Source organism: Neoarius graeffei, chromosome 6 (genome assembly GCF_027579695.1).
Source record: "Neoarius graeffei isolate fNeoGra1 chromosome 6, fNeoGra1.pri, whole genome shotgun sequence".
Lineage (NCBI taxonomy): Eukaryota > Metazoa > Chordata > Actinopteri > Siluriformes > Ariidae > Neoarius > Neoarius graeffei.
Window position 1 is genome coordinate 34,694,336 of NC_083574.1, and position 72,089 is coordinate 34,766,424.

General features: G+C 42.6%; 1 protein-coding gene across 1 annotated transcript; it reads left to right on the forward strand.

The window, feature by feature from the left end:
- Window positions 1-28,838: 28,838 nt before the first annotated feature.
- On the forward strand, window positions 28,839-44,042 carry LOC132888264 (ciliary microtubule associated protein 1B-like). Its single transcript, XM_060924338.1, has 6 exons — window positions 28,839-28,950; window positions 40,228-40,431; window positions 40,537-40,638; window positions 40,720-40,841; window positions 40,934-41,074; window positions 43,953-44,042. Exons 1-6 carry the CDS (start codon window positions 28,839-28,841, stop codon window positions 44,040-44,042), a joined length of 771 nt encoding a protein of 256 aa, XP_060780321.1.
- Window positions 44,043-72,089: the final 28,047 nt, after the last annotated feature.

The following is a 72,089-nucleotide window of genomic DNA, read 5'->3' on the forward strand; positions in this document are numbered from 1 at the left end:
GAGGAATTTACAAACCTTGCATGAAGTGATCACTGCAACTCGTGTTCTTCGACTCGGCTCCCTTTCATCGCAGCGAAAGGTTCAGAGCCACCTTTCTCATTGTCTTTTGGTAAAATCCTTTGCTCTTTCACCCTTTTTTTAAAATCACTTCTTGGGGAACCCGGAAGAAACTTATCAGTTTCACGGTTTGTTCAATTCGAACAGTGCAAAACAACACAAGCTTAGGGCATTTTAATGACTAGCAAGGCGCCACAGTAATAATACCACTTTGTGAACAGTGAGTTTAGCTGACCACCACTTCATGTCTTGCATATCTAATCAGGTGGATGTGACGTCGGATGCAACCCAGCAATTGTACCCTACTAAAAATTAGCTTTAACTTGGAAAAAAATTGCATCCCACCAGATGGCGCTTGGGGCCCGCGGCCCAGTGGTTGAGAAACACTGCTGTAAAGGAACAGTCCTAGCAGACCGACTTTGAACCTCACAGCACATGTCTTGCAATCAATAATTTGCCACAAATGTGTCACATATATTTAATGCTCATCATCTGACACAGAAGTATATCTATCTGAGATCTGAGGCTATGGTTCTGATACAGAGGCTTCCTTTTGTAGAGAAATGTCCCTTAGCAGGCCTTTCAGGGCCATACTGTATGTTCTTAAGTATTAAATGTAAATATAAGACAAATATGAATACGCTAAATGTGTGACTAGGGGTTATGTAAATACAATCTGCATAATAACAAATTGCCATTCACCAGAATGTGTTTATGTGGCTGCAGAGAATCTGGATCATCTACTCCATCTAGCTACTGCTGCAAGATTAATTTTTACTCCAAGTTGTAACATCAAAAAAACCCAAAAACATTCTAATATGCATATCATCATGTACACTCTGCTGTGTAGTCAGATATAGCGATTTTATCACGAATAAAGAAGTTTTAGGCATGCAAAGCTGAGTACACCAATACCTGTGAGAAACTCAATATAAAATGTTCACCCTCTCATGGCTTGTTTAAATATTGAATGTGATAACTTGCACTGGTACACTACTTCAAAACAGCTATTAGCTCCACAAATGTCCATGGTCTTTCTATTGTTTTATGATCATTAAATTTTTTTAGTCCCCAATTTTTTGTCACATATACATGTTTGTACAGCACAGTGAAATATTGTACTGTTAGCAAACTAGAGATGGCCATGGTACAACATATCTGGCAGGGATTATGGGTCTTGCTTAAGGACCAATCAGTGGTAAATTGGCAATTCAGGGCTTTAAGCTCATAACTTTCTGAGTAAGAAGCCAGGACATTAACCACTGAGCCACCACTGCCAAAAGCTATTATTTAGCCTGAGTTCAGTCACTGTGTCTGGTATTATCTAACTGTCCATTTGAATGGTCACTGAGGATTTTACTGGTAATATTCTCAGAGCAGGGGCGGCACGGTGGTGTAGTGGTTAGCGCTGTCGCCTCACAGCAAGAAGGTCCTGGGTTCGAGCCCCGGGGCCGGCGAGGGCCTTTCTGTGTGGAGTTTGCATGTTCTCCCCGTGTCCGCGTGGGTTTCCTCCGGGTGCTCCGGTTTCCCCCACAGTCCAAAGACATGCAGGTTAGGTTAACTGGTGACTCTAAATTGACCGTAGGTGTGAATGTGAGCGTGAATGGTTGTCTGTGTCTATGTGTCAGCCCTGTGATGAACTGGCGACTTGTCCAGGGTGTACCCCGCCTTTCGCCCGTAGTCAGCTGGGATAGGCTCCAGCTTGCCTGCGACCCTGTAGAAGGATAAAGCGGCTAGAGATAATGAGATGAGATGAGATTCTCAGAGCATGGAGTTTGCAGTGACTGTAAAAATAAGGAAAAACTCTCTCCCTAAAAGATTGTTTGAAGATGTGCAGATAAATGTTACAAACTGAGTCAGTGAAGATCACGTTGCCCTTGTTAAAGTCCACCTGAACCCTGATCCTCTTGATCTTCTCACTAACCCGCAACAACGTCAGGATCTCAGGTGCATATCCTTTATTATATTTGTCATTGAAGAAGCCCACATGATAATGATGTTTGTCCTTCGGGGTCAAAGATGACCATGACTTCAATTTGGTGGGTGGCGGTTGTGGGTCCAGAGGTGATTGATGAGGCCAGTCCAGGCTCTGAAGGTACGCCCACATGTTGAGCACGCGTGGGTAGGTGCTGTAGTGGGGGTGGTGATAGTTCAAGCCTTCCGCGCAGCTTGTTTCTTCTGGGCCTCGGCGATGCATTTCATCTCTGCTGCATGTGGGCCACTGGTGAGCTTTGCTCGCCATGCTGGACGATCCTGAGCAAGCAACTCCCAGGAGTTGAGATCGATTTCTAGGGTTTTGAGGGACACTTTGAGATTGTCCTTGAAGTGTTTCTTCTGCCCCTCAGATGAGTGCTTGCCTTGGCACAGCTCTCCAGACAACAACAGTTTGGGCAGTCAACTGTCTGGCATCCTGACAACATGGCCAGTCCATCTGGCTTGGGTTTTCTGCAGAAGAGTGTTAATGCTAGGAAGTCCAGCCCATTTTAGAATCTCCGTGTTTGGGATTTTGTCCTGCCACTTGATATGAAAGAATTTGCGGAGGCAGGTCAAGTGGAAGTGAATAAGCTGCTTAGCGCGTCTGCTGTAGACAGTCCAGGTCTCACAGGTGTAAAGCAGGGTGGTAAGTATCACAGCACGGTAGACCTTCAGCTTAGTGGTAAGACTGAGCCCTCTGCGTTCAGAAGCCCACATACCACAAACCAAACCATGAGAGATTTTCTCTGTGCTCATACACAAACTCTGAGATGACTCCAACAACCCAGGCTGTGTTGTCTCCAACCTATTTGTTCAAATAAATCTAATAAAGCACTGCAAAAGTTAATTCAACCCATTTGTAATGCAACACAACACTAATATTCTTGACACATTATTTCAAACATTACTGTGATTCATTCTTGCATATCAATATAGCATTACCTGTTCCAACATTTATTCAAATTCAGACAAACATCTTACCATGGGGACCACTGGGGATAATCTCAGGAAACTCAGGCTATCTCTCCTCCCCTCTGCTGTTTGACCCTATCATCTGCTTGGCTCTGGACTGTATGTCTGTTTCTTCTTCTTCAACTTCTTGCCCTTGTTCAACAACTTCTCCTTCATCTTGCTTTGCATTTTCACCTTCTCCTGCTACATCATCTGTGTCTCCCTGATCCCTCCTCTATGAGTGGAAGAAACTAGCAATGTCACCCTCTCTCTTCATTTTGCATACCTCTCAATAGTTTCTGAAATTATGCAAATGCAGATTGAACATTACTGTTAGCACTAAAACTAAAATGCATTGGCTTATGTTGTTACAAAAATGAAAGTTTTAGCTTTATGTCTGACATGATTATGGCATCGTCTTTAGCCTATACCAGTGGCGTCATTAGGCCCTATCACTCGAGGCTATAGCACCGGGTATTTTGAGCCTAGCCCTAGGTATTTTCACCCTCAAAAAAAAGTATGATATTAATAGAAAACAACTGACTGAAATAGATCCAAACTTAACTTGCAGCGTCTGAAGACCGGGGCTGGGGGTGTTATAATTGAGCGCTGCACACCACACATTCAAAATTTTGGTGACCGCCGGCAAAAGAAGAATATTCAGAATTAGTTGGAGGACAACTTCATAAAACCAATCCATCGATCCATTATCTGTAGCCGCTTATCCAGTTCTACAGAGTCGCAGGCAATCTGGAACCTATCCCAGCTGACTATGGGCGAAAGGCGGGGTACACCCTGGACAAGTCGCCAGGTTATCGCAGGGCTGACAAAAAACAATCCACTATTGCTGAATTTTTCTCGATGAAAACAGATGGTAAGTCAGTCATCGGCTGTGGGTGCATATATGGAATGTATCAACAATGTAACTTATCGAACTATGTTGATGCACAAAAAACGCTCCGTGTAGCCTGGCTATGTTGAATTTACAGCGTAAGGTCTGTATGATTAGTGTGCCAGGCGAGCTCAAAAGTTCAAATTGTTTAATGAATATGTACAGTGGTGGTCTGTTTGCCCTGACTAAGTTTATTTAACAGGTCAACAACAATTTGTTTCATGTAGACACCAATAGTTGCCCTGACATAACTTAATCATACGTTTTTATGCTACATGTAGCCTACGCAGAACCAGCTAGTCTACCATACCATAGCCAGCCTTTGGCGTATTAGTCACATATAGGGATAAAATAGTTTTTTTGTTTTCCATGCAATATTAATGTCAACATAAACAGAGACTCAGATTGTTGGCGCGCCCGCGTCTAAGACACACTATTTCGAATAATGAACACATTGTGGAGAGGGGCAGGGGCCATATGGACGCGAGCATTTTATACCCTATTTGGAACATTTCGTGGCGTATTACAGACCCTCCAGGATCTCACGATGTTACGATTTGCAACTTCAACGCAAATTCAACCAATCCTTGTGAATTCAGGGCAGTGTTGCAATTATATCCAATCACCGCAACTTTCCTGCAAATTTGACCAATCGTTGGCATTGTCTTGAGGTGACGTTGACAAACTACCTTCCGCCTTACTTCCAGTGTTGCCAGATTGGGCGGTTGCCCGCCAAGTTGGGGGGTTTCAAGTGCATTTTGGCGGGTTTTGAACATATTTTGGGCTGGAAAACATCAGCAGTATCTGGCCACACTGCTTACTTCCGTGTTTCCGTTCAAGAGAAGAAGCATGTGCGAGTCAGTGTTTATATAGGCTTAAATTCTGTCACTGAAAGTGTGTTGTGTTTCCAGTGAAGGACTGTGTGCACTTTACATTATTTTTTTACTTAATACAATAAATTAATGGATGCCAACATTTTTGCCAAAATGGTATTTTATTTTCCATTGTTTAGGCAGCTTCAGCATCATACTGTGAGATTCTGTTCAAATTGTTTTTTTCTTCTATGAAGCCTGAGCCATTTGTTTTATTAGTTTATAATTATTGTTTAATTTAGTCTTCAGGAGAGACTGCCTGCACACAGTACTAGTATTAATAGTTTTTTCCTTACATGAAAGCTGAGGCATTTATATTATATTTTAAGGTAACTTCATGTTGTGCTGTGAGGTTCTGCGCACTTTAACTTTTGAACCAACAGGTGCATTTGGATAAGTAAAGCCTATTTTTCTCCATTTTTGTAGTCCTGGTAATCTTTTATATTGGTAAAGATGTTTATAGGACCATTTCTCAGTGTCTTTGTTTTTTTAATCAATAGTTTTTCAGTAATAACTTAATATTTAACATATCACTCAATTTTAATCACAAAAAGAGAAAATTGCAACAATTTCTCGCAACTTTCACTTCCTCCTGCAATGTAAATCGCAGCAAAAACCTAAAAAACACCGCAGCTTTCATCGCAATTTTTTGGAAAACCCCCTGCAACGTCAGACATTTTAGCCCACAACAATCACAAAAAAGGCCCGCGAAATCCTGGGGGGAATGATATTACTTGACTTCATGGTCTCAATATCGAAAATCTTGCACAAATATGCAACTTCCAACATAATTATCTGGATATTCAACAGATTTCAGCATCGGATGAATTTGTTTTGACCGCCGCCATGTTGAATATACGTTGGACCCGTTCGTGTATTTACGCTGCCCCGTTTGTAGCGTCCCAAGCGAGTAAAACCTGATCCAAGTCTTTCGCTAGGTGGCGTCTTACGGTCTATGTACGAATATTCGAAAGAGACAAGAAAACATGGATAAGAAAAAAAAGAAAAATACATCTATTGTCATTCTTCGGCAGAAAGAGAGTACATTCACCTGAAAAAACTGATACCCCTGATACCCAAGGTAATTAGTCATACTAGATTGACTTATGACCTATGCGAGTTACGACCGATCGACTTTACGACCGTCTGGTTATGACTGGCAAGTGTTTCCCAGCTGAGCTAGCTGAGCGTACGACAGTTTCTGCCCCAGCTCCTGGCAGCGCCTCTCACTGCATACAACAGTTTCCGCCCCAGCTCCAGGCACATGCGCAGTCTCTCTCTTGCGCTCCCTCGCGCACTCCGTCATACAGTTTCCGCCCCAGCTCCAGGCACATGCACAGTCTCTCTCGCGCTCCCTCGCGCACTCCGTCATACAGTTTCCACCCCAGCTCCTGGTTTATGAAACAAGCAAATGCTCCCACCAGCCCGAGCGCTGCAACAGCTGATGATGACGTAGACGACCCACAGCCAAGCACCAGTGATGCCAGCAGTCACTAAATTTTGTATTTTGCTATGTTTTACATTTTGGTATGTTTAAAACTAAAATGTTTTCTATTTTTCACACCTGTATTTTGTATTTTTTGTTTTGCACATGTTAAACGAATTGTACTGTATGCAGTGTAGTATGCAGTGTTTGACTTAAACCAAATAATGAGCCAAGGTAATGAAATAAGAAAATGTTGATAAAATAAGACGTTAAGATGATTACAATATCATTACACATCACAATATACTTACGTTCATTTAACATAGGCCGACTTACGACCAGATCGGTTTACGACCGGTCAGTCGTAACCAAATGCAGTCGTAAGTCGACGACTACCTGTATATATTTTTATAAAACTGATGAAAATTTTACGAGTGATATTTAATAGTCAATTGACACATACCTCAATTTCCTGAGACATTATGGGTGTTGAAGTAAAGTACATAACAGTAAAGCTACAAGGTCTGCCCTAAGAGGCGATTGTGTAATCCCTCATAGTTACAGTGCCTTTAGTTGACTGTGCTTTTCTGTGAGAGCGTCTAACTTATGGAATACATTACCAACTGACATAAGAAACTGCACCTCTTATAATACATTTAGTCACCACCTGAAGGAATGGCTTCTGAACAATCAAATATGTGAACATCATTAACTACATGACATTTCCACCATAGACACTGGCGTTCCCCAATTTCCAATCAAATGTTGTCTGTTGGGGGTGGCACGGTGGTGTAGTGGTTAGCGCTGTCGCCTCACAGCAAGAAGGTCTGGGTTCGAGCCCTGTGGCCGGCGAAGGCCTTCAGGGTTTCCCATACATAGACCATTGTGTGGCGCAGCGCCACACAATGGATTCCTATTGCCACACAATCAGACTCGCGATTTTGAAAAAAAAAAATCCGTTGTGTATCGTTCCGTTCATTCATAGTGCTCTTTCTTCTCGTTCATGCGCACACGCGCACACCCACACACAGAGAGAGAGAGAGAGAGGCGTGTCCACAGGCCTGCCAGTGCGCATATACCCGGACTGCAAGTGGCCTGTTAGGCTAATTAAAAATAACGCAGCCTTCCCGATTCGCCTTCCGACACCTTATTTTAAAAGGTAGCCTACGTCATGCTCGTGATGAGCTTTATCATAGCCTTCTTGGCTTACAGGAAACGGACATCCCTGAGTCAGGCTATAAACCAATTTTGATGCATACAATAGCAGCTTGACGCGAGGAACCGGCCTTATTGCATTACCCCGTTTATCCCACTTCAGCAATGACTTCCCTTACGATAGGGCACTTGATTTTTTTTCAGGAAGCCACACAGAATTAAATGTTCTGATAGGGCATGCAGGCTTTGCATCAATTAGGGTAATGCTTTTTCATTATTGTTAGTTGCCTTGGTGTTATCTTAAGTGGTTTCTTACATCTAATTATGATATTTTATTTTATTATTATTATTTTGTTACATTATACTATTTATTTCATTTTAGTATTGGTTGAGGTAAGTGTTGAGTTCAATATTTAAAATAAAAACCTCCAGCTTGTTTTTTGCAATTTATTCCTTGAATGTCAACTAAAGAATGATTGAAAGATTGCCACCAAAAAGGCAAAAAACTAAGGTAAAAACCAGAGATGCACCAATTGACCGGCTGCTGATCGGAATCGGACGATTTTCACGTGATCGGCCATGACCGGCTGGTCAAAATTAAAATATGCCGATTTTCTGCCGATCAAAGCTTGTGTATCACATAGAGATGAAAGTGGAAATACTCGTAATTCGCAACTAAAAAGACTGCAGCTACACTGGCAGCTTGAACATGCTTTCTAGTGCGATTGTGTTGCGCTTGCGCAGAACAGTGTCAGTCCTGCGCGCCTAACTGGCTCCGGTGCGCGTGCCGTTAACAAAAAAAAAAATTCACTATATTTGTATGGAAGCCTATTTGCGCCATGTTTGATTTTTTTATTTGTCTTAATTGCGAGATACTATCTCACAATTCTGAGATACTATCTCGCAATTCTGAGATATTATCTCAGAATTGCAAGATACTAACTTGCAATTGTGAGATACTTTCTCACAATTCTGACTTACTATCTCGCAATTGTGAGATACTATTTCACAATTCTGACATAATTATCTCGCAATTCTGACATATTATCTCACAATTGTGAGATACTATCTCGCAATTCTGAGATACCATCTGATCAAACACGGTGGCAGCACGCTCCGTCTCCATTTCGCTTCCCACGCGCACGCCTGCCACAGCAACAGTTGAGAAGCAGATGGGGTGCACATTTGCCATTCATAACGTAAGTATTTACTCAGTACGACTATATTGTGAGGATTGACAGAACCGTGATGTTATAACACTATGTTCCTCAGACGCCCCTACAAGACACTCGGAGCTAGTCTCCTGCTGCATGGGTAGCTAGGCATAAAGTGTGTAGACTTAAAGGAATTTCTGTGGCCTAGGCTAGGCTATGTATACTACCATTTTAGTCACAGTAGGCAATGAATCAAACTAATCCTGGCGATGTGAAGTTGGCTAGGCTATTCAGATGTTGGCTATGCTTGTATTGACTCAGCTGTGTTGTTCTTGTTTGCTAAATGTCTTTGGGCTATAATGAGGTGTCTTTGGGCTATGAGGTGATGTTAGCAGAGAATCACTGCATGGGCCAATATTGGTCAAATCGTTGGTTAGGCTATCTGTTTTATTCGTGATTCAAGAACTTGGTGAGGATTATATCTACTGTCTATTTGCTTTAATGGTAATGCATTAAAACTGTGATTGTGCTCACAGTTAAAACAGTGGCATGCGCTAGCCATTGTGGTACAGCTAGCTAGCCCCCTCTCCATCCCTGTCAAATTGAGCTTCGAAAAAAGATTAATACCCAAAATAAGGAGGAAAATAAGTTGTCCCGTTCACCAAAACTGTGCGGGGGAGGATGGTGTAGCCTATTTTGTAGATGTGACTTGCTGTCATTTATCGTTTATCAGTTGAGTGCAATTTTGCCATTTCGTGGGTAGCCTAACTATATTATTTTCATTCAGAGAGGAGTATGCACGCTTTAATGTTTGTTCATGCGAGCACGCGAGTTGAAGGCTCGTAATACTACGTTGCATTCCATTTTTATACCAAACACAGTCAGCGAAAACACAAGAATTCAGCGACCAACTTTTTAGATATAAAAAATGAGGGATATTTTCGGGAAAATAGCAGTAAGGGATGGCAGCAGGAAATAAGTCAAAATAAGGGAGTTTCTCTGGGAAAAGGGTGGGTTGGGAGGTATGTCCCTCTCTCATCCAAACCTTAAGTTAACAATTTCCACCTTGGTCATTCAAGTCAGACAGCCCTTTGCCTAAACACTGGCCGAGGGTTCGTCCTGCACGCATGCCACAGTTACAGCTGGTGGTGCACATTTAACCACATTTTTACTTGCTGCTCAAAGGTAACCAGAAAACCACAGTCTTTCCTGTCAAGTTGTTGTATCATTTATAACAGAGACGTAGATTACTGAAAGACTAAGCAGTCTGATTACAATCAGTGTGGTTTTCGAACATTTAATGTGACGTGCATTTCCCTAACCATGAAGAAACCAGCTGTTTTACTTTATTACCACTGGAGGGCAGTATTTGACTTTATTCAGAGCTGCTTATGACTATCGGCTAGTTGTAGACCACTAGAGTGCGAGTGGAAATACATGTAGCAAGACATTTGGGCCAACATTTACACACTCAAAATGAAAATGATTCCACAGTTATCCAAACTATAGACTGAAGGAATAAAACAAAACCCCAGGTTTGTTCAAAGTACAGTGTCAGCCTCCTTTGTGCAACATTCAAAATACTAACACATTTTACAAAATTACAACTGTTGTGTGTAAAGATACACCATGCCTGTTATATCGCTCCCTTATACGTAGTGTAAATAAGTAAAGAATTTTGCTTGACACAGAGCATGGGGACACTTTTACTCACTTCTTTATTGTCTCATAGAACTAGTGGTTACATTCTGTATGCCAAAGGGCCTCTGCATGCTCTTGCGACAAGGCTTTCGCAGATAGCTTTTCGCAGACAGTTGTAATTTATCGTTGAGCGGGGAGTAATAGGCATGCGCAATGTTATTCACCGCCACAACGCAAGGGGGCGCGAAGTCGCGAAATCGCTAGGAGTAGTTGGTGGGTGTGGTTAGTGGAGTGTTTATCCTCTGGTTACTTATAATGACTAGAACTGGAGTCGTATAGATGTACGTACTTCCTCACTTCCTCGATCAACCGCTCTTCATGCTGCTCCATCTTCGCTCGTGTTTTTAAAAATGCCGGTCGTGAAAACAAACCAAACCGGGAAAGTAGGGAAGCGGAAGTGCGTGTACAGCAGATGTAGAGTGGACCAATCAGAGCCCTCTTGTCTGCGACGCTGTCTGCGAGGCTTCTGCGGTGGTCACAATTTTTGGGAGGTGCGCGCAGAGCGTCTGTGAAGGGGGGGGGGCTACGTAGACGCCATCTGCGAGGACTGCGTTGTCAGCATAAATTGGCCTAAACTAGGCGGTCTACCATCTATTGGTAACTATTGGTATGACAAAGTATGGCATATCTACTGTAGGTTCTGTACATAACAAGACCTTAATTGTTAGCAAAAAAGTAGACATAACATACCTAAGCTGATCTACTGAGCGATTACAGTTTTTGATATTGACTGTGTTTGATATTGTATTTCATAATGTGTAAATCTGAGATGGTGTTGTGTTCCTTAAATGTAGACTTCTGGTAAATCGAGGATAACCTTTATTTGAGTGTAAAAATTAAGACAATCAAATCAATAATTCATCTTAAAATTCACGTCTTCATCACCACAGGATGGATGACAAATTCGACTTCCTCAGACAGAGAAATGTTCCAGAAGACATAATAGAGACCCTGGAGCGTGAGAAGGTTTGTAACTATTTCAACGATTCTTAAAATGTGTAATAAAAAAACAATTTTGCTCATTTACATTATATTGAAGCTGTAACAATGTCTTCTGACCTTTACATAATTGGTCTTTGTTTTAGATTGATAGGATTGCAGTTCTAGAGATGACTGATGCACAGCTGAGTGCCTACTTACCATCTTATGGTGATCGTCTGGCGCTGACAGGATTTTGTAGGAGAAATGCAAACAGCACCAGGAAAGAATCACTTTTTCAACGCTTAAGCAACAAGTTGAAGAGAAAAAAAGATGAAGAGAGGGGAGAGAGCGAGAGAAAACCACCAAAAAACACACGTAAAACAATGAGAAAGGTCGAGTTGGGTTGGATGAACTATGACGACACGTGGCTTCTTCAAGCAAGTGAGAACAAAGCGTGGTGGGGGGACAAGAAAAATTGATGTGTGTAAGGATGCTGTTAAGGAGGATTTGATCAAAATAGCCAGGGAGCTTTTCTTTCCTTCTGGAAGAAATGCTGAAGGAGGCATTGAAGATTTTAATTTTGATTTGATGGATTTCAAACAGGCGGTTGTAAACGATGTTGCAACAGTTGGGAAGTTGTATGATGACACGGGACTCACATTGCTCAGGTTTTACCTCAGTACACAGAGAAAAACGGACAGTGAATCCCATCAGAGTGAAGACCAGGAGAGAATTGAACATCAGTCAACTCCCTCTTTAGGATCTGCTGCAATTCCTCACACAAGTCAAGGAGAATCTATAAGCCTAGTTGTTGAGGATGCTGCTTTCGAGGATATTTCCTACACTGATTCAGGTCTTGATGTTGAGAATGACACAGATGACAGCAACATTGTGTATGTGTCTACAGGAACCATCTCTGGTGATGTAGGACAAGATCTGGATGACACATTGCCAATGTTTCCACAAGACATGCCAACGAAGAATAATCCTATGATATTGATCATCCACAGAGGGCAGGTTCTTCGACAGCTCATTGTGCATTTTTATAATGACCAAATCATGAATGCTGACATACAAATCCAGCTTGTACTGCCAGATGGAACCTATGAGAAAGGGCTTGACTCAGGCGGAGTTGTCAGAGATTGTCTCTCTGAGTTCTGGGGTGAGTTTTTGGAGCAGTGCACAACTGGAAATGACCTCAAAGTGCCTTTTCTTCGCCATGACTTTGGCCAAATGGAATGGGAGAGTGTTGGCCGTATCCTTGCTTTTGGATGGGAAAGAGAGCGGTATCTCCCAGTGAAGATTGCTCCTACCATAATAGAGCAAGCTGCCTTTGGATTTACGAGGAGCAGTGTTCTGGAAAACTTTCTTAAATACCTGCCTCCCTCTGATCGGTCATTAATTGACTCTTGGCGTTCAAATGTGATTGAGGATGTAGAGGAGTTAATTGAAGTCCTTGGTACCTATGATTGCAGGAAGCTACCCACAGCTGAGAACGCAAATGCCATTCTCCGGGAACTGGCACACAAAACTCTTATTCAAGAACCTGCCTATGTGATTGAACAGTGGGTGAAGCCTCTCCGCAGAGTTAAGGACAGCCTTGAAGACCTCACTGCTGTTTATGAAGCACTTCAACCAACTGCAAAAAAAGTGCTGAAGTCGTTGCACTTTCCAGACACACTTGATTTCTCACAGAAAAACATCCATAAGCACCTGACATCCTATGTAAAGAATGCTGATACACTCCATCTGTGTAACTTTCTCCGATTCTGCACCGGCTCTGATTTATTTCTGGGGAAGACAATTACCATTACCTTCAACTAGCTCCAAGGCCTGCAGCGACATCCTGTAGCGCACACATGTGGCTGTGTGCTCGAGTTGTCTGTTCATTATGACAACTACCCCGACTTCAGTTCAGAAATGAACAAAGTTCTGGAATCCAATGTGTGGGTTATGGACATAGTGTGATACTGAAGCACTGTGTTCCTGCAAAATTTCAGAGGTTTACACTATGGTGTACTTGTTATTGTTATATTGTTATATCCAATCCATTTCTGGGCTGTGGCAATATTTGTTTTTTACATGACAGCCCACATACATTAATAGTCTATTTGATACAGATGCAGGGTGAATAAGTGAGTTTATTATCAATTTATGTGTGCTGTTACTAGTTCCCATTATCTTCATGGCATACAGTATGCTGAGGGGAATTGCTGTAAGTCCTCCTGTTTTTACAGTTCAATGAATTTCCATGCATTAATAGGGCCTGTTATTTAACACAATAATGATACAGGTTTTGTACGAATCACATGATCTGCTTTTTTCATTTTATGTTCCATTTGTGGTATTATCACAAGTTGAGTACTGTCAGTTGACAGTACTTGCTATAGGGTCTTGTAAATGATTTTATAATAGATGCCGTGAACTTATTAAAGATGAAGTTATTCTTATCTCTGTTCAAATTTGTCTTCTTCAATTTCTCTTATACATTATTTGTAAATGTAACAGGTAGAACTCTACCTGTGCAGCAGGATAACAATATCACTATCTCCAGATACAATACAAAATCTCTTTGTGATTTCCCAGGACGACTCAACCTAACACCCCAACTATATTGTAAAAGGTGCTGAAGGGCTTCAGGGTTAACTAAGGTCACAGGCTTACCTGACGGATGCGGCCTAGTGTTCACCTACATGTAATGACACCTAGTAGTTCCCCTCCCCACTTAAGTACAACAAGTGGTAAGGATAACTTGCCCCCTGCTCTGGATAAATAACAACACAACAACCTGACTGAATTAGAATAAATGTAACATTGAATAAATCAAACACATTAGCATGGAACTGCATGCCACGTTGAATAGCAATGAGTGTGAATTTCAAATGTCATACAACAGGTAGTTAAATCCTACACCTATTCTCACCTATCGGGGAACAAATTCCAAACAAGAAAGTTTCTAACCAACCCAGTTGTAAGAAGTTGGGACCCTTGGTAATTTGTGAATAAAAACAGTTGTAAAAACAACACAAAGACGAACAATTCAAATTGAATTATATTGACTGCCAACATGAATGTACAGATAAAAGACCATCGCAGAGAAGCACTCAGAATTAAAGATGTGAAGGTATTACAGTAAGTACTTACTTATTCTATAAAATAATAATGAATTGCCAAGATTGCATGTATAAGACCAGTTTCGATAATCATGAAATGTCCATTGTTACCCTACCATCTATTAACATACTCTGACACTCCAACAATGAAAGCTGGTAAAAACATTACAAATTCTTCATATGCACATGATGCAGAGGTTTAACAGTCTTGTACTGTATGTCAGAGCACATTTAAAATTAACCCAGAAGACATGGGAAACTGTCATCTGATTACAGAAGTGATTTTTTTTCCATTCTTTTTTTTTTTAAAAATCATGGAGTCTTGTTCTCTTGGTGCTACAGAGAACATAAATCATACAACTTGTTTAAATGGTCATTTCAAAAGTCAGCATCTATGGTGGTATGGGGGTGCAGCATTGTCTTGGTTGTGGTCTGTTCACTCACCTGGTGAGTTAATGCTAAATAATACAGTAAACACATTCCTGGCTGTGTGTTTTACTTTATCACACACTTTTTGAATCAGAAATAAATATTCACAAATGGGCATTCACCACTATTGTAGCTCTGAAAATATGTCAGCTGTATTAACAGAAAAATGACCATCAGAGACTGGGTAACACATTATACTTGGCTGACACTTTTATCCAAAGCAACTTAAGTTATTTAGGTACAGGCTATTGGTAACAATCCCTAGAGCAATATGGGGTTAGGTGCCATGCTCAAGGGCACTTCAGCCATGGTGCTGTAGGGAGAGGTAACTGTGGGATTCAAACTCACAACCCTCTGATCCACAAACAAACTCTGCCAGTGGAAAGCTTCACTATTAAAACAAAACACACAAACAAAAATAAGAAAACATACATGACCTCCACCATAGCCTGATAATGTGCACTGTTCTGCCAGTGGAACACTTCACTATTGGTTGGAAAAAACTTCACTACCATAGTAATACACTACTACGGCATGACACAGTGTCCTTAGTAATACATTACAACGTCGTCATTGCCATTCTGGTAAGAACAAACTTATAACAGGGGCCATGTCTTAATGCATTAACCATTAGGCCACAGCTGCCTCTACCACAATGTACCAATCACAGATATATCACATGGACCAGAAGACTGTACATATGACAACAGAGGTTTGACAGTGGAAGTGCAATGAGCAGTTTACAAATATCGAGTAGTCTAGCACTTTGTATGGAGAGTCGTGTGTGAGAGGGATGGTACCAGTTCAGTAACACTGATTTCTTCGCTTCACGTATATGGGAGAGAGAGCGCGGGCACAAGAGAGAGAGGGTGCATGCGTTACAGTGTGTGAGCGAGAGGAGTGCGGTCCATTGCCATCCAAGGCATTGCAATCCGCTGTCTCAGGCCTACCTGTGAGAGGGAGAGTGTGTGCGCGTGTGTGTGGATGGGAGAGGACAGGCTTCACTATGCTGAAGTCCACTGTGTCCCAGTGGGAGGGGAACACTTCATTCCCTTAGCTGAAGTCAAATCAACTCACGAAGGTTCAGGTAAAGGTCTGTGATTTTAAATATGTCATTGGACATAGTTAGATTGTGCTCTGCCATGAGATCTGTACAAATATGGTAAAAATCCACATCACAAGGGTAGTCTTTAAAGCTACATTCTTCCAGACAAACGTCAATCTTTGTTTGGTCAACTGCCTGACCAAAGTTTTGAGCCCCATAGAGATGAGGAACTGCATACAGCATGGAGGGGCGCCCACTTGGTACCCTAGGATTATGTGAAGCCCTGATGCGGTGGTCATTCCAGGCAACAGCAACTTCATCAAGCTCCTCCTAAAGATTTAGTTTAAAAACAAAAAACATGGTTACATACAGAGGTGATTAAGTACCCTATTAAATGAGCAACATGTGTTTCAATAATTACTGTTTAAGAGGCATTAATGTGGAATTGACTATTCTGGACAGTGGGCATATAACTTTCTGGGTTGTTCTTGTATACCACAACACCCTAGGGGTGACACAGAGAGATGCAGGAGGAGTAAAAACTGTATAGTTGCTGGTGGGTCGTGCCACTCACATTCTGTACTCCACACTGTCCCACACCCCTCATCTACTGTCCTGTGACACTTTTCAATTGGTACATACCTAACCTTGAACCAAAGCCATGGGACAGTGGTAAATTTGTGTTCCAAGACTGTGCAAGTGGTACAGGACTATACACAAGACAGCAAGCCAGTGGTGTGGGATAGCAGGAATCAGGACAGTGACTGAGTGGCACCAACAACAGCACAGTACAGTCACAGTAGGTGCAGGATAAAGAGGGTGAGTGACACGTGAGAGTAAGCAATTGTCACAAGACAGTGAGTCCTTGTATGATGTTTATTATTTCTTTGTTGATAATACTACTGATTGATTTCTTTTATCTCAGACATATAAGAAGCTCATTAAAACCATCACACACATCCTCTGATTTGGTGCCTACAGTTTGGCCTCTTGCCTCGGGTGCTGTGGCCTCTCACCCTCTACGAGGTGCCCATTTCAGTTGTGGAGAGGATGGAGAAGGGAATCATTAACCACATAAAGAAGTGGTTGGGAGTCCCTCGGTGCCTGACATCCACCGCCCTCTATGGAGACTGCCTCCTCAGACTGCCATTCACCAGTCTTACGGAGGAATTCAAGTGTGCCAAGATAAGACTCCAGGTGACACTGACGGAATCCAAAGACCTAATGGTGAGCAAGAATGCCCCAGCCATCATAGCAGGCCGCAAATGGAGACCAGTGCAAGCAGTTGAGGAGGCAGTGGCAGCCCTCAAGCATGCAGACATCGTGGGATATGTTCAGCATGGAAGAGGAGGTCTGGGTTTAACTGCTCAGCGTCCAGCCTGGAGCAAGGCCTCAGCTGCTGAAAGGAGGAGGATGATCGTGGATGAGGTGAAAAACCAGGAGGAAGACATCAGGAGGGCCAAGATGGTGGCACTTGGTAAGCAGGGAAAGTGGACTAAGTGGGACAGTGTGGAGGGAAGGAAGTTGAGCTGGAAAAACCTATGGAGTATGGAGTCAAAGTGAATCAGCTTCATCATCAGGGCAACCTAAGATGTTCTTCCCACACCCATAAATCTCCAGCAGTGGCGAGGAGAAGATCCAGCCTGTGTACTCTGCTCCTAGCCAGCATCCCTTAGGCATATTCTCACTGGTTGTAAAGTGAGTCTTGCCCAGGGGCGTTATACCTGGCGTCAAAACCAGGTGTTGAAGAACCTTGCTGCCACTTTGGAGTACAGACGAACAACAGCCAACTCAGCAACATCTGTAGGATCCAACTCCCTGCCAGCCGTTGCATTTGTGCGGGAGGGGGCAAAGGAAGATTACAGCGCACCTGCAACTGCAGAGCATTGCCAGTTACGCATAGCCTGTGACTGGAAAATGCTGGCAGATGTTGGTCAACGCCTTGCCTTTCCTCCTGAGATTGCTGCCACTACTCTTAGGCCTGATTTGGTATTTTGGTCACCATCTGCTAAGAAGGTCTATATCATTGAACTCACTGTGCTCTGGGAGGAGTCCGTAGAAGAGGCATATGAAAGGAAACACCTACGATATGCTGACCTTGCTGCGGAGGCACAGCAGCGTGGCTGGAGGACGGAGGTGTGCCCTGTGGAGGTGGGATGCAGAGGCTTTGTGGCGTCATCCACCACCAGGCTGCTCAAGGACATGGGAGTAAGAGGCCACGCCCTACGTCATGCCATCAAAGCGCTGTCAGGAGCAGCTGAAGTTAGTAGCCACTGGCTTTGGCTGAAGCGCAAGGACAATTGTTGGGCATCAAGTGGCAGCCAGGGATGACAGAGGGGGGTACTTCAGGGACGCCTGGGGTTACCGTTGAGCCTTCTGGAGGCGTCGTGGGCTTAAATCAACGAAACGCTGATGAAGGGGGTGCCCACTTGATAACTCCTCTGTGTCATTTCCGTTGGCAAGTCTTAGTACACGCTGGCACATAAAGGATAATTCCAACTCGTCCTGTGTTTCTTTAATCTGACAAAGACGTAACTGTTACCGTTGAAACATGTAAGGTAAAATAACAAACTTATAATATGTCTGAGATAAAAGAAATCAATCAATAATAATACAGTATGAGTGTTGCATAACTGCACAATACAGTAAGCCATGTGGTGCGGGACAACAGACAGGACAATCAGATGGAAGGACAGCTGATGTGTGGCATACAGTATGTGGCAGGTAGCTTACATAGGACAGTAAAGGTCGTGGGCAAGTTAGCTTTTAAGGAGGAGGGGCTTTCTTTACTCAGTTGTCCATAATTAACTCTTTTGTATTACTATAAATTGCATCAATTGGAGATCTGCTCTGGCTGGCTGCATGGCAAAGGATGGGGAGCAGAGCTTCAGAGGACACCTGCCCAATTTAAACACTAACTAGCCTTCATGCACACAAGACAGTTATTATTCCTACTGCTACTGAATTGAAGACTATGTGCAATCATTATGTAGCCAGGTTGAGCCTGCAGCCTAAACTGTCAATCAGGCCGAGCTTACCAGAGGGCTAGTATCTTCCTGCCTTCTATGCAATATGAGTAGGGCCCACTGAACAGCTGCTATTTAATTATTTTAAGTAAATAAAAATGAACCCAACAAATCCTTAATACAGTATATTCTTCCATAGCCAAATTGCCTGTTCGAATTTGGTAGGCTAAGGAAGTAGCCCCAAAGTGACATAAATAGGCCTATCAGTAAGGGTGCAAATCAACTTACCTGAATGGCGTTCTGAAAGCAAAACTGAATTAGTGACTTGTCAATGAAGCTATCACCAAAATGTCCATCAGCCTTCATCTGGTCAAAATGATCCATCCAGAACTGGATACATTCACTCCGCAAGGTACAGTACAACCCCGATTCCAAAAAAGTTGGGACAAAGTACAAATTGTAAATAAAAACGGAATGCAATAATTTACAAATCTCAAAAACTGATATTGTATTCACAATAGAACATAGACAACATATCAAATGTCGAAAGTGAGACATTTTGAAATTTCATGCCAAATATTGTCTCATTTGAAATTTCATGACAGCAACACATCTCAAAAAAAGTTGGGACAGGGGCAATAAGAGGCTGGAAAAGTTAAAGGTACAAAAAAGGAACAGCTGGAGGACCAAATTGCAACTCATTAGGTCAATTGGCAATAGGTCATTAACATGACTGGGTATAAAAAGAGCATCTTGGAGTGGCAGCGGCTCTCAGAAGTAAAGATGGGAAGAGGATCACCAATCCCCCTAATTCTGCGCCGACAAATAGTGGAGCAATATCAGAAAGGAGTTCGACAGTGTAAAATTGCAAAGAGTTTGAACATATCATCATCTACAGTGCATAATATCATCCAAAGATTCAAAGACTCTGGAAGAATCTCTGTGTGTAAGGGTCAAAGCCAGAAAACCGTACTGGGTACCCGTGATCTTTGGGCCCTTCGATGGCACTTCATCACATACAGGCATGCTTCTGTATTGGAAATCACAAAATGGGCTCAGGAATATTTCCAGAGAACATTATCTGTGAACACAATTCACCGTGCCATCCGCCGTTGCCAGCTAAAACTCTATAGTTCAAAGAAGAAGCCGTATCTAAACATGATCCAGAAGTGCAGACGTCTTCTCTGGGCCAAGGCTCATTTAAAATGGACTGTGGCAAAGTGGAAAACTGTTCTGTGGTCAGACGAATCAAAATTTGAAGTTCTTTATGGAAATCAGGGACGCCGTGTCATTCGGACTAAAGAGGAGAAGGACGACCCAAGTTGTTATCAGCGCTCAGTTCAGAAGCCTGCATCTCTGATGGTATGGGGTTGCATTAGTGCATGTGGCATGGGCAGCTTACACATCTGGAAAGACACCAACAATGCTGAAAGGTATATCCAGGTTCTAGAGCAACATATGCTCCCATCCAGACGACGTCTCTTTCAGGGAAGAGTTTGCATTTTCTAGCACGACAATGCCAAACCACATACTGCATCAATTACAGCATCATGACTGCGTAGAAGAAGGGTCCGGGTACTGAACTGGCCAGCCTGCAGTCCAGATCTTTCACCCATAGAAAACATTTGGCGCATCATAAAACGGAAGATACGACAAAAAAGACCGAAGACAGTTGAGCACCTAGAATCCTACATTAGACAAGAATGGGTTAACATTCCTATCCCTAAACTTGAGCAACTTGTCTCCTCAGTCCCCAGACGTTTACAGACTGTTGTAAAGAGAAAAGGGGATGTCTCATAGTGGTAAACATGGCCTTGTCCCAACTTTTTTGAGATGTGTTGTTGTCATGAAATTTAAAATTACCTAATTTTTCTCTTTAAATGATACATTTTCCCAGTTTAAACATTTGCTATGTCATCTATGTTCTATTCTGAATAAAATATGGAATTTTGAAACTTCTGCATCATTGCATTCCGTTTTTATTTACAATTTGTACTTTGTCCCAACTTTTTTGGAATCGGGGTTGTACACCACCATCGTTCGATTCTTTGATTGGCTGTGCTTGGACCCAGAATTACAGAATCGTCTGAACGGCCATCCTCGGTGCCTTGCAGAAAACTTTGCATTGTTGCAATATGGTGGTTCTCAGTCCCGTGATCCAACCTGACCTTCAGTGGACAACCGGCCGATGTCACAGCATCTACGTAGTATCCAGCAATAGTGCGCGGGTCACTGTTGGTTTTATAGGCTTCAAGCCAGACTATCTTTCGCGAGAAGCCGTCTATGCAGCCACTGATGCAGACGCCATACGGCTTAAGTTTGTAATAACCATCTATATGCCATACGTAATTTGGCCCACGACTAACAAACACGACGTCTCAAGCGATGCCTTGCTCGTTAATCTACGCCACCACCATCCATGAGTCTTAACAACAGACGGACAGTTTCTCTGTCCGTAATTATGCCAGCCATCCAGCACTTCTGGTGCATCCATCTGTAGCTGTGTTGTTGACCCGACATCTGTAGCTGCTGATGGATGAACTCTGCCACCTCGACAACATCCGTTTTATTTCGCCTGCGCCAGAGGTGGTTTCTTGCCAAAGTTCTTTGTAAAGTGCGGAGGCTTATTTCAATGTCATGCTCCTCATGTAATAGCGTCCGAATCTCACTGTTTGTGAAACCACGCCGAAAATAGCTTTCAATGATCGAATCCATCTCGAATGACCACGGAAACGTGGAGTAGGGGGGCAATGCGTTTCGTAACGTAAAGTAGGCTATCTCAGAATTGCAAGATAGTAACTCAGAATTGCAAGATAGTATCTCAGAATTGTGAGATAGTATCTTGGAATTGTGAGATAATAAGTCAGAATTGTGAGATACTATCTCACAATTGTGGGATAACTATCTCAGAATTGTGAGATAAGTCAGAATTGCAATATACTATCTCGCAATTGCAAGATGGTATCTCAGAATTGCGACATACTATCTCACAATTGCGACATACTATCTCAGAATTGCGACATACTATCTCAGAATTAATCAAAAAACTTTTTTTTCAAGTGGCGCGAATAGGCTTCCATATATTTGGATATCCAAATATAGTGATTTTTTTTTGTGCCAGATATTGGATGTGAAAAGAAGAAAACATTTGTGGTTGTGTGAATTTCCCATTACAGGAATTAATACGTTAGCCTATGACCAAACATCTAGTTAGATTTGTACAAAGAGAGAAAGAAAAAAAATGTCTTTTTGTTTGTTTTACAACCTTGGTTGCACTTGATTCCATTGGAAATTACTCTACAAATACACATTTGACAATGATGATAGAATGGCTATGGTATAAGTATGACTGGAAATTATTTTTGTATTTTGATACTGAATGAAGAAATGGGTTGTTCTATAAGGCATAAGTTTTCAGATCTAAATAAGCTTATGAAAGTGTGTTCCATAGCAGTAGGCAAATGATATATGAGGGGGAAGTTGTTTTTGTGCCAGATATTCGATGGGAAAAGAAAAAATGTTTGTGTGAATTTCCTATTTCGGGAATTAATATGTTAATACCAAACATGAAGAAAGATTTTACAAAGAACAATGTCTTTTTGTTTGTTTTCAACCTTTGAGGTGTTGAAAATTTATTACTGAAAATCTGGCAGAATGTTCTATTAAAGAAAAGATAAAAAGAAAAAAATAGTCTTTGTGTGTGCTGTGAAGTGGTTTGAAAAAATGAAATCGGAATCGGCCAAAATCGGTATCGGCAGGTCACACTCCATGGAAAATCGGAATCGGCCCAAAAAATTGCAATCGGTGCATCTCTAGTAAAAACTAAACTTTAACTTCAATTTTGGTGAGTAATTTTCATAAATTTAAAAGACAGGTTTTCCACCAACATCAAGCCCAGCAAACTAATGGCCTGCCCTGTAATGCAAAGTTGGGTCGAGGAATGAAACCAGGCAGGGTTCTGGTAAAAATTGTTTTAGCTGTCTTCTCTTAAAGAACTTAAAAGAATTTAGATTGAACTGAATAATCTCAAAAGCTTCTTGTAGCTTTAAAATAGTCCCAGCAGGTGACTCTGAAGAAAAATACTGTGTGTTTGAACACCACCCGCTGTAAACACTTTGCATACACCCCAATGACCGACTCCACCGACTGCCACGACACCACCACGCACGATTCCCTCATTGGCACAGTGGAGCACCACAAATTGCTACCTGGTCTGTGGGAAACACTGGCCTTTCTGTGCGGAGTTTGCATGTTCTCCCCGTGTCCGTGTGGGTTTCCTCCGGGTGCTCCAGTTTCCCCCACAATCCTTTCCTCCGGGTGCTCCAGTTTCCCCCACAGTCCAAAGACATGCAGGTTAGGTTAACTGGTGACCCTAAATTGACCGTAGGTGTGAATGTGAGTGTGAATGGTTGTGTCTATGTGTCAGCCCTGTGATGACCTGGCGACTTGTCCAGGGTGTACCCCGCCTTTCGCAAGTAGTCAGCTGGGATAGGCTCCAGCTTGCCTGCGACCCTGTAGAACAGGATAAAGCGGCTAGAGATAATGAGATGAGAATGTTGTCTGTTGCTAGAGTGTATGATAGTGAGTGATGTCCTGTCTATAAGAAAGAAAGAAAGAAAGAAAGAAAGAAAGAAAGAAAGAAAGAAAGAAAGAACAACTTTATTCATCACACACTTGTGAAATTCCTCTCTGCATTTAACTCATCTGAAGCAGTGACCACACACATGCACACACACATGAGCAATGAGCGTGCACACACATACCCTGAGCAGTGGGCAGCCATGCTAACAGCACCCGGGGAGCAGTTGGGAGTTAGGTGCCTTGCTCAAGGGCACCTCAGCCCAAGGCCGTCCCATATTAACCTAAGGTGTTGTTGTCTCTGGCATTGTTTGTGGTATGATGTATGATGTTGTCTCCTGCTTTGTTTACATTGTTGTCTATTGTCTTAGTGGCTGTATTTGTAAGATTGATTCAGTTCGTAGTGATGTGAGTGTCTTGATGGCTTGTCTGATGTGAAACACTTTTCTGTTCCTGTTTTGTTTGTTATGTTTCTGTTATGTTTGTTTATATCCTTGTTTTTATTGTTTTTAACAACCTGACTTTTACAAGAGCTGGTCACATGGGTCTACAAACATCATGGCTAAGGACCGCAGTCACGGGCGTAGCTAGGATTTTTCAAAGGGGGGTAGGGTCACACACTGACTGGCAGCCTGAGGTGGGGTTTACATTAGACCGTATCAGCGGATCATCAGATTAAAGTTTTTAAAACGATTAGTGTGCACACAGCAACACCAATATACGATTCGCGTGCACACAGCAACACCAATACATGGATACGCTCGGCTCCGCAGGCATCCTGCGCTCCAAATCACTCCGCCCTGAACAGCGAGTGCCCTCTGGAGGGTGCACACTCCGGCCCTGCTCAGCTCACAGAGCACGCGAGTGTAGTGCACAAGCAGTGATTCGGGACTGAGCCGCTGTGTGTGTGATCCCAGCGCATATCACTTACCACTTGCAAGTGGAAGGATGGCAAGCCTAAAGACAATCATAACTACACAATGGGCAGTATTTGCATCAGTATTTGCAGTATTTTCATACTTTTATACTCTTTAATGAAAGGTGATACAAGGCGGAAGTCCGCGCCGTTTTTCAGCAGTCGCGTCACATGACCAACGTCAGCGAATCAGGAAGGTGGATGTCACAGTGACGTTGTCCAATGACGACGCCAGCTAGAGCTCAGCACAGCGTATCCGCGTATTCTCAATGTTTACACAGCACCGGAGCTGACACGATCTGGATTGAATACGTGGACCCTGGCGGATTCCCGTTTCCCGGCGTTTCCAGGCGGTTTAATGTAAACGGACAGTGCATCCGTGAAGAAAACGAGACAGATACGGTCTAATGTAAACTTGGCCTGAGTACATTATGTAACAAAAAATAATTACTGTTGCTAGTTTTAGGTAGCTTAGAAACCGGCTCTCCCATTATTGCTGTTTCTTCCACATTTTCTTGATGTTGTGTTTTAGAAACGGCACACTAAAACTTAGCATTGAAGCCACAAAATGCAACTTTGATGGAAAAAAAATATAATAAATTGCTTACCTCTCTTCACATTGAAAGAAGGAGGAAAGTTTCACTTGTTTTGACATGGCGAATTATTAACACAAGAGGAAATACTTGTAATTCACAACTAAAAAGACTGCAGCTACAATGGCAGCTTGACCATGCTTTCTAGTACGATCATGTTGCGCTTGTGCAGAACTGTGTCAGTCCTGTGCGCCTTGGCTCGTGCACCTGAAGGCATGCCTCGGGCTGCACGCGCCTAACGAGTTCCAGCACGCGTGCCGTTAACAAAGAACATCTGTCTTTAGAAAATGAACTATGTTCGGGCTATTTAAGGACTGCGCCCATGCAAGGACGATGCGAAGTATTACGCTGCGTCTAGTGTGCCATATGGCCCTTTTCCACTACCCTTTTTCAGCTCACTTCAGCCCGACATGGCTCGCGTTTCGACTACCTCAGAACAGCACGACTCAGCTCACTTCAGCCCTACTCAGCACCCAAGACTCGCACGGTTTTGGAGTAGGGCTGAAGCGAGCCCAACCGAGCCGAGTGGGGCTAGGGGCGTGAGGAGACACTCCCCTGTGCACTGATTGGTGAGGAGGAGTGTCCTCACATGCCCACACACGCCCCGCGAGCACGCTGGGATCTCTCAACACCGTAAACCCGGAAGAAGAAGAATTACGAATTACGAGAATTATGAAGCCTTATGTGCCTCGCCTCATCTATATGCTCTTGCCAGTATCTGTTGCCGTTGTAGGTGACAACAAGCCACAGCACCAAGACCAGCAACACTAACGACACCATGTTTATTGTTTGCTATCCGGGTCATGAGACTACCGCTTAAAAGATCACTGATGTCACTGTTTGCGCTGCCTAACGACATCATGTGACATCCACCCACTTTCGCTAACTCCACCCAATGTGTCCACCCACTTCCAGCCAGCACGGTTCAGCGCGGTTGTAGTCGAAATGCAACTCCAACAGCCCCACTCAGCTCGACTCAGCCCGACTCAGCACGGCACGGCTCAGCCCAACTCAGCCGCGTTGGTAGTGGAAAAGCGGCATTACTGAGCCTTGTTTCCTGTCCCTGTTCTTGTTGACCTCCTGGTTTTTCGACTCCTGTTTCTCGTCCCTTGATCTTGTATAGTTTTGCCTCTGATATTCTGTCCACACCTAGATTGACCTCCTGCCTGTTTCCTCGATTACGACTTTGCCTGCTGTTTCGGACTGTTTGCCTGTTGTGTGCGTTTCACGCACTTTATGCTCATATCGGACTGTGTATTATTTAACATATCTGCACTTACATCTGCCTCTCCCGCACACACTCTGACAAACTGGGTTTTCGCGCCCAAACCACAGGAAGTCCATACAAGGTTATAGAAACCCTAATGAGGCTGAGGTGACAATCTAATAAAAAAAAAAGTTAGAAAAATTACAGTAGGCACTTTTCTAATATTCTTATGTGGCTATTGCAAAAATGCATGGTCTGACAAAGGGGGGGGGGGGTCACAGGCACCCCAGGACCCCCCCTCCCCAGCTACGCCCCTGTGCAGTTGAAAATTAGCCTGCTGGCTAACACTGGCACATTTACAGTTTTGTTGATTAATGTACAATGTCCTTTTAAATAAATGAAATTAATTTTTTTTAAAAGAGCAGTGCAAAAATCAGTAATAAAGTCCTTAAGAGGCTGCGGTCCTTTAACATCTGCAGGAAACTCCTGTGGATGTTCTATCAGTCTGTGGTCATCAGTGTCCTGTTTTACACCGTGGTGTGCTGGGGGGGGGGCAGCACATCCAAGAAGGACACATCCAGGCTGGACAAACTGATCAGGCGGGCCGGCTCTGTGGTTGGCATGAAGCTGGACTCTCTGGTGACGGTGGCAGAGAAGAGGACTATGGACAAACTATTGAACATCATGGATGATGCCAGTCACTGCATGGTTGTAGTCCGTCACCGCAAGTCTAGTGCCTTTCCAAATCTGTAGCAGGTAGCGGCCGGCAAGTAGCCTACATCAACATGCCGATTTGTATCGCGTGGTTGGCAGAGTATTTCTGTACCAATAAGAAATGCATCCCTTGTGGGGATAACCATTACAGATCAGGGCATGTAGTCAACTGCCGCTATTCAGAGGGAGAACTGTCAGCACTCGTGAGGGCTAAGCTTACTGCTGATGTAATATGAGCGACTCTGACTAGACAGTTTGGTTGTAGTCCGTTTCTGACAGGTTAGGCGCAATTTCGATCTTTTAAAAGACAGCGAAATTTCACCTGATACTTTCACAGTTAGTAGATAATCCCAACATATACAACATATTTTTTGGGGGTGTACAAGTTCTACATCATAACTTCGTGGGATGTTTTTAAAAAATCGGGTCTATGGGATCTTCAATAGTATGGCTCTCGGCTTAGGAACGCTACCACTAGGATCGCTGTGTTTCACTTTCCCTCCCTATATAAAGTGCAATATCTCTCCTGCTGGCCCCTCCCCCCTTCCTTATTCTTTTTTATATTTCATCTCATCTCATTATCTCTAGCCGCTACAGGGTCGCAGGTGAGCTGGAGCCTATCCCAGCTGACTACGGGCGAAAGGCGGGGTACACCCTGGACAAGTCGCCAGGTCATCACAGGGCTGACACATAGACACAGACCTTTTTTATATTTGTATATGTAAATATTTAATTTATCTAGAAGTTGTTTCTCTATTTTCTATTCTCTGTTTATCCTGTAATGATGCTGCTGGAATCTTAATTTCCCTGAGGGAACCCGCCCAAAGGGATCAATAAAGTTCAATCCAATCCAATCTAATCCAATCTAATCTAATCTAATCTAATCTAATCTAATCTAATCTAATCTAATCTAATCCAATCTAATCTAATCTAATCTAATCTAATGATGTCATAACCTTTGAATGTGCGTGGGTGATAATATTTATTCCAAAGTTAGACATAACCTCGCCAAACTATCTATGCCAATCTGCCTTAAAAAATATCAGCCCAAGGAAAACCTGACTTAGCCCCTGGTTTGTTTTTGTTTTTAATAGCTAGAAACACCCTATAGTGCAAAACAATGTTAAATGATACACATCAACTGAGAGTTTCCCTGCACATCGTGGTGAATAATTTAAACCTTGTTTTGCATGATTTACTGGGCTAATAACACTTACCTTTAAGCAATTTCCACTGTGTGACAATCGACAGTCTGTGCTGAAATCTGAAAAGCCCGCGTGCTCCACAGTGTCGATTCAAAATGCGGTCTTCCACCAATCACAGCTCGGAGCGTCGGTTGCCCCTGACAACAAAAAACGTCAGGCTGGGACGCAATGGACTGAACCATTTTTCAAGGAAGAAGGGTCACATTATGTCACAGCTTCAGTTTCAATATTAAGTCTTAATTGTAGTTAGACTTGCTCAGAGTTAATATGGCTGTTTTTAAATCAACAATATTCTCACATGCAAAATTAGTGTGGCACTAGGGTGGCAAGAGATTACTTTTGGGTGCCCCGCCCCCCACACGTCACCGCCCTTTTAACTGTAAAGGAACGTCATATATAAAGGAACGATGACTTGTATTTCAGCACTTGACTCTTGTTCTTTTTTCATCGGAAAAAAAGCACAACGTAAGTTTTTTTTCTGTTCGAGCAAGTTCTCTGAATTAAATTGAGTGTCGTGAATAGTATTTAAAAAAAAAACAGGCTAGTCGTTAAACATGTCAATAGATGGCAAAATCTGCAGTGTAAAGAGAGTCTAAATGTAATATAATTACTTGGGTTGGTTGTGTTTAGAGGATATTTCGACGACTTTAAAGTTAATATGTAATATAATTTGTGTTACATTTCAGTTCTACAAATTAATTCAGATTAATTATGTTAAGAATAGACGTTATTTTTATTACTGCGTCCTTGTGTACGTCACAATCCTTGTTGCTATGACAACATTGCATTCAGGGGTTCCTTGCTGTCTCTGGTCTTCAGTGTGAATGTTGGGATAGGATAGGAACTCACCTTCACATTTATTCTGAACCCAGGATGAGTGAAATATCTTTTTCTGACAAAAGTGTTAATTGAGGAGAATCCTAATTTTGGAATGTGTGTCTGATTTGTTGGTCTTCTGCAGAGCGAGTTATGAGCAGTCGTGATGTGTGGGTTGGTTCCTGGAGGCCTCACAGGGCAAAAGGTCCAATTGCTGCGATGTACGAAGGCCCCGGGCCCAAGTATGCCCTCCCAGGGGCTACAGGTAAACAACCAAGCAATCAAACCCAAAACAAATGCCCCTGGGTCCTGGACTCCCTCGCAGCTTGTACACTCCCAGAAAGAAACATACAGCCTTTAACTTTGACAGATACAAGTGTGAGTCAAATGAAAACCTTAAAGTGCATCTCATCTCATTATCTCTAGCCGCTTTATCCTGTTCTACAGGGTCGCAGGCAAGCTGGAGCCTATCCCAGCTGACTATGGGTGAAAGGCGGGGTACACCCTGGACAAGTCGCCAGGTCATCACAGGGCTGACACATAGACACAGACAACCATTCACACCTACGGTCAATTTAGAGTCACCAGTTAACCTAACCTGCATGTCTTTGGACTGTGGGGGAAACCGGAGCACCCGGAGGAAACCCACGCAGACACGGGGAGAACACACAAACTCCACACAGAAAGGTCCTTGCCGGCCACGGGGCTCGAACCCGGACCTTCTTACTGTGAGGCGACAGCGCTAACCACTACACCACCGTGCCGCCCCCTTAAAGTGCATATCACGGGTAAATTCAGGAGCAAGATCAATGTAATTCTCCTATTTTATATTAAACTTTGGTCAAATATCTGTCACATTTTGCATTTTGTGCAGTTTTTTTTACCTTGCGCAATACCGGAAAAATTCAGTTGAAATCAAGCCATTTGAGGCGAATTGGTCCGCCTCTGAAAAAACTTGGCATTTGGATTTCCCAGGAAACATTGATTTTCATGACGCCGCGTGCGGGACACCTCCTTCTGAATCCTACGTCAGCTCTGGTTTGTTTATAAGAAAACGACCTGGTGGTTTTCTGCAAATTTCTTCAACGTTATCATGTAATTATTAAAATGGTTAACAGATGTATCGTAGGAGGGTGTAGCAACACCAATCATGATGGGATTAGTACTCATCGTTTCCCAAAAGACCGGACAATGAGAGAGAAATGGGAGCGCTTCTTGCGAGGCACCCGGAAGCCACCGAGGGCCAAGCAAAGCCGAGAAAAAGACCAAGAAAATCGGCAATTCACAAGTTGACTGTTGCCAGGGTAAGAAATAATTCTGACATCTCATTATATTCTTCATCCAAAGGTGAAGTAACATTGTGCTCAGGTGACAATTCCATATTTCAATGCAAAATCGCTAGCTGCTAAACTTGGTCTACACAGGCTGTGCACTGAACCCATGCAAGCTCTCGCAGCCTGCTGGCGCTTCTGCAGGTACCGTAACGTCACGAATCTGGCTCCAGACTCCCCTTGGGATTTTTCCAGACGTGTTTTGTTATTTTATTTTTTTCTGCTGTAGAGAGATGGCCTTGTGCAAAATTACCCTTCTGGATGAGTGTGTAAAGGGACATACTTTCATTAAAAAAAAAAAAACGAAATTGGTCCAGGATATGCACTTTAAAAGTGGCATAAATTAGACAAACTGTACTTTATTTATTTATTTATTTATTTATTATTATTATTTTTTTTTTTCAAAAATAGAAATGCGCTTCTGGACCACTGCACTCAATACATTTTGATAATACCGATAAGATTTTCATTTGTCTCCCCTTCATATATTTTGCCTGAAAACATGGCTATAGTATCCCTTTAAGAAAGATAGATATAAGGTACATATTTGGATTGTAATCAGTGTAAATATGCAGGAATTTACTGGCAGTAGATTTACAAGTAAATTACTTTAAATTTAAAGTGAATAACTGTGAAAAATATTCAGAGTAAAGCAGTGTAATATCCATCCATCCATCATCTGTACCTGCTTATCCTGTCCCACAGGGCCGCAGACAAGCTGGAACCTGCAGTGTAATACCTTTACAGATAATTCCTGTTATTTTTTTACAGTACCTTACTGTATGTTTCCAGTAATATACTGTAAATTTTGCATGTCAAATACTTGTAAATGTAATTCAGTGTTTTCCCCAGAAAAAAATTAAAGCCCTAAATTCTGGCATGATAATACACACACAATTGAGCACCAACGGCGCGAAGTGAAACTAGGGGGGTCCAGGGGCATAACCCCCCGGAAATTTTTTTGAAAATAGATGCTCTCAGGTGCATTTTCAGGGTCTCTGAGAGGTTTTAGATACATGATTATAGGATAGATTTTACTAGTGTTTCAATGACTTCTGACCTAAATAGTATTAATATAAACACATTTGAAATTTCACCTTAAAGTTCAACATGCAAGCTAAACTGTTTTGTTATAGATTACTTAGGTATATGATAGATTGAAAATCTATGGGGATCCCTTAATTATCTATGATCAAGTAGGGCTGTGCGATGTCCCCTTAATTGGCATCGACGATGTTTACAGTGCAAACATCGTGATGGACGATCATATCGTGGGCGGGGGGGGTTTTAATACCTTATTATTATTATTATTATTATTATTATTATTATTATTATTATTATTAAAAGTATTAGATACTCATCCGAGGCTTTGGCACGTAAAGAAAAAAAAGCGCTAGGTGATGTGGAATATTTGGCCTTGATAACGGATATGTGGTCCAGCTGCAACATGATGCCCTATATGTCAGTTACCGTACATTATGTGGACCGAGAGTGGGCAATGCAGTCCAAATGCCTGCAGACGAGTTTCATGCCAGAGACACATTCAGCGGACCATTTAGAAGACGCATTGCGCGAGACACTTGCCGAATGGAAAATAGAGGAGAAAAAGATCGCCTGTATAACAACGGGGCGAATATTGTCACAGCCATCAGGCAATTGAAATGGCCGTGGTTAAGTTGTTTTGGGCACAATTTGAACCTGGCCATAACCAACTCGCTTGCGCAACAGAGGGCCAGTACAGACCGAGCGTTTGGAGTTTGCCGAGCAGTCAACACTGCGTTTGCGCACAGCTGGCTTCGGAGAAATGAGCTGCGCAAAGCGCAGGTGGAAATGAACCTCCCCGAGCACTCACTGATCACGGCAAGATATTAATCTGCTCTAACAATGAAAGACTAGTATTCAAACTATGCGAAGAAACTACACTTAAGCTATTACTCATTGTTTATTTACACCATATCAATTGAAGATGCATTTCGGCCTTTAGTGCGCACTTGAACGCGCTAATTTTTCCAATTTATTAGTGTTTGAATTATTGCACCAGCTTTTAAAATCATGATTTAAAATAGTTTTTTTTTTTTTTTACTGTCTTTACATTTATCAGAATCACCTTCATTCTTCCATTTGGTTTGACATTATGGCTTAGAGTGGACCATTTTGTGTCTGAAAGTGGGCCTATTTACCAGATTAAAGTTATTTGACTTCTGCCGAAGTCTGCGCTTCACTGCCGTTTGATAAGGTGCAATATTTCCCGACTGAAGTCGTTAATAGTGGCTATTTGTTTGAACAACATGACAAATTTTACATTAAAAGTATAGTGTAGGCTAAAAAATGAAGTCAAAATTTATTATTAGTAGCATACTGTATTTGTGTAACCACATGTTATGTTCACTAGCACGTCCCTGCACCATAGCCTACGTGAACAAGCGGTAATAGGATATTACTTTATAATGATTTATATATTTATATATAATTATGTTATATTTATATATTAAACAAAACTAACTAACTAAACTAACAAAAAACCAACTTTTTAGGTTAAATAGGCTAGATGATACCGTATATGCATGTTTATGACAGGAGGGGGCGTGGTATCACGATGGTGGCTCTCCATCGTGATGGATGACCACCATCGTCGATGGACGATGGCATCGTCTATCGGCACAGCCCTATGATCAAGTAGTGTTGTAACAAAAATGTGCATGAAAATATGAACAGTGGTTTGCTCCATATTACGGAGCCGTAGAGGGGACATCTTATGCAATCCAATGAAGAGAATCGATCATCATGACCTCCTGTTGATCACAAAGGGATCTGAACCTAAGAACTGCCACCTTAAAATAAGTTGCTGTATTACTATAACTGTAATGATTTAGAATGTTTCTGATGCAATTACCATAATATATGTAGAACTAAGATACACTGAAAAGAAAAGCAAGGCAACTGCATATTATAAAGTTTAAATTTTGGCACTTTATTAAGTGGACTAGATTAAGATTAAAACATATTTAAAGGAAAATAAAACTTTTAAGTTTGCAGAAAGATTACGTACTTATAAACACATTCATGAAGAGAATTTGTTAAGTGTCAAATGTAGCATAATTTCGAATAATAATGATAAGCATATTTGGCAGTGTGATGTCACTGTGACCCTTTAACAAAAGAATAATCCGGAGCATTTTGTTAAATGGATACCGGTGACATCACACTGCCCAAAATGCTTATGATTATTATTTGAAATTATACTATATTTGATACATTTGGACAACTTCACTTTGTGAGTGTGTTTATAAGTACATGATCTTTCTGCAAACCCAAACTAATTAATTAAGTTTTCTACTCCTTTAAAGCAGATTAATTCTCCTTGGCATTTGCTTGGCCCAATGTTGGGCAACCCTCTCATAGTCCATCTCGCTGTCATCCATGCTAATGTGGATCAAATTGTCCAGTGAGTGCTTTTTGAGCCAGTGGCTGTGATCAGAATTGACGACGTTTTCATTGTCGTGACAGTTGTCTGGTTTTGTGCGCCATCATTCATGTGGGTTTGACGTTTAGTCAACCAATCTTTGATTGAAGCCATAATGATAATAGACTAGGTCAAACTTTTGTGATTTAAAATCAGTTGGCTTTGTCCATCTGGTGGGGGACAACATCGGCAGCCAATGAGATCGCTTATAATGAATCAGGATGTCTGACATTTTCTTTCGATATTTTTATTGGACGGTTTGAACACGTGATCTTGGCATAGCTAACAGATTAGTTTGTACGAGGGGCGGCACGGTGGTGTAGTGGTTAGCGCTGTCGCCTCACAGTAAGAAGGTCCGGGTTCAAGCCCCGTGGCCAGCGAGGGCCTTTCTGTGCGGAGTTTGCATATTCTCCCTGTGTCCGCGTGGGTTTCCTCCGGGTGCTCCGGTTTCCCCCACAGTCCAAAGACATGCAGGTTAGGTTAACTGGTGACTCTAAATTGACCGTAGGTGTGAATGTGAGTGTGAATGGTTGTCTGTGTCTATGTGTCAGCCCTGTGATGACCTGGGGACTTGTCCAGGGTGTACCCCGCCTTTCACCCGTAGCCAGCTGGGATAGGCTCCAGCTTGCCTGCCACCCTGTAGAACAGGATAAAGCGGCTAGAGATAATGAGATGAGATGAGACATCATACCACGCGGACATATTACTTTGACAGAGTCAACACAAACATTGGAAAAAAAGATCACTTGTTTAACACAAATCAATCAGTATGTAAATGGATCAGTTATTTGCTCTCCTATGTATCTAGTTACTTGTGGGTAGGAAATTTAATGTATCGGTATAAATCTAAGCGTATCGGATTTTAACTAAAGCGACTAAGCGTATTGGCAGGCAGAGCAAGCGTATCGGGCCCGATACGCTAAAACACTTTGGGGAAAACCATGGTAATTATAGTATAAAATAAAACATAATCCAGTACATTAACCAGGGCAGTTTTTAGCATTTAAAAAAAAAAATATATATATATATACTGGTAGAGGACCCGAGCTTGAGGATGACATGGATACCACCCCCCCGCCGGGGGTGAGAAGGAGATTTATATTTATATATATATATATATATATATATATATATATATAAAAAATCTCCTTCTCACCCCCGGCGGGGGTGGGGGTGGTATCCATGTCATCCTCAAGCTCGGGTCCTCTACCAGAGGCCTGGGAGTTTGAGGGTTCTGCGCAGTATCTTCGATGTTCCTAGGACTGCGCTCTTCTGGACTGAGGCTTCAGATGTTGTTCCTGGGATTTGCTGGAGCCACTCTCCCAGTTTGGGGGTTACTGCCCCAAGTGCCCCCACTACCACGGGGACCACGCAACCCTTGACCTTCCACATCCGTTCCAGCTGCTCTTTCAACCCTTGATACTTCTCAAGTTTCTCATGTTCCTTCTTCCTGATGTTGGCGTCAGCTGGGATCGCCACATCTATCACTACCACCCTCTTCTGCTCTTTGTCCACCACCACTATGTCCGGTTGGTTAGCCAGGATCTGTTTGTCAGTCTGGAAGCTGAAGTCCCACAGAACCTTGGCCCTGTTGTTCTCAGCCACCTTCTGTGGTATGGCCCATTGGGACTTGAGTACTTCTATTCCATACTGGTTGCAGATGTTCCTGTATACTATCCCAGCCACTTGGTTGTGCCTCTCCATGTACGCTGATCCAGCTAGCATCTTACACCCTGCTACTATGTGCTGGACTGTTTCAGGGGCTTCTTTGCACAGTCTGCATCTTGGGTCTGATCTACTCTGGTAGATCCTGGCCTCTATGGCTCTTGTGCTTATGGCCTGTTCTTGTGCTGCCATGATTAGTGCCTCTGTGCTGTCTGTCAGTCCTGCATTATCCAGCCACTGGTAGGATTTCTTGATATCAGCCACTTCCTCTATCTGACGGTGGTACATGCCATGTAGGGGTTTGTCTCTCCAGGTTGTCTGTTCCTCCTCCTCCTCTGCACTCTCATCAGGGTTCTGCTGCCTGAGACATTCACTTAGCAGTTCATCTTTTGGGGCCATCTTTCTGATGTATTCTCGGATTTTCGATGTTTCATCCTGGACCATGGTCTTGATGCTCACTAGCCCTCGGCCTCCCTCTTTCCGCTTAGTGTATAGTCTCAGGGTGCTGGACTTGGGGTGGAACCCTCCATGCATGGTGAGGAGCTTTCTAGTCTTGATATCTGTGGCTTCTATCTCCTCCTTTGGCCAATTTATGATACCAGCGGGGTATCTGATGACTGGTAGTGCGTACATGTTGATGGCTCGGACCTTGTTCTTACCATTCAGCTGACTTTTCAGGACCTGCCTTACTCTCTGGAGGTATTTGGCTGTGGTTGACTTCCTTGTGGCCTCTTCATGGTTTCCATTAGCCTGTGCCAAGGTACATGTAGCTGTCTTGGATATCACCTATGTTGCCCTCTGGTAGGTCAATCCCCTCAGTCCGGATCATCTTGCCTCTCTTTGAGACCATCTGGCCACACTTGTCCAATCCGAATGACATCCCTATGTCATCGCTGTAGATCCGGGTGGTGTGGATCAGCGAGTCTATTTCTCGCTCGTTCCTGGCATACAGCTTGATGTCATCCATGTAGAGCAGGTGGCTGATTGTTGCCCCACTACGGAATCGGTACCCGTAGCCGCTCTTCGTGATGATCCGACTGAGGGGGTTCAGGCCTATGCAGAACAGCAGTGGCGATAGCGCATCTCCTTGGTATATGCCGCACTTGATGTTGACTTGGGCAATGGGTTTTGAGTTGGCCTCTAGGGTTGTCTTCCACATTTCCATTGAGTTCTGGATGAAGGTCCTTAGGTTCCTGTTGATCTTATACAGTTCCAGACATTCCAGTATCCATGTGTGTGGCATTGAGTCGTAGGCTTTCTTGTAGTCAATCCAGGCAGTGCACAGGTTGGTCTGTCTCTTCTTACAGTCTCGGGCAACTGTTCTATCAACCAGTAGCTGGTGCTTGGCTCCTCTGGTGTTACTGCCAATTCCTTTCTGTGCCTTGCTCATGTATTGAGCCACATGCTTACTCATTTTTGCCGCAATGATGCCTGACAGGGCCTTCCATATTGTGCAGAGACAGGTAATTGGCTGGTAGTTGGATGGGATGGGTCCCTTCTGGGGGTCCTTCATGATTAGGACTGTCCTGCCTTGGGTTAGCCATTCTGGGTGGGTTCCATCCCTCAGCAGCTGGTTCATCTGTGCTGCTAGGCGTTCATGGAGTGCAGTTAGCTTCTTCAGCCAGTACGTATGGATCATATCGGGGCCTGGTGCTGTCCAGCTCTTCATCTTTGACACTCTTTCTTGGACATCTGCCATTGAGATGGTTACTGGTTCTTGTTCTGGGAGGTTGCTGTGGTCAGCTCTTAGGTCCACTTACCATTGGGCATCGGTGTTGTGTGATGCCTTTCTTTCCCATATGTCTTTCCAGTATTTTTCCACCTCAGCTCTTGGTGGGTCTGACCGGTTGTTGTTCCCCTGCCACTGAGAGTACACCTTGGCTGGTTCAGTGGAGAACAGCTTGTTTATTCTCCTGGCCTCTCCCTCCTTGGTGTATCTCTTCAACCGGGTGGCCAGAGCTGTTAGTCGCTGTTTGGCAGTTTCGAGTGCCTCTGGTATGGAGAGTGAGTTGTACTTCCTGGGTGCCCCTTTATTCACCATGTTCCCTTTCTGTAGTTCTCCATGATTACTGCTGTACTGTGTATCAGCTTGTTGGTTTCAGTGATGGTTCTTGTGGAGATTGTCTTCAGAGCAGCATTCACCCAATCTCTGGTTGTGGGGATGATGACATCTCCCCGCTGACCTGTCTTCCTGGCTCCCCCTTGCCGTAGCATCGTTGTTGTATTTCATTAATCTCTAGTTGTGATAGTAGATTTCGATTAGGGATGTTGGAACACTGGGCTAATGTTTCTTTGTTAGCCTTGATTGTGGGTTTCGAAGTATCCAATGGTCCCACATTCGCTGCATGTATCCCCTCTCTCTGGGATTGCTTGTATAGTAGCATTCCAGCAAATCCGTATTTTCTGTCCCCATTTCTCATCAGAGTGCCCTGGTTCCCTAGCAACTGATGCAGACCTTGTTGACCCGGGCGACGTCTGAGCCGGTATGACTCTATCAGTTATGTCTTCACTTATTCCTGATATATCGCTGATATATCATGAGGGGTTTTGCCTAAGGACCCTTACTGGATGATGTTTTGCTCCAACCGGGATTCGAACCCCGATCTCCTGCATCGTAGTCAGTGAGCGTTACCACTGTACTATCCAGCTGATATATATACAGTGGTGCTTGAAAGTTTGTGAACCCTTTAGAATTTTCTATATTTCTGCATAAATATGACCTAAAACATCATCAGATTTTCACACAAGTCCTAAAAGTAGATAAAGAGAACCCAGTTAAACAAATGAGACAAAAATATCATACTTGGTCATTTATTTATTGAGGAAAATGATCCAATATTACATATCTGTGAGTGGCAAAAGTATGTGAACCTTTGCTTTCAGTATATGGTGTGACCCCCTTGTGCAGCAATAACTGCAACTAAACGCTTCCGGTAACTGTTGATCAGTCCTGCACACCGGCTTGGAGGAATTTTAGCCCATTCCTCCATACAGAACAGCTTCAACTCTGGGATGTTGGTGGGTTTCCTCACATGAACTGCTCGCTTCAGGTCCTTCCACAACATTTCTGTTGGATTAAGGTCAGGACTTTGACTTGGCCATTCCAAAACATTAACTTTACTCTTCTTTAACCATTCTTTGGTAGAACGACTTGTGTGCTTAGGGTCGTTGTCTTGCTGCATGACCCACCTTCTCTTGAGATTCAGTTCATGGACAGATGTCCTGACATTTTCCTTTAGAATTTGCTGGGATAATTCAGAATTCATTGTTCCATCAATGATGGCAAGCTGTCCTGGCCCAGATGCAGCAAAACAGGCCCAAACCATGATACTACCACCACCATGTTTCACAGATGGGATAGGGTTCTTATGCTGGAATGCAGTGTTTTCTCCAAATATAACGCTTCTCATTTAAACCAAAAAGTTCTATTTTGTTCTCATCCATCCACAAAACATTTGTCCAATAGCCTTCTGGCTTGTCCACGTGATCTTTAGCAAACTGCAGATGAGCAGCAATGTTCTTTTTGGAGAGCAGTGGCTTTCTCCTTGCAACCCTGCCATGCACACCATTGTTGTTCAGTGTTCTCCTGATGGTGGACTCATGAACATTAACATTAGCCAATGTGAGAGAGGCCTTCAGTTGCTTAGAAGTTACCCTGGTGTCCTTTGTGACCTTGCCGACTATTACACGCCTTGCTCTTGGAGTGATCTTTGTTGGTCGACCACTCCTGGGGAGGGTAACAATGGTCTTGAATTTCCTCCATTTGTACACAATCTGTCTGACTGTGGATTGGTGGAGTCCAAACTCTTTAGAGATGGTTTTGTAACCTTTTCCAGCCTGATGAGCATCAACAACGCTTTTTCTGAGGTCCTCAGAAATCTCCTTTGTTCGTACCATGATACACTTCCACAAACATGTGTTGTGAAGATCAGACTTTGATAGATCCCTGTTCTTTAAATAAAACAGGGTGCCCACTCACACCTGATTGTCATCCCATTGATTGAAAACACCTGACTCTAATTTCACCTTCAAATTAACTGCTAATCCTAGAGGTTCACATACTTTTGCCACTCACAGATATGTAATATTGGATCATTTTCCTCAATAAATAAATGACCAAGTATAATATTTTTGTCTCATTTGTTTAACTGGGTTCTCTTTATCTACTTTTAGGACTTGTGTGAAAATCTGATGAATGATGTTTTAGGTCATATTTATGCAGAAATATAGAAAATTCTAAAGGGTTCACAAACTTTCAAGCACCACTGTGTATATATATATATATATATATATATATATATATATATATATATATATATATAAAATAATTTCTTATTATTAGCAATAGTAGTAGTAGTAGTAGTGAGGGTGGCAAGGTGGGGTTCAGTGGTTTGCACTGTCACCTCACAGCAAGAAGGTTCTGGGTTTGAACCTGACAGGTGCCTTTCTGTGTGGAGTTGGCATGTTCTCCCTGTGTCTGTGTGGGTTTCATCTGGGTGCGCTGGTTTCCTCCCACAGTTCAAGGATGCAGATCAGGTAAAATACCCAGCCGCTGGGGTTGCACAAGCCAGTGCATACTTCGTGCTGGTCCCAAGCCCAGATAGATTGGGGAGGATTGTGTCAGGAAGGGTGTCTGGTGAAAATACTTGTAAATGTAATTATCGTATAAAACATAATCCTGTACACTTGCTTGTTTGGGTGATGCAGGATACAATTAAGCAGAAGGTTAAGGATCCTAACCATGGCAGTTTTTAGCACAAATTCTCATCTCATTATCTCTAGCCGCTTTATCCTGTTCTACAGGGTCGCAGGCAAGCTGGAGCCTATCCCAGCTGACTACGGGCGAAAGGCGGGGTACACCCTGGACAAGTCGCCAGGTTTAGCACAAATTATTATTATTATTATTATTATTGTTATTATTATTATTATTTATTTTTATTATTAACAGTAGTAGTAGTAAAATATACTAAAGGTACAAAAGGCTTGATTGTACTCCCCCAGTGACAAGGAATGATGGAGTTTAAGTACCTTTTTTTTCTGAGTTGACTGCAAGTTATTTCCATTTGTGCTTTTTGTTGATCAGGTGTAAATAAGCATGACCCACGGAAATGGAAAGCTCCTGCATATAGCTTTGGACTACGGCATCGGCATATCAGAGAAAGCTGCACGCCTGGACCTGTCTACCTCATACCCTCGAATACCACTCGGATTGGACGTGATGGCAACCCTGCGTATTCACTATGCAGTCGACCCAAAGATCTTCAGCCCTTCCTTACCCCAGGACCAGGTTGGAACGCCGACACATATAAACACTTGCATGCAATATAATGGAGTTTAAAGAAAAGTCTCAAAATAAATATTCAAGAGAAAATTTGGTTTTAATTTTTTGTAGGGACTTACAGCCCTGAGAAAGCAGCGTCGAAAACCTTTCATTCTTCCCCTGCATACTCAATGTCTGCAAGGACCAATTTGTTCCAAAAAGACCCAACTCCAGGTACACACTGCACTTCAGAATCACACAGCAGGTGTAGTTTATCATCACCGAGCATGCACTGATTGTTTTTCCTCCATTCAGGGCCTGCTGCGTACATGCTTCCCCCAGTGGTGGGGCCAGTATCAGTGTGTAAAAGAACTGCCCCGAACATTTCCCTCACTGGCCGTAGCAAAATAGGCACCTTCTATGAAGATTTGAAGAAGGTAAGAATCACTTGAAAAACACAAAGGAAATGCAGGAGGTCGACATTTTCACACTTATTTTTTATGATAATAAATTCATCTGCTTCTCTTAGACTCCAGGTCCTGGGACTTATGGAGTTATAGAAACAAATGTTTACAGATCAAAACCCCCACAGTACAGCATTCTCGGCCGCAACAACTTGCCTTATGATAGAACCAAAAACCTAGGGCCTGGAGCTCACTATCCAGAGCGGGTATGTCACTGATTTATTTTACTGTCTTTTCTGAGGACTTTTGATTGACATAATTATTAATGCAGCTAATGGGCATGTAACAATTCATGGTTCTGGGTTAATTCGATTTTCCAACAATATTTAAAAAAAAATGTTTTTAATGTTTTTTTTTTTTTTTAACTGCCAAAAAAGAGCAATATTTATTTGCTTATTTTTTTAAAATCAACTTAAATATTCCTTTTGTTAAATAAATCCTTTTCCATTGACTTAATAACCAACAATTATTATTTACCCACATTTATAAAGAGTAAAATAGCCTATTAACTAAAATATTACTTTTAATAAAAATTTAAAAAGTTAATAACAAGGGCAGCACAGTGGTGTAGTGGTTAGCACTGTCACCTCACAGCAAGAAAGTCCTGGGTTCGAGCCCAGCGGCCAACAGGGGCCTTTCTGTGTGGAGTTTGCATGCTCTCCCTGTGTCGGCATGGGTTTCCTCTGGGTGCTCTGGTTTTCCCCACAGTCCAAAGGCATGCAGGTTAGGTTAATTGGTGGCTCTAAGTTGACCGTAGGTGTGAATAGTTGTCTGTGTCAGCCCTGCGATGATCTGGCGAATTGTCCAGGGTGTACCCTGCCTCTTGCCCATAGTCAGCTGGGATAGGCTCCAGCTTTCCTGCAACCCTGTAGGACAGGATAAGCAGCTACAGATGATGGATGGAAGTTAATAACAAATAGGTCTTTTTTTTTTTTTTTTTAAATAAACCTTTATGAACATTTGTGAAGGCTGTAGTCAGCTTAAAGGCGATACGCAGAATCTTTATTTTTAAATACATTTCTGAATGGGTAGTATCTCCATCCTTGACTCTTGTATGCTGCATAAATGGGAATTTAAAAAAAAAAAATTGAGCGTTAAAATCGCCCGCAAAGTTGCCATTCGAGCTGCCCCGCTGAACCAGCCAGCCCTGAGTGAGTGACGTCACAGCGGTAACCAGTTTTAAGGCCTAGGCCTTTGACAGCTATAGACCAAAGCCAAACTCAGCAGACGAGAGTGGTTGCAATGGCCTCTTCGTTTGGATTTATTGGAGATTCTTCGGATTCCTCAGATAGTAAGACATCTGACTGTGATAGTCCTGAAATTGGAGTGTATGTACATGCAGCTGCTATATACGTAGAACCGTATCAGTTTGAACCATCGGAAAGTGAATCTGCTAGTAGCACGTCGGCCATGGAGGCCTCCACCTTACGGAATAAAGCCAGAGAACAAAGTTGTCTAGAGAATTGGATGGATTTGAACTGACAGTCTCATTTGACTCGTATTAAAACAGGATAGATGTTATAACTTGTGCAACATGCATGCATTTTCACTGATAAAACGCAAAAGGCTAATTAAATAATTAGATGAACTGAGACCATCACATTCTGAAGCAAGTTAAATAATCTTATACCGGTAACGTGTATTGTGTATTTAAGTTACATGTATTCTAAATGCAGGTAAACAAGTGTCGTTGTTGTTGTGATGTAACCAAATGAGAGTCGCATCTTACCCATCTGTGTTCTCGGTTCTTGAAAGCTGACCTTGTGGCCGATTGTTTTGAAACAATCTGACTTTCAGTTGTTCGTTCAGTTCTTCGTTCATTTGCTTCTTCCACGTAAGGGTGAGATATTACTGCTGAGGCAAGCATATCCAGCGGAGAAATCTGACGACTGGTCCATTCATTCTCCATTTTCCCCATACTGAGTACTCCACCATTACTGCTCGGCTCACACTCTGGGAGAACTGGTGCAACTGAACTTACTTTCCTTTTCTTGTAGCTTTCTTTTCCTTTAATTGTTGGTACTGCACCCTCTTTTTCCATACGGGCTTATAGCCAATGCTCTTCAACAGATCAGAGATTTTCATGAAGTCATCAGTAAAACGTGCCCGTGAATTTCTCGCAAAATGTGTCCAAATCTTTGCGGTTTGAACATTCTTGGGCCATGAATGCAACATAAATCCACCTTTTGTTGTGTTGCCACCCACCAGCAACACATCTACTGTACATGGCATGGTGATAAATTAACTCAAAATGGAAGCTCGAAGTTGCAGTTAGCTCTGTGTGTTATTATCGCGAACATGGCGATGAGTCCGATAGCCTTCCCGCTGTGACGTCACAGATGTCAAGGTCATTCATTCAGACCACTCCCTATATGAATCATTTTAATTGTAAAAATTACTATATTAGATTTACTGTTAATGCTTAAAACTATTCCTATGCCATTCTTGAGGTCTCAAGGCATTTATAAACAAAAAGTGAGGTCATGGTTCTGCGTATCTCCTTTAAACACAAACCAGCTACCTCCATTTTTTTCTCTTTTCTTTAACTTTCAGTAGTCTGTAAAAAGAGAGCTCTGATTTATTGTTAAATCTATATGTCTGGGCATTAGCGCTGCATTACTTCCACCTAGGGTGAAGCCACACATTCTATTTTTATATCTATTTTACATTATTCCACAATCTGCTGTCAAAATAACACAATAATCTGATTATAATCTCGATTCATTTTTTTTATTTCATTGATTTATTGTTGCATGATATGTCATTATATGCCTAGCAGCGAATGAATGCTGTGCCTAAAGTTAACCCCAACCTTAACTTAAGTAACTTTAGGGGATTTTTTTCACTTGAAGAAAAAAAAATGCTATTTCTGTTAAAAATAAGCAGTTTTCCTTGTGAGGACCAGCTGAATGTCCCAAAAGGTAAAAACTGTCAGATATTCCTCTACTTGTGAAGCCTTTTGGTCCTCATTAAGATCTAAAAACATATATCCCCCTAAACACACACACACACACACACACACACACACACACAATAGACAATAACCAATGATGCTTAAAAGCTATGTATGTATGTGTTTTGTAGGTGATCTTGACACACTCCAAAGCTCCCAGCTTCACCTTTGGTGTTCGTCACTCGGAATACATTGCCCCGCTGATTTATGGACATCACTGATTAAACCATCACCTTACTCTTATCTCTTAAAGACTGTCTTTTGGTGTTTGACATTGCAAGGCTCCTGGGTTCCCAGCTGGCGCAGTACCCAGTGCTGAACATGTGGCATGGTGCTGCATTCAGTGTGCGGCAGTATTTTCAGCAGTAGTCCATGTTCTTACGTGGTGAAGAGGCCCATTCATTTGCACACACACCAAAGAGCTTACATTTTCTCTGCAGCCTGCTGACAGTCCTCACTCAGGGAACAGCCAGTCCCCCAGAAGTCCAGCAGGAACTTGAGAAAAAAGTAGCCATTTTGATTCTCCAGCAAGCACTGAGGAATGTTTTAGTACTGCAGTGTTATGTGCCTATATTGGGGGTTGGGGAAGAATCTTGCGAGTCTCTCTTTTCCTGGGATGAGCCTTTTGAATTTCTAGAAAGGAAAAGTGAAATGCTTTTGAATACTGTAAGTGCAGTTACAGTGATTCAGACTTCAGCAAAATTTCTCTGAATAAGGTGAGAACAAATTTATAATATAACTGTTTCCAAAAACCATTAAGATGATTTGGTGAAACTAAATATTAGGATGATTTGACAAACCCATGCTTAACATTTCAGCGTGAATCACATATCGACTTATAATTTAATCATAAGTCAGTGCTTTTTCAGTTTCACAGATTTTCTTACATAGTCTAAACTAGGTTAACTTTTTAATTCCTGATATACTGGAGATCTCTCTCTCTCTCTCTCTCTCTCTCTCTCTCTCAGCAAATCATGCCTTCTCTGTCTGGATAAGAATCAAACTGTGCAACAGACAGACACACATTTCATCATCAAATCATCACCTGGGTAACTCCAATGCTACCAAGATGGCAAAGTGCATGATGAAAACATCATCTCAGGGATTCCCAGAATTCAGCTCCAATATCAAGGTGAGTTGAAGCTTACATTTCCATTCTCTGACAATCATACAGTTCTACACAAAAGGTAAAGATTAGTGGAATTGTTCATGTGCTATTTTCTAACAAACCCATGAATGTAGGTTTTTTATTTGCTGTTTTACAATGATGGTTGATGCATTGTTTTTTGTTACTTCTTTTAATTTATGTATTAAGCTCTATAAAAATAACAAGTATGGAAAAGCGTCATTAGCATCAGGAGCTATTGCTAAAGCAATGGCACAAAAGAATCAGAATCACTTTTATTGCCAGGTACAGTATGTGAACACACACGAGGAATTTGACTCCGGTTTCACTTTGAGATATATATATTTGGGTCCGGTTTTAGCTGTTCATCACAGACAGCCTGAGGGGAAAAAACTGTTTGTGTCTGGTTGTTTTTGCGTACAGTGATCTGTAGCATCTCCCAGAGGGGAGAAGTTTAAACAATTTGTGACCAGGGTGTGATGGGTCTGCAGAGATGTTACCTGCCCATTTCCTGACTCTGGACAGGTACAGGTCTTGGATGGAGGGCAGGCTGACACCAATAATTTTCTCTACAGACCTTATTGTCCGTTGCAGTCTGTTCTTGTCCTGCTTGGTGACCGATCCAAACCAAACAGTGATGGAAGAGCAGAGAACAGACTGAATGATGGCAGAGTAGAATTGTGTCAGCAGCTCCTTAGACAGGTTGAGCTTCCTGAGCTGGCGCAGAAAGTACAACCTCTGCTGGGCCTTTTTGATGATGGTGACTGTGTTGGTCTCCCACTTCAGGTCCTGGGAGATTGTGGAGCCCAGAAACCTGAAGGTTTCAACAGCAGTCACAGTGTTGTTGGTGATGGGTGGCAGGGTGGGGGGGGGGGCTCCTCCTAAAGTCCACTGTCATCTCCACAGTTTTGAGCATGTTCAGCTCCAGATTGCTCTGACCGCATCAACAGACCAGCCGTTCAACCTCCCGTCTGTATGCAGACTCGTCACCATCTCGGATGAGGCCGATGACCGTTGTGTCGTCTGCAAATTTCAGGAGTTTAACAGACAGGTCTCTTAAGGTGCAGTCGTTGGTGTAAAGGGAGAATAGTAGTGGGGAGAGCACACACCCCTGGGGGGCACCAGTGCTGATAGTCCGGGTGCTGGATGTGATGCTCCCCAGCCTCACCTGCTGCTTCCTGTCAGTCAGGAAGTTTATAATCCACTGACAGGTGGAGGACACAGTGAGCTTGGCGTGGAGGATGTCTGGAACGATGGTGTTGAACGCCGAACTGAAGTCCACGAACAGGATCCTGGCGTACGTTCCTGCAGAGTCAAGGTGTTGCAGGATGTAGTGCAGTCCCATATTGATTGCATCATCCGCTGATCTGTTTGCCCGGTAGGCAAACTGCAGGGGGTCTGTGATGTCCTTCAGGTGTGACAACACCAGTCTCTTGAAGGACTTCATGACTACAGATGTGAGGGCTACAGGCCTGTAGTCATTCAGTCCTGTGATGGTGGTTTTCTTGGGAACTGGGATTATTGTGGAGCGTTTGAAGCATGAGGGGACTTCACACAGCTCCAGGGATCTATTGAAGATCTGGGTGAAGATGGGGGCCAGCTGATCAGCACAGACTTTCAGACAGGAGGGTGACACACTGTCTGGGCCGGGTGCCTTCCTGATCTTCTGTCTGCGAAAAAGCTGACAAACATCCTCTTCACAGATCTTGAGTGCTGGTGTGGGGTCAGAGGCGAGAGGAGGCAGAATAGCAGGGGGTGTAAATGGGTCTTTAATGTCTGAGGGGGGGGAGAGGTGTGAATGTGTCAAATCTGCAGTAGAACACATTCAACTCATCAGCCAGTTGATGGTTCATTACAGTGTTGGGGGATGGTCTCCTGTAGTTGGTGATATTCTTCAGGCCTATCCACACTCAGTCACTACGTTTACATGCACATAGAGAGAATCGAATTTCTGCTGTTGCTCGACTGAAATCGAAGTTCAAAATGCCATGTATACACCTTAATTCGGCTGAAATTGAACCGAACTTGATTTCTCGGAATCGAGCTACACGACCTAGTTTATGCAATTTCTGCCGAGCTACTTTGTGCATGTATACCCTATCGAGCTAGTTGTCGAGCTACTTCCGGAAGTGACGAGTGACGCGACCACAAGCGGGAAACACAACAGCCTCGGTCGGCATGACAACAGTAGTAGCGAGCAGCAGAAGAGGTCAGGAGGAACAAACGAAGAAGAGAAAATGGCGATGTAGAGCTCTCTGAAGTGTGGGTGGAGCACAGAGGACGGCAGGACAAAGCTTCTGGTACTAATGGGCTTTTTATTGTCAGACTTTTCAGTTTAACAGCCTACTTTTATTCTTGAGAGAAAAACACAAGCGCGCGCGCACTGTGTTCTAGTCCCGGGATGAGCTGTCCCCTCTGCCTCCTTAAATAGGGCGCGGTTACTGGGAAGACACACAAACACAGGTTAATTACCGTCAGGTGAAGTGATTCTGCCACTCACCTTCCCTAGCTCCGCCCTCCTGTCACAGACCGGCGCTTGACCACGCCCCCACTGCCACAGGCAAGCAGAAACGTGCACTTCTGGAGCAATGAGGAGACAGAGTTCATGCTCATTCAGCTTAAGGAGTTGAATATATTAAAATTCATGGACGGGAGAAAAACGTGCAATGGAGAACACGGAACTGATAACTTTGTTTACACTCTTGAATAGCTCTTCATGACGACAACCGGAAGTGTACCAACACGATGGGGCGTGTTGCACCACCTGTGGCTCGGGTGCACAATGCACCTCACACAATAGCCCGATTTCATTGTGTGCATGTAGGATTGGATTTCTCTGGCACCCTGCTGGGACCTTCAGCTCGATTACCGACAGCAGCTCGAGTTGGATGTGCATGTAAACGTAGTCAGTGGCAAAAGTATGTGAACCTCTAGGATTAGCAGTTAATTTGAAGGTGAAATTAGAGTCAGGTGTTTTCAATCAGTGGGATGACAATCAAATGTGAGTAGACACCCTGTTTTATTTAAAGAACAGGGATCTATCAAAGTCTGATCTTCACAACACAAGATTGTGGAAGTGTATCATGGCACGAACAAAGGAGGTTTCTGAGGACCTCAGAAAAAGCGTTGTTGATGTTCATCAGGCTGGAAAAGGTTACAAAACCATTCCTAAAGAGTTTGGTCTCCAGCAATCCACAGTCAGACAGATTGTGTACAAATGGAGGAAATTCAAGATCATTGTTACTCTCCCCAGGAGTGGTCGACCAATAAAGCTCACTCCAAGAGCAGGGAGTATAATAGTCAGCAAGGTCACAAAGGACCCAAGGGTAACTTCTAAGCAACTGAAGGCCTCTCTCACATTGGCTAATGTTAATGTTCATGAGTCCACCATTGGGAGAACACTGAACATCAATGGTGTGCATGCCAGGGTTGCAAAGAGAAACCCACTGCTTTCCAAAAAGAACATTGCTGCTCATCTGCAGTTTGCTAAAGATCACATGGACAAGCCAGAAGGCTATTGGAAAAATGTTTTGTGGACGGATGAGACCAAAATAGAACTTTTTAGTTTCAATGAGAAGTCTTATGTTTGGAGAAAGGAAAACACTGCATTCCAGCATAAGAACCTTATCCCATCTGTGAAACATGGTGTATCTCCATCCTTAACTCTTGTATGCTGCATAAATGGGAAAAAATATATATTTTTGAGAGTTAAAATCGACTGCAAAGTTGGCATTCAAGCTGCCCCGCTGAGCCAGCCAGCCCTGAGTGTGTGACGTCACAGCGGTAACCGGTTTTAAGGCTGAGGCCTTTTACAGCTATAGACCAAAGTCATATAAATAAAAATTTATGGTGAAAGTAAGAAATACCGTTACCGACTTGCTCAACTAAGACTGATATGACTTCATTGATTGTGGGTTGATTCTCATTAAAACAGAATAGGTGTTATAACTTATGCAACATACAACCCCGATTCCAAAAAAGTTGGGACAAAGTACAAATTGTAAATAAAAACGGAATGCAATAATTTACAAATCTCAAACTGATATTGTATTCACAATAGAACATAGACAACATATCAAATGTCGAAAGTGAGACATTTTGAAATTTCATGCCAAATATTGGCTCATTTGAAATTTCATGACAGCAACACATCTCAAAAAAGTTGGGACAGGGGCAATAAGAGGCTGGAAAAGTTAAAGGTACAAAAAAGGAACAGCTGGAGGACCAAATTGCAACTCATTAGGTCAAATGGCAATAGGTCATTCACATGACTGGGTATAAAAAGAGCATCTTGGAGTGGCAGCGGCTCTCAGAAGTAAAGATGGGAAGAGGATCACCAATCCCCCTAAGGTGGTGTTTACATTAGACCGTATCAGCGGATCATCAGATTAACGTTTTTAAAACGATTCGCGTGCACACAGCAACTCCAATACACGATTCGCGTGCACACAGCAACGCCAATACACGGATACGCTAATCACATGACTAATTAGACGGCACGTCACATGATCCCAGTGCATATCGGGCATGCGCAAGTCACTCACCACTTGCAAGTGGAAGGATGGCAAGCAAACACCTTCTCCAGCAGATAAACACACCTGGCTGTGATCATGTTCTCACTGAGTTTAAGCGCCTGAAGGAGGTAAATAAGTTGAAATGTGTAAATAAACCTCAGTGCGGCTCAGCGCTTCCTCCTACGCTCCAAATCACTCCGCCCTGAACAGCAAGTGCCCTCTGGAGGGTGCGCACTCCGGCCCTGCGCAGCTCACAGAGCGCGCGAGTGAAGCGCACGAGCAGTGATTCGGGACTGAGCCGCTGTGTGTGTGATCCCAACGCTAGCGAATCAGGAAGGTGGATGTCACAGTGACGTTTTCCAATGACGACGTCAGCTAGAGCTCAGCACAGCGTTTCCTCGTTCCTCAATGTTTACACAGCACCGGATCAGATACGAACTGGGTTGAATACGTGGGCCCTGGCGGATTCAAGTTGTTCCGCCTGTGGAGTCGTTTCCCGGCGTTTTAATGTGCACGGACAGTGCATCCGCGACGAAAACGAGACGGATACGGTCTAATGTAAACACCACCTAATTCTGCACCGACAAATAGTGGAGCAATCTCAGAAAGGAGTTCGACAGTGTAAAATTGCAAAGAGTTTGAACATATTATCATCTACAGTGCATAATATCATCAAAAGATTCAGAGAATCTGGAAGAATCTCTGTGCGTAAGGGTCAAGGCCGGAAAACCATACTGGGTGCCCGTGATCTTCGGGCCCTTAGACCAGCGCTCGAAACTAACGGTGTCCCGACGTCCCGGGGACCATAAAAAATGTCATCGGGACACAAAATTATCATATCTGGGACAATCCCGGGACAATGGAAAAAAAAATAGATCTAGAGACGACAATTCCCCCGGGGGAAATCGTGAGAGTGATGCAGTGCGCGTAGCAGTCACAGTTGCCGGAGCTGAGCTGGACTGTATTTTTGTCTCTCTCTGCTCAGCGCGCGGGTGGGGGAGGGGCACACAAAAAGGGCAGCTTTCCGTCAGAGCACTCCCTCCAAACAACGGGGGTTACACGAAAACGGAAGGAGATATTCACAAAATTATTTCACATTGAGTGCCACAAGGGTCTCCTGAACACACTGATGTACTTTTTTTTTTGTCTGTAGTGTAAAAATTGAGGTCACTAGAGCGAGTTAAAAACGAGTGACTTTTCTGATTTAACAGTCAAAGCGCAGCCACGTTTATAATGGCAGTCTATGGGGCTGCGCGCCTGCCCTCTCCTCACTTTCAGGCTTCTCATTCAAAAACTGCAAGTCCTATCGCTCAGGGAGACACATTGTGTGAATCAGGACAAGTGTGGCTACTACTTTTGAGAAAATTATGTTTGTAGAGTGTAAATTGGGGCTGAAAACACAGTTTAAATGAGAAAGTTTGAGCTATTTTTCCAAGCTGTCTACACTCTAACTTAACGAGCTCCACTGGTGTGTAATGCAATAGACACCCATTATAAAGCCGGAATTTCTCCAGGAACCCACATGGTGTTTGAGCTGGGTCTGAGCCAAAAGTATAGAACCTAGCAAAAAGTTGAATGCCAGATCCACAGAGGAGAAGTTTCTCTACGTTTTACAGTTTGAATCATGTCTCTAGGTGAAAGCATGCCAGAGCAGCGGATGTTTGAAAATGTGTGTAGTTTTTCAAATAATTCCATAGAAATGAAGGGGAAATTTATCTAGGTAAAAAAAAAAATGAAATTAAGCACTGTAAATAATGTAAATGATTTCTATGACTAAAGGTTACAATAAAAAAAACTTGCATTACATTGCTTTGTTTGCACTTATGATATGACACTTTTATCCAAAGTGACTTTACAGTTTTTTACAGTGTTACAGTCCCTGTAGCAACGTTGGGGGGTAGGTGCCTTGCTCAAGGGCATTTCATCTATTGATGGTATGGCTGATGGCTTTCAAAACATCTCTGAATGGGGCAACAGGTATATTACATAAAAATGGATAACGGTAATGGTGAAAATGATAAGTTGGCCTTATATATGCCAACAGATATTCAAGGTATAAGTAGATGAAATGAACATAAAAGGGGTCTTATTTTCAACTAAAGTGTACTGCAGATGTAGGGAGTTAAAACATTTTCTGAATGAGCTAGTTGGCCCCTTTAAATAAACGGGTATCTATTCATACAGTGAGATCGCCAAAGTTTAATAAACTGAAAATGCAATAACTGTAATTTTGAAGTAGATGATGTATAGGACATGTGTCACTTGTGTTTTGTGACTTATTGTAAAAATGATATAAAGGGTTCAAAATCGCATAGTTTCAAATATAATAGTAACTTCATATGATAATATTAACCACTGGTTATTTCAGAGAGGAAAAAAATGGGGACACTATTGCTTCCATTCGGGACTATACAACACAGAATTCGGGACCACTGGGGGACACAAAGAAAAAAGTTAATTTCGAGCCCTGCCTTAGACGGCACTGCATCACATACAGGCATGCTTCTGTATTGGAAATCACAAAATGGGCTCAGGAATATTTCCAAAGAACATTATCTGTGAACACAATTCACCGTGCCATCCGCCGAAGAAGAAGCCGTATCTAAACACGATCCAGAAGCACAGACGTCTTCTCTGGGCCAAGGCTCATTTAAAATGGACTGTGGCAAAGTGGAAAACTGTTCTGTGGTCAGACGAATCATAATTTGAAGTTCTTTATGGAAATCAGGGACGCCGTGTCATTCGGACTAAAGAGGAAGACGACGACCCAAGTTGTTATCAGCGCTCAGTTCAGAAGCCTGCATCTCTGATGGTATGGGGTTGCATTAGTGCGTGTGGCATGGGCAGCTTACACATCTGGAAAGACACCATCAGTGCTGAAAGGTATATCCAGGTTCTAGAGCAACATATGCTCCCATCCATGCTTGTAGTATTATACCAGGTGGGTGGAGCACAGCAGGCCAGAACTGAGTTCTCAATAACTCTTATTTTCAGCTTTTCAGCATTCGCTCATATACAGGTGCTGGTCATATAATTAGAATATCATGAAAAAGTTGATTTATTCCATTCAAAAAGTGAAACTTGTACACTACCGTTCAAAAGTTTTGGGTCACCCAGACAATTTTGTGTTTTCCATGAAAAGTCACACTTTAATTACCACCATAAGTTGTAAAATGAATAGAAAATATAGTCAAGACATTTTTCTGGCCATTTTGAACATTTAATCGACCCCACAGGTGATGCTCCAGAAACTCAATCTGCTCAAAGGAAGGTCAGTTTTATAGCTTCTCTAAAGAGCTAAACTGTTTTCAGCTGCGCTAACATGATTGTACAAGGGTTTTCTAATCATCCAGTAGCCTTCTGAGGCAATGAGCAAACACATTGTACCATGAGAACACTGGTGTGATAGTTGCTGGAAATGGGCCTCTATACACCTATGGAGATATTGCACCAAAAACCAGACATTTAGTAGAATTTAGCGAGAATAGTCATTTACCACATTAGCAGTGTATAGAGTGTATTTCTGATTAGTTTAAAGTGATCTTCATTGAAAAGAACAGTGCTTTTCTTTCAAAAATAAGGAAATTTCAAAGTGACCCCAAACTTTTGAACGGTAGTGTATATCATATTCATTCATTACACACAGACTGATATATTTCAAATGTTTATTTCTTTTAATTTTGATGATTATAACTGATAACTAATGAAAATCCCAAATTCAGTATCTCAAAAAATTAGAATATTACTTAAGACCAATACAAAAAAAGGATTTTTAGAAATGTTGGCCAACTGAAAAGTATGAACATGAAAAGTATGAGCATGTACAGCACTCAATACTTAGTTGGGGTTCCTTTTGCCTGAATTACTGCAGCAATGTGGCATGGCATGGAGTCTATCAGTCTGTGGCACTGCTCAGGTGTTATGAGAGCCCAGGTTGCTCTGATAGTGGCCTTCAGCTCTTCTGCATTGTTGGGTCTGGCGTATCGCATCTTCCTCTTCACAATACCCCATAGATTTTCTATGGGGTTAAGGTCAGGCGAGTTTGCTGGCCAATTAAGAACAGGGATACCATGGTCCTTAAACCAGGTACTGGTAGCTTTGGCACTGTGTGCAGGTGCCAAGTCCTGTTGGAAAATGAAATCTGCATCTCCATAAAGTTGGTCAGCAGCAGGAAGCATGAAGTGCTCTAAAACTTCCTGGTAGACTGCTGCATTGACCTTGGACCTCAGAAAACACGGTGGACCAACACCAGCAGATGACATGGCACCCCAAACCATCACTGACTGTGGAAACTTTACACTGGACCTCAAGCAACGTGGATTCTGTGCCTCTCCTCTCTTCCTCCAGACTCTGGGACCTTGATTTCCAAAGGAAATGCAAAACTTACTTTCATCAGAGAACATAACTTTGGACCATTCAGCAGCAGTCCAGTCCTTTTTGTCTTTAGCCCAGGCGAGACGCTTCTGACGCTGTCTCTTGTTCAAGAGTGGCTTGACACAAGGAATGCGACAGCAGAAACCCATGTCTTGCATACGTCTGTGCGTGGTGGTTCTTGAAGCACTGACTCCAGCTGCAGTCCACTCTTTGTGAATCTCCCCCACATTTTTGAATGGGCTTTGTTTCACAATCCTCTCCAGGGTGCAGTTATCCCTATTGCTTGTACACTTTTTTTTTTTTTTTTCTACCACCTCTTTTCCTTCCCTTCACCTCTCTATTAATGTGCTTGGACACAGAGCTCTGTGAACAGCCAGCCTCTTTAGCAATGACCTTTTGTGTCTTGCCCTCCTTGTGCAAGGCGTCAATGGTCATCTTTTGGACAACTGTCAAGTCAGCAGTCTTCCCCATGATTGTGTCGCCTACAGAACGAGACTGAGAGATTATTTAAAGGCCTTTGCAGGTGTTTTGAGTTAATTAGCTGATTAGAGTGTGGCACCAGCTGTCTTCAATATTGAACCTTTTCACAATATTCTAATTTTCTGAGATACTGAATTTGGGGTTTTCATTAGTTATCGGTTATAATCATCAAAATTAAAAGAAATAAACACTTGAAATATATCAGTCTGTGTGTAATGAATGAATATAATATACAAGTTTCACTTTTTGAATGGAATTACTGAAATAAATAAACTTTTTCATGATATTCTAATTATATGACCTGTGTGTGTGTGTGTGTGTGTGTGTGTGTGTGTGTGTGTTCTGGTCGGGAGAGCTCCTTTCCTCTGCTCTCCCTCTCCTCTTATAGGGCGCGGTCACTGGGGAAGACACACATAAGGGGTGTTCACACAGCACATATTTGCATCGATGCTGCACCGATGTATTTTGTTGCGATATATCTTACACCGGTGTAAATTTTGTGGAGCGTTCACACGTCACAAACCTGCTTACTAGAGAGAAGCGTGTTAGCACCGGTGCAGCCTCACTTGCGTTCACACGGCAGTTTTTGCGACCGTGCTATACGATAGTAATAATGCGGAAATTAAATATGCGCATGCGTGAAAATGTACCGTACTTCCTTTTCCCGGTTGTCATGGCATCACCAAGCGCTGGGAAAACAACGTGGATGAAGACACCAGTGTTGCCAGATACTGCTGATGTTTTCCAGCCCAAAATATGTTCAAATCCGCCAAAATGCACTTAAAACCGCCCAATCTGGCAACACTGGAAGACACGCAGTTCTGTTGTTGTTGATATTCGCCATTTTAGAAGTGCAAAATACCAGGATGCAAATTATGCAATGCCCGTATGTAATCAACTCTCCTCACGCGTAGCGAGTCTACCCCTGTAGCATTCAGATGTCCCATTTTATATCGGTGCTGCCCCGCAAACTAGCATTTACTCCGGAGTAAATTTCTTAAACCACCTCCCGAGCAGGGTTAGATTTGCACCAGTTTAAGCAGCTTTCAGGGGCTACACCAGTATAACTTTGTATCGTGTGAACGCTCTACCGGGGCAGCTCCGGTGCTACACCGGAGTAAAAGTTGCCGTGTGAACACCCCTAAACACAGGTTAATTCCCGTCAGGTGCAATGATTCTGCCATTTACCTTCCCTGACTCCGCCCTCCCTTCACAGACCGATGCTTGACCATGCCCCCGCTGCCACAATGCTGTTCCTAAAAGCACTAAAGATGCTACTGAGTTTGGTCTAAAACTATTCAAAGTAAGGTGGAATTGTGATTTATTTTGTCTATATCAAAGCAAAGTATTTTATGTGAGTCGGCATAGATAAGTGATGCAAGTATGTGTGCGACTTTTTCATTTGCATACCGCTTTTGAAGTTTGAAATAAATTCTTTTTTTCATGCAATTTAAAAAAAAAATCACCTTTGTATTTATACTAAAGCAATTATTCGCCTCAGGCTCAGTGAATATCGGTGATCATTATACATACGAGCCACTTTTTCCATGGAATGGAAACACGTATTGTATTCCCTTATAGCGCGTTTATTGATGGCATGCAGTATTATCATATCGCTTATCCTCCATGTATTATGCCACTTTCCCCAATGGAGAATGAGCGTGCAATATTGTTATAATATTGCACGTTGTCAAGACAACACAACGTCACACGCGAAGACACAACTTTTCTGTTGCGCATGCGTACAATAATTTCTTTGTCGGCCAGGAGAGAGAGAAGACAGGGTTAATTCAGTGCTAGGTTTAAGCACTAAATAAATAAACTGAAACTAGAGACGCGCTGAACACCCAAAAGGCTACCAAAACTTCATTATATATTCTTCATGCATATTTACAAAAGAAAAACATACCAACGAATATCAAAAAACTGGAAAAAAGACACGTTGGAGATGTAAAACTTCCATGGTAGCAAGTGACTGACAGTTTGTTCACAAAAATGGCCATGAGGTTTGCTTCATTAAAAGCTGAATATTTAAAGAGAAAGACGCGCTAAACACCCGAAAGGCTACCAAAACTTCCCTGGATATTCTTCACGCATTTAATCTTCTGCCTTAAGTATATGGAAAAACTGGAAAAGACACACATCTGAGATGTAAAACTTCCACGCTAGCGAATGACTGACAGTTTGTTCACAAAATGGCTGCGAGGTTTGCTTCATTAAAAGCCAAAGATTTAAACAGACAGATGCGCTGAACACCCAAGAGGCTACAAAAACTTCACTGGATATTTTTCATGCATATTTACAAGAGAAAACATACCAACGCACATTGAAAAACTCAAAAAGAGAAATATAAAGTTCTACTTGGAGGTGAGGAAAAGTGACGGAGACTTTTACAAGAAGACTGCACTCATGGACTTCATTCAGCAAAGCCCTTTTGTTTTGAGCAACTGCAATGTAACAATGAAGTACTACCAAAAGTAACTTTGAACTTGAACTGTCAACCTGTATATAGCTTGTATATAAGTTGGGTTGTTGTTCAGGCTTTTTGGACTTGTATCATCAGGGCTCAACATTAAGGACTGCCCGATTGCCCAAGTGAAACATGCATTCGGGCTAGTGGGATATGTCCCTGACATGCCCGACTGGGCAAGTTGGAATGAGCATATATTACGAACTAGCACCACAAAAATTTGGCTTTGATCTTTTATTTCACTTCCTGAAAGTGTCCCTCACTACGTATCCGCCATTATGTCTTGGCTATTTTCTTAGTCTCGGTTTCATTTACTGCTTTGCAAGTTATTTTGTATACCTCTGCTGTTGTAGTATGGTACACATACTGTTTATAGACCCCTTGTGCATGACGTCACGCATCATGTGATAATTACAGCTGGGGTCAGACAGACAGTCTTTCATGCAAGCAAGGCTCAATCTGTCTTCAATGCGGTTAATTTTTGCGCTATTTTTGCTTGTTCAAACAAAAGAAATAGATAACAGGCATTACCGTCTCCCTGCTATCAAGAAAAATGTTAACAAATAGAAGCAAATGCTTCAAGAACAACGAGGAAATGAGTGCTTAAAGAATACGAAGAGAGGACCTAAGCCTGAAAACTCCAGAGAAATTCACGATTGTATTTAAAATGTATTTTACAAAAACAAAGTCAGAAGGGAGTATGGAAGAGTTTGCTTAAGACTCTTTTTTTTTTTTTTTTTTTTCTTTCTGCTCGCATTCGAGTCAGTTCCTTCATGAAAGTGTTTGATTTTCTTACAGGTGAAGTAGCTTCCTTATTTGACACAGAAAACCCAGATTTGGTTTCAAACAACTTGGGCATAAACAGAACTCAACAAAGAGTGACATGCATGATAAATCCTGAAAAAACAGAACAGATTAAGAGCAGAGAGAGCTGGGACGTTGTTTCTGTTATCAGAGGAACACAGTCCTATGCAAAATGTGTGTATATATCTTATTTTTTGGTTATATCATCCACCTCTAGGTTAAAAACAAACAAACAAAAAAACCACGCTGTGTCATGACAGACCGGCTGCACTGATTCAGGTACAGGTTGCCAGGTCTGTATAAAACGCCCTCAACATACACACCAAACAATAATTTTAAACTCAAACATTATCCTGTCTGTCATGACGCAGTGCGGGTTTTTTTTTCTTTAAACTTAGAGGTGGATGATATAACACAAAAAAAGATATATAAATATTCTCAAACACAGTACTGTTCAAAAGTCTTGGCACCCTATTGTTTTCTTCATGCAAGCTTTATAGATTTCTATTTTGTGATTTCTACATTATCGAGTAATGAACCTACAGTCTGAGAGAGTTCTACAAAAACACACTTAACTTTACAACAGCTACATGCATGTGAAATGGAAATAAATCAACTAAGGCAGGAAAAACTATTTTGGATAAAATTGTTATTGTCCGTTACAAGTAAAAAGTAACCAATAACCAAACTTAATAATAAGCTTAATCAATAACCAAACTTCAACTCAATGTGTGATCTTCATTTTCTGTTGCAATTCACAACTGTTCTATGATTTTCCTAAAAAAAAAAGTAGTACTCGCAAAATAGGGGGAAAGTGATAATATTGGGAGGCAAGTGGAAATAAACAAAAAGGTACAGGTGATGGTGATCAGAACTCAGGTGAAGCACTCCTACGAAGTGGTTCTGGATTGATTGATGGAGTGCACGTGGTCATAACTGGTGTGTGAGGGGGATTATGGGAAATGGAGTCCTGAGGGTTGCGGCAGATGGAGGGTGAGCCCGGAAGCGTGACAGGACCACACGCCCCCCCCAGGAGTCCAAGCAGGCCGAGGGACGAGGATGACCACGACTACTGCCACCCATGCTGCTGGGAACACTCCTGAGCGACCCATCAGAACTGCTGCGGTGCTGAACTGTAGGTCGTTGCCACGGACAACCTCTAGAACCACCGTTGCACAGACTGCCGGGAGGGCTGGCCACACGGCGCCTGGGATGGCCCCTAGGCCAAGGCGCGGGCTTCTCTGGGTGACGCTGATGGAAATTCTCCACCAGCCCCGGATCCAGGACATCTCGTGCAGGAACCCAGCTACGCTCCTCAGGCCCATAGCTCTCCCAGTCCACTAGGCACTGCAGAGTCCCTCCTCTCCTTCTGGAGTCCAGCAACCGATGGCCAGCATACACCGGGGCACCTTCCACGTACACCGTTGGTGGGGGCGCGACTTCGGGTGTGGCCTCGTCCAACGGACCCGAAACAACAGGTTTCAGGAGTGATGCATGAAATGAGTTGGAAACACAGTAATGCACAGGAAGATCTAATTTGTAAGTAACCTCATTGATTCTCTGGAGAATGTTAAGCGGACCAATATACTTGGGCAATAATTTTCTACATCCCTCAGTAAACCTGAAATCTTGGGTCGACAGCCACACTCGGTCCCTGGGGAGGTAGGTAGGTGTGTCACCTCTATGGCGATCTGCCTGTCTCTTGTGTCGGTGGAGAGTGTTCTCCATGCGCTGGTGTGTCTGTTCTCAGACCTGCTCACTCCATTGCATCCAACTGTCAATAGCAGGGTTGTCCGAGGGCATGGCAGACCATGGCATTAAGGGGGGGTTTGATAACCCAGCATACATTTGAATGGTGTTAAACTCATAGCAGAGCTAATCAATGAATTTTGCGCCATTTCTGCCCAGGGCAAATATTTTGACCAGTCGGCTTGTTATTGTGACAATAAATTCTCAGAAACTTTCCTAGTTCTTGGTTGACTCTTTCGCATTAACCATTAGACTGGGGATGGTAACCGGAGGTGAGACTTATGTTAACTCCCAGTCTCTCAAAGAATGCTGACCACACATGAGCGGTGAATTGAGGCCCTCGATCTGATACTATATTCTCAGGAACACCAAATATACAGAACACATACAGTTAGGTCCATATATATTTGGACACTGACACAAATTTTGTTTTTTTTACCTATTTACTGAAACATTCGAGTTATAGTTATACAACCCCGATTCCAAAAAAGTTGGGACAAAGTACAAATTGTAAATAAAAAGAGAATGCAATGATGTGGAAGTTTCAAAATTCCATATTTTATTCAGAATAGAACATAGGTGACATATCAAATGTTTAAACTGAGAAAATGTATCATTTAAAGAGAAAAATTAGGTGATTTTAAATTTCATGACAACAACACATCTCAAAAAAGTTGGGACAAGGCCATGTTTACCACTGTGAGATCCCCTTTTCTCTTTACAACAGTCTGTAAATGTCTGGGGACTGAGGAGACAAGTTGCTCAAGTTTAGGGATAGGAAGGTTAACCCATTCTTGTCTATGTAGGATTCTAGTTGCTCAACTGTCTTAGGTCTTTTTTGTCGTATCTTCCGTTTTATGATGCGCCAAATGTTTTCTATGGGTGAAAGATCTGGACTGCAGGCTGGCCAGTTCAGTACCCAGACCCTTCTTCTACGCAGCCATGATGCTGTAATTGATGCAGTATGTGGTTTGGCATTGTCATGTTGGAAAATGCAAGGTCTTCCCTGAAAGAGACGTTGTCTGGATGGGAGCATATGTTGCTCTAGAACCTGGATATACCTTTCAGCATTGATGATGTCTTTCCAGATGTGTAAGCTGCCCATGCCACACACACTAATGCAACCCCATGCCATCAGAGATGCAGGCTTCTGAACTGAGCGCTGATAACAACTTGGGTCGTCCTTCTCCTCTTTAGTCCGAATGACACGGCGTCCCTGATTTCCATAAAGAACTTCAAATTTTGATTCGTCTGACCACAGAACAGTTTTCCACTTTGCCACAGTCCATTTTAAATGAGCCTTGGCCCAGAGAAGACGTCTGCGCTTCTGGATCATGTTTAGATACGGCTTCTTCTTTGAACTATAGAGTTTTAGCAGGCAACGGCGGATGGGACGGTGAATTGTGTTCACAGATAATGTTCTCTGGAAATATTCCTGAGCCCATTTTGTGATTTCCAATACAGAAGCATGCCTGTATGTGATGCAGTGCCGTCTAAGGGCCCGAAGATCATGGGCACCCAGTATGGTTTTCCGGCCTTGAGCCTTATGCACAGAGATTCTTCCAGATTCTCTGAATCTTTTGATGATATTATGCACTGTAGATGATGATATGTTCAAACTCTTTGCAATTTTACACTGTCGAACTCCTTTCTGATATTGCTCCACTATTTGTCGAAGCAGAATTAGGGGGATTGGTGATCCTCTTCCCATCTTTACTTCTGAGAGCCGCTGCCACTCCAAGATGCTCTTTTTATACCCAGTCATGTTAATGACCTATTGCCAATTGACCTAATGAGTTGCAATTTGGTCCTCCAGCTGTTCCTTTTTTGTACCTTTAACTTTTCCAGCCTCTTATTGCCCCTGTCCCAACTTTTTTGAGATGTGTTGCTGTCATGAAATTTCAAATGAGCCAATATTTGGCATGAAATTTCAAAATGTCTCACTTTCGACATTTGATATGTTGTCTATGTTCTATTGTGAATACAATATCAGTTTTTTGAGATTTGTAAATTATTGCATTCCGTTTTTATTTACAATTTGTACTTTGTCCCAACTTTTTTGGAATCGGGGTTGTATAATGGACATGGACATAGTCCAGACTTTCAGCTTTCATTTGAGGGTATCCACGTTAAAATTGGATGAAGGGTTTAGGAGTTTCAGCTCCTTAACCTGTGCCACCCTGTTTTTAAAGGGACCAAATGTAATTGGACAATTGACTCAAAGGCTATTTCATGGGCAGGTGTGGGCAATTCCTTTGTTATGTCATTCTCAATTAAGCAGATAAAAGGCCTGGAGTTGATTTGAGGTGTGGTGCTTGCATTTGGAAGATTTTGCTGTGAAGAAAACATGCGGTCAAAGGAGCTCTCCATGCAGGTGAAACAAGCCATCCTTAAGCTGCGAAAACAGAAAAAACCCATTTGAGAAATTGCTACAATATTTGGAGTGGCATTAATCTACAGTTTGGTACGTCCTGAAAAAGAAAGAAAGAACTGGTGAACTCATCAATGCAAAAAGACCTGGACGCCCACAGGAGACAACAGTGGTGGATGATCACAGAATAATTTCCATGGTGAAGAGAAACCCCTTCACAACAGCCAACCAAGTGAACAACACTCTCCAGGAGGTAGGCATATCAATATCCAAATCTACCATAAAGAGAAGACTGCATGAAAGTAAATGCAGAGGGTTCACTGCACAGTGCAAGCCACTCATAAGCCTCAAGAATAAAAAGGCTAGATTGGACTCTGCTAAAAAAAAAAAAAAAACATCTAAAAAAGCCAGCACAGTTCTGGAAGAACATTCTTTGGACAGATGAAACCAAGATCAACCTCTACCAGAATGATGGAAAGAAAAAAGTATGGCGAAGGCGTGGTACAGCTCATGATCATGAGCTCATGAGCTCATGCATACGACATCATCTGTAAAACACGGCGGAGGCAGTGTGATGGCTGGGCATGCATGGCTGCTAGTGGCACTGGGTCACTAGTGTTTATTGATGATGTGACAGGACAGAAGCAGCCGGATGAATTCTGAGGTATTCAGAGACATACTGTGTGCTCAAATCCAGCCAAATGCAGCCAAACTGATTGGTCGGCGTTTCATAATACAGGTGGACAATGACCCAAAACATAAAGCCAAAGCAACCCAAGAGTTTATTAAAGCAAAGAAATGGAATATTCTTGAATGGCCAAGTCAGTCACCTGATCTCAACCCAATTGAGCATGCATTTCATTTGTTAAAGACTAAACTTCAGACAGAAAGGCCCACAAACAAACAACTGAAAACTGGTGCAGTAAAGGCCTGGCAGAGCATTAAAAAGGAGGAAACACAGCGTCTGGTGATGTCCATGAGTTCAAGACTTCAGGCAGTCATTGCCAACAAAGGGTTTTCAACCAAGTATTAGAAATGAACATTTTATTTACAATTATTTAATTTGTCCAATTACTTTTGAGCCCCTGAAATGAAGGGATTGTGTTTAAAAAATGCTTTAGTTCCTCACATTTTTATGTAATCATTTTGTTCAACTCACTGAATTAAAGCTGAAAGTCTGAACTTCAACTGCATCTGAATTGTTTTGTTCAAAATTCATTGTGGTAATGTACAGAACCAAAATTAGAAAAATGTCTCTGTCCAAATATTTATGGACCTAACTGTAGTTGAAAAGGGCTTCAGCTGTCTGAAAGGCTGTTGGTAGGCTAACGAAGGGGATAAATCTGACTCTTCGTGAAAACCTATCAACTATGGTCAGAATGACTGTATAGGTCTGCAGGGGGGCGGGAATCAGTGACAAAGTCTACAGCTACATGTGGCCATGGATGAGAAGGGACAGCCAAGGGCATGAGTTTACCGGCAGGGAGAGTTTTGGGTGTTTTGCACTTGGAACAGGTGGTGCACGAGGAGACACACCTATGGATATCTGACAGCATGTCCTCCTACCAATATCTGCCAGACAATAACTGGTGAGTACTTGTCTCCCCCGGGTGGCCAGAAGTTAAAGAGGAGTGGGCCCATGTTATTAATTTGTCCCTGCATTGAATAGGCACATACTTACTTCCCACAGGGCAAGATTCTGGGGCAGGAGTGACAGTTAATTCCTGAGCTATCTACTTGTCTATCTCCCATCTAATAGGGGTGACCACAACTGACGGGAGTAGTACATTGACAACCTCAGTAGAGGACTTAGAACTGGGATATATACATGAAAGGGTGTCTGCCTTAGTATTACAGGAACCGGGATGACAAATAATGGAAAAGTTAAATTGTGAGAAAAATATGGACCGCCGAGCCTGACGGGGGTTGAGCCATTTAGCGGACTGTAAACATTCAAGCTTTTATGAGCCGTTAAAACTAGGAATGGATGTGTAGCTCCCTCTAGCCAATGGCACCATTCTTCACAAGCTAGTTTCATGGCCAGCAATTCTCTATCTCCTATACCATAATTGCGTTTGACAGAGGTCAATTTATGGGAGTAAAAGGCTATCGGATGTAGTTTACAGGGATCACCTACGCACTAGGACAGCACAGCTCTAGTGCCTACCTCAGAGGCGTCCACCTCTACCACGAAAAGCTGAGTGGGATTGGGATGCTTCAAAATGGGGGCTGAGGTGAAGGCTACTTTGAGAGTTTCAAACACCTCTTGTGCCCAGGGGTTCCATGTTTAGTTTTTTGGCATTTCCCTTCAATAAGGTGGTAAGAGGGGCTGCTGTGCTACTGAAATTATGGATAAATCAGCGATAGAAGTTAGTGAACTCAAGAAATCGCTGGAGTTCCTTTATGGACGTGGGGATGGGCCAGTTTGCTGCAGCCTCTACCTTCCTGTCATCCATAACAACACCCTCCAGACAGAAGATGTAACCTAGGAAAGAAGTGGAAGGGAGATAAAATTCACACTTCTCTCCTTTGACATGTAACTGATTATCAGACAGACGCATTAGGATGGAATGAACATGTTGAATGTGAGTTTTGAGATTGGGGGAATAAATCAGAATATCGTCCATGTAGGCAATAACATAATGACTAAGCATATCCCTTAGAACATCGTTTATGAACGCTTGGAATACAGATGGAGCATTACGCAATCTGAAGGACATTACTAAGGACTCAGTGCCCCCTCGTGGTAAGGAATGCAGTTTTCCACTCATCACCTCCCTTTATGCAGACTAAATTATATGCACTTCTAAAGTTGAGTTTTGTGAAAATGGATGCTCCATGAAGTTGTTCTAGTGCTATGGGGACCAAAGGGTAAGAATAGGGTTTAGTGATTTGATTAAGGCCACGATAATCAATGCAGGGCCTAAGCCCCCCATCCTTTTTAACAAAAAAGAACCCTGCAGCTGCAGTTGATATAGAAGGACGGATGAAACCCTGTTCTAAAGCCTCCTGAATGTACTCCTCCATCACTTTCTCCTCTGCTTGAGTGAGTGGATAAATTATAGATTTAGGTGGAATAGCATCATCTATCAACTCAATGGAACAGTCATATTCTCTGTGAGGAGGAAGTTTGGTAGCACTTTTCTTGTTAAACACTTCCAACAGGTCACTGTATTCGGGGGGAACGGAGACTACAACATTAGCATTGGGGCTTTCTATAGTAGTTGATGATACCATAACTGTGGGGAATGCAAGACAGGTGTCATAACAGTAACTAGACCAAGAGAGTATTTCTTTATCAGACCAAGATATGACTGGGTTATGTTTTCTAAGCCAGGGCAAACCTAAAATGATAGTATACTCAGAAGAATTTAATACAAAAAACAGATCTCTTCAGAATGTAAAGCCCTGATAAGTCATACTGATGGGTTTCGTGACCCGGTTAGCAAGTCCCTCTCCAACAGGACATCAACAGCAGTCAGTCTCAGCTGTGTTTCCAGTGGCTCTACAGGAATCTGGAGTTGCTCCACCAGCTTGGCGTGAATAAAGTCCCCTTCAGCTCTGGAGTCAATTAATGCTGAGAACACAGAGACAAACTGTGGGCAGTTAACTGTCACGGATAGGAGAAAGGACTTATAGACCAATCCCTTAGTGGGTATACTCACCACATTAGCGCATGGAGTAGACTCCACGCGCTTTCCCAGGGTTGGCGCCAGAGTTCTGTGTTGGCAGATTTGACAGTCACGTAAAACGTGACCGGCAGTTCCGCAATAGAGACACAAACCACTTTGGAGACGTCGGTGCCTTTCTTCCGCAGACAAACGAAATGCGTCACACTGCATAGGTTCCGGGGGTTCTGGATCCTCACAAGTCTGGGTCGTAGGTGGATCTGAGTGGCGAGGGGTTGGTGCCATAGATGGAGCCATAGGAGATTTACATGGACCTCTCCCGTGTTTCAATTGGTCTAGGCGAATGGCCAATGAAATCAGCTTCTCTAGCGAAAGACCGTCGTCCTTACAAGCCATTTCAGCCAAGATGTCAGAGTTCAGTCCGTTGCAAAATGTTACTAATAGTGCAGGCTCATTCCAACCACTCCCAGCTGCGAGAGTGCGAAATTCCAAAGTGTAATCGGAAACTCAGCGATTACCCTGACATAGTCAGATGAGTAATTTCCCTTGAGAGCGGCCCTCACTGGCATGATTGAAAACTGCTTTAAATTATCTAACAAAGTGATCATAAGTGTTGGATTGGACTGTGGGCCAAACTGCGGTAGCCCAATCTAACGCCTTGCCTGTAAGATGAGATATCACAAAAGAAATACGAGCCTTGTCTGAGCTCAGAGGGGAATTATCAAAAAAATATAGGACATTGTAACAAAAACTCTTTATACTGACTAGGCGTGCCACTAAACTTATCCGGTTTGCTGACAACAAATGAACTGGTAACAGCCGTGGAGGGAGCAGCTTGGTTGGAAATCACAGAAGAGCCAGAGGAGTTGAGTAGTTGGAGTTGTGTGGTGATTTCCCTCATGCTTTCAACAATTTGGGCTAACTGTTTCTGCTGCTCACCTTGCTGTTGCGTCAGAGTATGGATGGACTGAGTCACGGAGTCAAAACACTGGTGATGTTGTCCAAGCATCTGACCTTGGCTGCTAATTGCTACCTGTAGCTCCGTGTAATCCGCCGTCTGCATGGTGGGGCAGTATTCTGTAACGTGGCTGTGACAAACCAGTCGCTCAGGGATGTAAAATGAAAACAAGGCTTTAATGAGAGAAGGACAATCCAAAATCAATGTACAAAAGCAAGGCCAGGCCAAAACCGAGAAATCCAAAACAGTAATGGGCTAGACAAATCATGGTCAAAAAACAGGCAATAGTCGAAAAACCGGGAGTCAAGAGATACGGGCAATCAGAACACAAGGGCTAGGCAAATCATACTCAGAAAAACAGGCAATAATCGAGAAACCGGGAATCAAGAGGCGGGCAATCAAAACACAAGGGCTAGGCAAAAACAGGAAAAAACTGGAAGGCAAAAAGGGTCATACACAGAGAAACAATCGATATAATAATGCTCAGTAGGCTTATGAGAAGTGAAGACAATACTGCGCAAAGGACAAGACAGACAAAGGGATATAAATACAGACATAAACAAACAGGTACAGGTGATGGTGATCAGAACTCAGGTGAAGCACTCCTACGAAGTGGTTCCGGATTGGTTGACGGAGTGCACGTGATTGTAACTGGCATGTGAGGGGGATTATGGGAAATGGAGTCCTGAGGGTTGTGGTAGATGGAGGGTGAGCACAGAAGCGTGACAGTAAGTTACTCCCCTGTTTTTAACTTTTTGTAAAATCTATAATTGTTCCATCGAATGTGTATAATAATAATAACATTGGCTGGCTTTTTTCTTGGTATATCAGGTATATTCCATTCAGCTAGCATGATATTGAACGAGTGGAAGACTCATTCAATATCATGCTAGCTGAATGGAATATACCTGATGTACCAAGAAAAAAAAGCCAGCCAATATTACAGTGCCTTGAAAAAGTATTCATACCCCTTGAACTTTTTCACATTTTTCCACCTTACAACCACGAACTTAAAAGTTTTTTTATTGAGATTTTATGTGATAGACCAACACAGAGTAGCACATAATTGTGAAGTGAAACGAAAATGATAAATGGTCTTCGAAATTTTAAACAAATAAAAATCTGAAAAATATGATGTGCATTAGTATTCAGCCCCCCTGCGTCAATACTTTGTAGAGCCACCTTCTGCTGCAATTACAGCTGCAAGTCTTTTGTGGTATGTCTCTACCAGCTTTGCGCATCTAGACACTGAAATTTTTGCCCATCCTTCTTTGCAAAATAGCTCAAGCTCAGCCAGATTGGATGGAGAGCGTCTGTGAACAGCGATTTTCAAGTCTTGCCACAGATGCTCAATGGGATTTAGGTCTGGACTTTGACTGGGCCATTCTAACACATGAATATTCTTTGATCTAAACCATTCCATTGTAGCTCTGGCTGTATGTTTAGGGTCATTGTCTTGCTGGAAGGTGAATCTCCTTCCCAGTCTCAAATCTTTTGCAGCCTCCAACAGGTTTTCTTCCAGGATTGCCCTGTATTTAGCTCCATCCATCTTCCCATCAACTCTGACCAGCTTCCCTGTCCCTGCTGAAGAAAAGCATCCTCATAGCATGATGCTGCCACCACCATGTTTCACAGTGGGGATGGTGTGTGCAGGGTGATGAGCAGTGTTCATATTCCGCCACACATAGCGCTTTGCATTTAGGCCAAAAAGTTCCAACTTTGGTCTCATCTGACCAAAGCACCTTCTTCCACATGTTTGCTGTGTCCCCTACATGGCTTCTGGCAAACTGCAAATGGGATTTCTTATGCCTGTCTTTCAACAATGGCTTTCTTCTTGCCACTCTTCCAAAAAGGCCAGATTTGTGGAGTGTACGACTTATAGTTGTCCTGTGCACAGATTCTCCCACCTGAGCTGTGGATTTCTGCAGCTCCTCCAGAGTGATCATGGGCCTCTTGGCTGCTTCTCTGACCAGTGCTCTCCTTGCTCGCTCTGTCAGTTTAGGTGGATGGCCATGTCTTGGTAGGTTTGCAGTTGTGCCATACTTTTTCCATTTTTGAATGATAGATTGAACAATGCTTCTTGAGATGTTCAGAGCTTGGGATATTTTTTTATAACCTAACCCTGCTTTAAACTTCTCCAGAACTTTATCCCTGACCTGTCTGGTGAGTTCTTTGTCTTCATGATGCTGTTTGTTCTTCAGTGTTCTCTAACAAACCACTGAGGCCTTCAAAGAACAAGTGTATTTATGCTGAGAGTAAATTACACACAGTAGGACTCTATTAACTAATTAGATGACTTCTGAAGGCAATTGATTGCACTGGATTGTATTTAAAGGTATCAGAGTACAGGGGGGGCGGCACGGTGGTGTAGTGGTTAGCGCTGTCGCTTCACAGCAAGAAGGTCCTGGGTTCGAGCCCCGGGGCTGGCGAGGGCCTTTCTGTGTGGAGTTTGCATGTTCTCCCCGTGTCCGCGTGGGTTTCCTCCGGGTGCTCCGGTTTCCCCCACAGTCCAAAGACATGCAGGTTAGGTTAACTGGTGACTCTAAATTGACCGTAGGTGTGAATGTGAGTGTGAATGGTTGTCTGTGTCTATGTGTCAGCCCTGTGATGACCTGGCGACTTGTCCAGGGTGTACCCCGCCTTTCGCCCGTAGTCAGCTGGGATAGGCTCCAGCTTGCCTGCGACCCTGTAGAAGGATAAAGCGGCTAGAGATGATGAGATGAGAGTACAGGGGGCTGAATACTAATGCACACCACATTTTTCAGATTTTTATTTGTTTAAAATTTTGAAGACCATTCATCATTTTCGTTTCACTTCACAATTATGTGCTACTCTGTGTTGGTCTATCACATAAAATCTCAATAAAAACTTTTAAGTTTGTGGTTGTAAGGTGGAAAAATGTGAAAAAGTTCAAGGGGTATGAATACTTTTTCAAGGCACTGTATTTAAATAATAACCTCAACTGTGTCTTGGTGATTATTCACCGATATTCACTTCATCTTCAGCGAATAATTAATTATAAAACGAAAAACTTTATTAAGTAAATAGTAAATTCTCTCACTATTTTTCTCTCTCTCTGTGTGTGTGTGTGTGTGTGTGTGTGTGTGTGCGTGCGTGCATCACTTCACCTTCAGCGAATAATTAATTATAAAACTAATAATTGTATGTTACTCAGTAAATAGCTAATTCTCTCACTATTTTTTTTGTCAAGTATTTTTATTGTTTTGAAAAAGAGTTTTGACAGTGAATAAAGAATATTACAACTCTAAGTTCCCTCAATAATTCCCATCCCACCCACAGAACCAATCATGCCAGTATTTTCAATCATAAAGATAACAAAATAATGACAATGAAATTATAGTCGTTAAAATATTAATAACATAAAATAAAATTATTAAATAAAATAAATAATAAAAAAAACAATACTACAACATAAAGTAATAATAAAATAATAATAAATAAAATAAATAGATAAATCAAATGATCAGGATTTCCTGCCACATGACCTTGCTGTTCCATTTGTTCTGTATATTATTCAGAAGGGAGTGTTGTTAGCCTATCAAAATAGGTCAACAGAGGGTCCCAGGTTTTATAAAATTTTTTGCTAGAGTGTCCCTTAAGGAAGTACTTTATCTTTTCCAGCTTTAAAAACATCATAAGGTCTGAAAGCCACACAGAAACCTTTGGAGGAGCAACTGATTTCCATTCTAATAATATCCTCCTGCATGCTATAAGGGTTGCAAAGGCTACAACACACTCTTTTTGCTACTAGGTATTATCATATTTGCTCCCGCTACCCCAAATATAGCAGTTGCAAGGTTGGGCTGTAAGTGTAAGCTAAAGGCTTCATTTAGTATTTCAAATATTGATGCCCAGTATTCTGTCAATTTGGGGCATGCCCAGAACATGTGGGTTAGATCTCCCCTGGCTATCCTGCAACGATCACAGGTATCATCCAAAGTAGTGTATATTTGGGCTAGTTTCGCCTTACTAAAATGCATCCGATGAAACACTTTAAACTGAATTAAATTAAGGCATGCACAAGCAGAGGTTCCATTAACCCAGCTCTGCGCTCTATCCCAGACGATATCTGATATGGCAGTACCAAGTTCTTCTTCCCATTTGGTTTTAATGTTGTTTGTTGTTAGTTTTTTAGATGACATGATGAGTTTATAAATGGTGGAAATGTGACCCCGCCAGGTTACAGGCCTTTGAAGTATGCCATCTATCACTGACCTTTCAGGCATTTGAGGGAATGATGGAACCAAAGTTTGAACAAAATGACGAATCTGAAGGTATCTGAAGAAATTAGATTTAGAGATAGAAAACTTATTTGAAAAGTCAATGAAATTAGGAAAGACTTTATCCATGAATACATCTTTGCAGGTAATTAGACCATTGTGCCTCTACTGTCTGAAAGAGTCATCTATTTTTTCAGGGGGGAACAGATGATTGTTACAGATTGGGCTGTGTATGGACATTTCAGTTAACTTAAATGTCTGCATAAATTGTATCCATATCCTCAATGTAGAAACCACTATTGGACTACAGGAGAAACGGGTGGGAGAGAGAGGTAGTTTTGAGGTGATTAGAGCAGCAAGTGATGACTGTTTGCAGCTTTTCCCTTCTGCAGTACACCAACCCCTTTCAGGGGCCTGGAACCAGTAAATGATTTTTTTTGTAGGTTTGCTGCCCAATAGTAGCTCATAAGGTTAGGAAGAGCCAGACCACCCTCATCTCTTGGCCTTTCCAGAAATGCCCTACATAGTCTAGAGATCTTACCTCCCCATAGAAAATGTGACAGTCGCTCATTTATTGAACGAAAAAATGACTTGGGGAGAAAAATAGGCAGGTTTTGAAATAGATACAAAAATCTAGGCAGTATGTTCATCTTAATACAATTAACTCTCCCTGCCAAGCTTAAACACAAAGTATTCCAGTGTTGGAGGTCAAGCTTCAATTTCTCAAAAATAGGAGAGAAGTTTGCCTCAAATAAGTCAGAAAAAGAAGGGGTCACATTTATGCCTAGATACCTAAATCCTGGTTTTGACAAACAAAATGGCAGGTCTGCCTCCAGGATTGTTGAAGCCTTCTTATTTATAGGAAAACAAATGATTTTTGAATAATTGATTTTATATCCAGAAAAGCTACTGAAATTGTTTAAAATATTAAGAATCACAGGTGTACATACCGGGCGGCACGGTGGTGTGGTGGTTAGCGCTGTCACCTCACAGCAAGAAGGTCCGGGTTCGAGCCCCGTGGCCGGTGAGGGCCTTTCTGTGCGGAGTTTGCATGTTCTCCCCGTGTCCGCGTGGGTTTCCTCCGGGTGCTCCGGTTTCCCCCACAGTCCAAAGACATGCAGGTTAGGTTAACTGGTGACTCTAACTTGACCGTAGGTGTGAATGTGAATGTGAATGGTTGTCTGTGTCTATGTGTCAGCCCTGTGATGACCTGGCGACTTGTCCAGGGTGTACCCTGCCTTTCACCCGTAGTCAGCTGGGATAGGCTCCAGCTTGCCTGCGACCCTGTAGAACAGGATAAAGCGGCTAGAGATAATGAGATGAGATGAGGTGTACATACCAGAGGGTCTGCTATATAAATTAAAAGATCATCAGCATACAAAGAAATTTTAAATTCCATCCCCATTCTATATATCCCATTTATTGAAGGTGTAGATCTGAGTTTTTTATTGCCAATGGTTCTATTGCGATGATAAACAACAATGGACTGAGAGGACAGCCTTGACGCGTTCCTATAGTTAAAGGGAAATATTCTGATCGCAGTGCATTTGTG

Excerpts from the sequence above, each read along its gene's own strand:
- LOC132888264 (XM_060924338.1), top strand. The coding sequence starts at position 28,839 with ATGAGCAGTCGTGATGTGTGGGTTGGTTCCTGGAGGCCTCACAGGGCA. Across the intron at positions 40,639-40,719 it reads CCAAAAAGACCCAACTCCAG|GGCCTGCTGCGTACATGCTT; the intron begins GTACACACTGCA and ends TCCTCCATTCAG. Across the intron at positions 41,075-43,952 it reads GAGCTCACTATCCAGAGCGG|GTGATCTTGACACACTCCAA; the intron begins GTATGTCACTGA and ends TGTGTTTTGTAG.